This window comes from Dipodomys merriami, unplaced genomic scaffold, assembly GCF_024711535.1.
Source record: "Dipodomys merriami isolate MVZ:Mamm:240054 unplaced genomic scaffold, mDipMer1.0.p SCAF_423, whole genome shotgun sequence".
NCBI classification, from domain to species: Eukaryota; Metazoa; Chordata; class Mammalia; order Rodentia; family Heteromyidae; genus Dipodomys; species Dipodomys merriami.
The window spans coordinates 833,704-905,792 of NW_027205860.1; the positions used below are offsets into that span (position 1 = coordinate 833,704).

The window sequence follows — 72,089 nt, forward strand, 5'->3', positions numbered from 1 at the left end:
GTTTGTTAGAGCTGAGAGACTTGTGAACTTTTATGTTTGGGATTGGCTTCACACCTCAGTCTCCTGAGTAGCTAGAATTATAGCTGTGAGCTTCCCATGCCTGGCTTACATTCCACACTATTGAACACATAAAATTCAATTAGGAGGCTAAGATCTGGAGAATGGTGATTCAAAGCCAGGCCAGGCAGAAAAGTCTGCAACTCCATCTTCAACAAGCAAAGAGCTGGACTTGAGCAGTGGTTCAAGTAAGGTGAGTATGAGACCCTGATTTCAAATACCATTATGTGTAAAAACAAAACAAAATAAAGCAATGCCCCAAATTAAAATAATAAAATTGCTCAATACCAAAAGAATGGTCATTAAATAATGGTTTGAAAAGTAGAAAACAAATACACCCCTCCATAAATCCACATATAAAAATCTTCCAGCCAGATACCAGTGGCTCAAGCCTGCAATCCTAGCTACTCAAGAGGTTGAGATCTGAGGATCATGGTTCAAAGCCAGCCCAGGCAGGAAAGTCCCTGAGACTCTTATCTCAATAAACTACTCAGAAAACCAGAAGTGGCACTATGGCTCAAGTGGTAGAGTGCTAACCTTGAGCTGAAGAACGAGGGACGGTGCTTAGGCCCAGAATTAAAGTCCCATGACTGACAAAACAAAAAACAAAATCCAAAAAACAAAAAACAATAAACAAAAAAGAAACTTCCACAAAATATTTGAAATGGGTGAATTTTCAATAAGGAAACAACATTTTTCTTTCCTTTTTTTCTTGCAACAGCAAAAGAGATGGTTTATTGTACATGTGTCACACTTGGCCACAACTATGAACAGAACTAGTCCAGAATGTCACAGGTCCGGGGCACAGGACCATCAGGGGATGCTTGGTTATGAGCAAGGTGTGTCTTTCAGAGATGATCTTGGCAATGGAAGTTCTGGATCCACTGGGAAATCACAGCGGCATGCAGTCCAACATCTCAGCATCCCAGCCTATGGCATTCCTTATTCGTCCTGCTCCTCTGGCCTCGATGGGTGCACAGACTGGTTTACTTAGACCTCTGCCTCATCTTTCTTCTTTTGCCCTTCAGCCTGCGCATTCGCTTCCTCTACTTGGCTCTCATGGTGCTGTTTTTTCTAGGAAGATGGTGCTAAGGCAAAGAGCAGGAAACAACATTTTTCTACCTAAAGATATCTGTGGGGAGAACAGTGGAAGAAATAGATTTATTCCCAGATATTTATACCAACATGCCAATTCTGACATATCTATGATGATAGAGACTAGCTTTAGAATGATAAAAATAAACCAAAGGACTACATCCCAAAGTATTGGACAAGGCTAACAAAGCAGAGTAGGGCATCAGGGAATAGGGTAAGAGCTATGTAGAAAAACTAGTTGTTCCTACAATGAAAAGTATTACCAGGCCTAGCAATTCAAGTTCGCCATACCAAGTAGATTTTGAAAAATAGTCTGTTACTTATTATATTAAAGAAAAATTTAAACTTGTAGGCTCTTCAACTTTATATCAGACAACCTAAACTTTGCTCAGGGGACATGGTACTTAATATTTGGATCATCAAGTGCCAATTACAAATTTAATTATACAAATAATAACTCTACTAATAGAGAATGTTAATGGTTTCTTATAGATGGAGCTGAAGGTAAAACTGCTAGGACTTTTCCCACGGAAGAGACTATTCTTATTACACCTCTTCCCATGGTCTTCCAACTGCCTCAGTTCATTCATTTTTTTTAACAAAACTCGAATATTTCCACTTTATTCACCCAGATATCCTTTTAACACTTCAAAGGCTGTTTTTGAGAAATAATAAAATTTTCAAAAGCACAAAAAATGCCGCCCAAGTTAAGAAGTTTTGAGATCAAGCAGATGAAAGGGAAAATTTGAGTAAGGAGCAAGTTTAGTGTCCTAGCCATGACAAAATCCTAAGAGTTAGTGAGTGAACACATGACTCTGCACATATCCACAGAATTGAGGTCACATGATGATTCTAGCTCCTGGTCCTCCTCTTTGCCTTCCTGGTCTGACACACCATTCTCTGGGATGCTGAGCTCTTCTTTAGGCTTTCTTCATTCCCCTCAAGTAACTCCTGCCTTATAGGCTTGCACAAGATAGGCTTTTTCTTCATTTTGACATTTTGTTTAGGTTGAGAAAGCCATTTTTTTCTCCAATTCAATGCTGTTTGCCTATAAAAAATCACAATAAGAAAAACCCAACTAAGACAAGCATCCTTGGTTAAAGGCATTCTAGGTTGTAATCTCTGAACTCTTAGGACCTACTTTACTCTTGGCTTTGACTGTCTTTTGTCTTCCTTCTCAATCAAACTCCCCCCATCCCCACTCCTAGGGCTTGAAATCAGGGCTTAGAATCTGTTCTTGTTTGCTCTTTTTCCCCCTCAAGGTTAGTGATTTTCCACTTGAGCTGCAGCTCCACTTCCATCTTTTTGGTGATTAATTGGAGATAACTGAACCATGATGCTCAGATCTCAGCCTTCTGAGTAGCTAGGATTGCTCAATGAATTTTCAGGAAGAGGCATCATGATGTTAAGGGATTTCATGAAGTCATAAATATGATGATACCCAAAACCTTGAACAAGGACATTCTCAACTTCACCCCAGCATAACCATTGAAGTGAGGGATTTTAAACACTTATACATTAGTACTGCTCATACTCCCCTCAGACTTCAGGATCACACATCACTTTTGACTATCAAGCCTCACTGGTTACCTGGAACTCCCAACAACAGTTTCTGCTTTCCTTTTACTTGGAGACCTGAAACTTGAAGATTAGGATTTACTTTGTTCAATTTTGAGTCTCCTCGGTATTTTTCTTTAATTTTTGTTAATCAGTTTTTAACTTGAAGTGATATTCTGCTAAGATCAAGGCAACCTAAGATATACCATATCATTTTTAATTATCTCTTTGCTTAGTTTACTTTAATCAAGGGATTAAGAAAGCTATTATAAGGTTTTTGGTGGGGGTAGCATTGAGGGGAAGGGCAAATGGACAAATGTGGTCGAAGTACTTTATGTGCTCCTACAAAAGTAAACAATGAAGGTGGGGGAAAGTGGCTCACAACTTTAATCCTATCTATTCAGAAGGTTGTAAGCAGGAAAAGTCAGTGAGTCTTATCTCCAAAAAACTACCAAAAGAAAGGAAATGGATTGTAGCTCATGTGGTAGCATGCTAAGATTAAGCAAAAGGAGCATAGATATGGTACTCAGGCCCCGAGTTCAAGACCTAGAATAAGCACAAAACAAACTAACAAAACCTGCTGAAATTGCTTTAAGAAGGGTCTATGAGAGAAAAATGGTTAGGGTAGATTTGATATGGGAACATTTGGTATCTGTCACAGTATATGCGAATAGATCCACTACAGGTTGCTCTGGAAATATTATTCCTTGTTCCATTATGAGCTATTTGGATTCACTATTTCAGTGTGAAGTGATATTTCTTGAGAGAAAATTGTCAGTTGGGAGCCCAGCACTGCTGGATCATGCCTATAGCCTTAGCTGCTCAGGAGGTGGAGATCTGAGGACCAATGTTTGAAGCCAGCCCATGAAAGAAAGTCCATGAGACTCATCTCCAAAAAACTACTAAAACACTCCTGGAAGTGGTGCTGTGACTCAAGTGGCACAGCACTAGTCTTGAGCAAAATTAGCTCAAAGACAGCACCCAAGCCCTCAGTTGTAACCCCAGGATCAGCATATACACAGAAAAATTTTAGTGTGACTTCTGAACGAGGTTTTGTACCATTTTTCCATGAGTTCATTTTCAGACAGCACTATGTCCTGTGGGAGGCTTATGTGTTCTGGCTTACATGGCATTTCTATTAGATGATATGTAATAGGCATCTACACAAAATTCCCTCACTCAAATTATATTCTTCAGTTAACAATCTAACAAAAAGAATTGAATTTCCCCATTTGTTTAAGTACTCAATGAATTTAACAGTATAAATTTGTAGATTCTATTTAAGTTAGATTCAATTTCTATTAATTTACTCTTTTAAAGTTCTTATTCTTAGTTTATGTAAGTATGTATGTATGTATGTATGTATGTATGTATGTATGTATGTATGTATGTATTTTGTTGGCCATGGGGTCTGAACAAATGGCCTGGGAGCTGTCCCTCAGCTTTTCAGCTCAAGGCTAGTGCTCTACCACTTGAGCCACAGTACCACTTTCTGCTTTTCTGCTTATGTGGTTCTGAGGAATTGAACCCAGGGCCTCATGCATGTGAGGCAAGCACTCTACCATTCAGACACCTTCCCAGCCCCTCTTTGTTTAGTTTTAAAGTGCCTTTAATGACCTTTCTTATTATAAGATGATATAATTCTATAACTATATCTAGTTTTTTTAATAGGTTGATGATTTCCCATAGATTCACAGCCATCAAAAGATACAAAGTATTTCCTTCACCCTTAAAAGAACAGCCAACTTCTGTTTCCTCAGAAGTTGCACAGAGGTTCTTCCTGCAGAGTATCCCATACTTATATCTAACACCATGTGACAGAACAGACAATAACAATGCCTTCTTATTCTGTTATCCTCAGAAAATAAAATGCTATTCAAAAAGACTTTGGACCTTTGTTTCTGTAAGGTCCGCTCCTGGATGGCCAGCGGACTCCACCCTCCTCGCAGCAAAGTCTCCACCCAGTACCTGCGTTACCTAGGCAACTAGGATACCTGGAAGGGGTCACATCTGCATCCACTGAGGTCACATCTGAATTTGATGTGGCCACACCTTTCCCCGCCCATACCCTACATAAGGCCTAACCCAGGCCCAGACGCTCTCTTGCTCCTGCTCCTGCTCCTGCTCCTGCTCCTGCTCCTGCTCCTGCTCCTGCTCCTGCTCCTGCTCCTGCTCCTGCTCCTGCTCCTGCTCTTGCTCTTGCTCTTGCTCTTTTCTTGCTCTCTCTCTTTCCCAGCCACGTGGAGTGCCAACCTTGCCTGGTCCCAGCAGGTCTACCCCTTAACCTGAATACCACGTGAGTGCTCCTGTTCTTACCCCTCTCTCTGCTCTTTTCTGGCTCTTTTCTCTCTCTCTTTCCTCTCTTCCCAGCTCTCTCTCATTCCCAGGCCTTTCCCAGCCACGTGGAGTGCCAACCTTGCCTGGTCCCAGCAGGGCTACTACTATATACCACGTGCGTGCTGGTGCTGTTCTTACTCGGCTTACCTCTTTTTAGAAACCTAACATAAATGGTACCGTGACTCAGATAAAGGCTTATAGTCAGGATAGCTGGGATTTCTCTGTTTTTTGCCTCTTTTTTCATTTTTTTTGTTCTTCCCTTTTTGCTCTGATGGCCTTTTGCAAACCCGTCTGTCTGCGGCGGAATCAATGCATTGATACCATTGCTGCCTTCACATCCACGTCCACACCACTTCTCTACTCTGGTGAGTGGAGCTACTCTCTACGGTTCTCTGTTGCTCTCTCTAGAGGGCTCTGGGGGATGTCGGGACGCCGCTTCTGCCTGGTCAGCTCTCCCTCACTCACCAGACTGACTCTCCTACTCATTAATCGGGTGCTGTGAATCACGCCCAAGCCGTGAAGCCCCTTTGAAATGTCTCCTGCACTCCCTGGAAAGCCAGAGAGCCTCATTTTTATGCCGTTCTCAGAAGTACACAGTTTTTGCTACTGCAATTGTAAATGATCAGAAGTCTGTTTACTTTCGGGCTCTCTTTGCTCTCTCTCTGCCATTCATGGGCAACTTTCTACCCTTTTTTTTTTTTTTATAACTTTTTGGCCTGTGTCTTGAAGAGTGCGACGCAGGCTGGGTCCCAGGGACCCCCCCCCCCCCTCTAGGTTCCCTCTCAAACGCTAGCCAATGTAGGCTTAATCTATTCAGGCTTTCTTTGCATTCTTTCAGAGATTCGCCATCTTGAATTCGCCATCTTGGCCATGTGGTGGCTTAAGGGTTTGGCCCCATCTGACCCTTCACCTTCCACTAAGTTTACTACTCCATCTATTCTAAGGTGCCTTGCTAACAAGTTGCTCTTTTCACAGGCCCTGGTAATGGAGGCCCAACCAGCTGATATGCTTTGTTAGCAAAGATGTCTAAATGTTGTCGAAATTTTAGGTTTTAAGTTTTGCCTTTTTTGTTTTGTGTTGTGTATTCTACTACTGACTACGTGGTTCTAAAATACTGGGTATAAAATGTCATGTCAAAACCAACTTTACAATGTCGGTGTGGGGGGGAGGGGGGTATAATTGGGTGGGGGGAGGGGGGAGGCTGGGAAGGGAGGTGAAGGGTAAACAAAGGAGGAGGCTGCAATGCTTGGTAAGAAATGTATGCATTATCCTGCCCATGTAATTGTCGCCCCTCTGTACAGTATGTTCTCAAATAAAATAAAATTAAAATAAAATAAAATAAAATACTGGGTATATCTGTGCTAAAATTCTCATCACATCTAATGAGTTTTGTCATTTCAGAATATTTGTTGGCAATTCTTGATAAGAACCAGGTAAGCTCTACTTATTCTACTTGAAATCCTTGTTGCTTTAATTGGAAATAATAAAGGGCTTTTGTGGCAAAGATTTCAGTTCAAAGCCAGCTTGGGCTAAAAAATTCCTAAGACTCCGTCTCCCAGCTAAACTCTGCAAGTGGTACTATAACTCAAAGTGGTTCCCTGCTAGCCTTGAGCAGAAGTGCTCAGGGACAGTGCCCAGGCCTTGAGTTCAAACCTCCTTGAATACTAGTGGTACTATAACTCAAAGTGGTTCAGTGCTAGCCTTGAGCAGAAGTGCTCAGGGACAGTGCCCAGGCCTTGAGTTCAAATCTTGAATACCAACTGGGACAAGCCATCCCAGCAACGAGCACCTAGACTCAGCCAGTCTGGGGAACAAGGGAACGTGGAAAGGAGTAAGAGGAGATGATGTCACATCACCTACTTTGTGCCTGCCCTTTCAAAATTAACCTGAGCCTGGAGGTCAGTAGAAGTAAGAAGCCTACCCAGCCAGTGTCTATACCTGTCTACCTATTAACTGAACAGGAATTTATATTCTTGCCTTTGTCACTTGACTTCTCTACCTAGTCGCCAGATGTCAGAAGTAACTAGGGACATTTCTAACAACATTTTCAGCCCAAGTCCTTCCCCTTGCCATTTATTTGCTCTCTAGTATTTTTTTCCAGCCCCTCAATGCTCATGAGACTTCTCCAGATTTCATCTAAGGACTCACGCCACCAAGGGACAGCTGCTGCTCACTGCCTTCTCTGGGATGAGACCAAATTCCAGCCTTTTACCCCTATTGTCGACGCCCCTTGTCAGCAGGAAGTAGCCAGAGAGAATCCTCGCCCTATTTCATGATTATTAAAAGGCTGGAATGTAAGGTCCGCTCCTGGATGGCCAGCAGACTCCACCCTCCTCGCAGCAAAGTCTCCACCCAGTACCTGCGTTACCTAGGCAACTGGGATACCTGGAAGAGGTCACATCTGCATCCGCTGAGGTCACATCTGAATTTGATGTGGCCACACCTTTCCCCGCCCATACCCTACATAAGGCCTAACCCAGGCCCAGACGCTCTCTTGCTCTTGCTCTTGCTCTTGCTCTTCTTCTCTTCCTCTTGCTGCTCTTTTCTTGCTCTCTCTCTCTTTCCCAGCCACGTGGATTGCCAACCTTGCCTGGTCCCAGCAGGTCTACCCCTTAACCTGAATACCACGTGAGTGCTACTGTTCTTACCCCTCTCTCTGCTCTTTTCTGGCTCTTTTCTCTCTCTCTTTCGTCTTTTCCCAACTCTCTCTCATTCCCAGGCCTTTCCCAGCCACGTGGAGTGCCAACCTTGCCTGGTCCCAGCAGGTCTACTACCCCTTACCTGAATACCACGTGCGTGCTGGTGCAGTTCTTACTCGGCTACCTCTTTTTAAAAACCTAACAGTTTCCTCATGTTATTTATAATTTAAGGAAGCTCAATGCCAGACATTACTATTTTCTGTAGTTGTATGTTATAAGATCTACATTCATTCCCATGGAATGTTTTATTTTTGTTGGGTGTGGTGGTCCTTGTACTAGGGCTTCAACTCAGGACCTGGTAATGTCATTTCAGTTTTTTGCTCAAGGCTGGGACCCTTCCACTTGAGCTACCTCACTGCTTCTGGCTTTTTCGTGTTAACTGGAAATAAGACTGGGTAGGTTATGGAGGGGGTATGACTGTGATACATTGTATACATGTATGGGAACTTCACAACCTCCTTCTTGTACAACCAATACTTGCTAATAAAAAGAAAGATAATTAGAGGTCTAATTGTTCACAGTAAGTTTCTTGTAATTTCCCTTCTTAAATCTTTCTCATTTTTTTCATGCTAGCATGTGCTCAGTGCTGACCCTTAGCTCTTTTTCTTATGGCTAGTAAGTACTTCAGCCACAGCTCTAGTTCCAGTTTTTGCTAGTTAATTGGAAGAAAGTAACTATCTGATATTTGTGCCTAGGTTGTCTCTGAACCTCAGTACTCAGATCACAGCATCCTGAGTAGCTAGGATTACAGGTGAGAGCTACTCAGATCCTTGTTGTCTCCTAAATTATCCCATGTCCATTTCACAATGGCAGTCCATTTCCATGGTTCCCAGCTTTGCAGCAAGTGCTTAATTATAATCCAACACCAAGTCTAACCTCCACCACAGATGCTATTTTTTGTGTCATACTCTGACTATAGACACCCTTCTCCTGGCTGATGCATTGCATCAACCTAGATGGCTCTCATACTAGGCCACAAGGATAGAAAGCCAGGAAACACTAGCTTAGAAGCTGTTAAATCAGAGGAGCAAAAAGATATCATAGTGCATTCTGCTGTGATATTATTCTGACTTAAACAGCCTTGTCATCTATTACCGTAGCTTTGACATCACATTCTGAGTAGTGACTGGGTGTAAGTTGGTGTGTCAGAGCTGACTATAGTATTGTCCTGAGCCTGTGCAGACTGAAGAGACAAGCCAGTGCCAGTAGCACACACATTGGAATAACAAAGCAACCTATAGTTAGGCATTGCCATTCTTTGTTCTAGAGTAATGAATGAATGACTCTCTAATTTCTTGACAAGAAATTCCTGCAGACCCATATGCAGCTGCCTCATCAGAGCAAGTAAAGAGCCTGGTGCTGCCTGGAGGAAACACTGTGAGAAGCTGCCAGAAAGCATCTGTTTACTGGACTCATGGGGCTCCTCTGTCCTCTAGAATTAATGACAAATAAGGAGCAAACACCTCCCCCTCTAGGCAGACATACACAGGAAGAGCATTACCACGGCACAACAGGGGACTCCCAAGACATACACCTGATCTGTGCTGTCAGAACTGAGAGGGTTTTTTTTGGGGGGGGGAGGGTCCGGTTGTGGGGCCTGAACTCTGGGCCTGTGCCCTGTCCCTCAGCTCTTCAGCTCAAGGCTAGTGCTCTACCACTTGAGCCAGAGCGCCACTTCCGGCTTATTCTATTTTGCTTATGTGGTGCTGAAGAATCGAACCCAGGGCCTCAGGCATGCAAGGCAAGCGCTCTACCACTGAGCCAACTTCCCAGCCCCAGAGCTGAGAGTTTTTAATGACACTTCATCCCACAGTGCTCTCTAAAACCCTCATCCCAACCCTGCTCATTTCATGTCCCTGACAATGTTTATAGGCATCCCACATCCAGACTGAAGATGTTCCTTCATGTTTGGAGTAAGTCTGATCAGACTTTATATGGATCCACTGCTCAGTCAGGACTCTCGATCCCTCCCATCCCCTTTTTGATACTGTGTGTCTCTTGACCTATTCCTGTCTTCTCTTTTCAAGATTCAGTCAGGGCCGGGTACAGGTGGCTCACACCTGTAATCCTAGCTACTTAGAAGTCTGAGATCTGAGGATCGTGGTTCAAAGCCAGCCCAGGGTGGAAAGTCCGTGAGACTCCTATCTCCAATAAACCAGCAGAAAACCAGAAGTGGCTCTGTGGCTCAAGTCATAGAGTGCTAGCCTTGAGTTGAAAAGCTCAGGGACATCACCCAAGCCAAGCCCAGAGATCAAGGCCCATGACTCAAAATAAATAAATAAATAAATAAAAGAATGCAAAAACATATAAAGCTCAGAATGGCAAGCAGCTGAAAACAGGATGGGATAAACCAACATTATCTATGACAGTTTTCAGATTATGCAGAGAAATGCCTGCATTGTTGGAGCCCAAGCCCATCTGATAGCTGAGTTTTAGCTGGCTGGCATGCCCATGATGCCAGGTAATGGTTTTCACAAGTTTTGTGATATTATTGGATGACACCAATAGGCTTCAAGTTGGGAACCTGAAATTTTTCTATTGATCTAAGAGGAGAAATATATCAGGACAAGAAATGGGATTAACACAATGCCAAAAGCAAAAGGCCATCCAATCCAAGGAAGACAGAATAACTCTGTCTCTGAAAAGATGATTCTCTCAAAGGAATCCTGAGCTGAGCATGGTGGTCTATGTTTGCAATCTCTGAATTTAGGAGGCTGAGTCAGAAGTTAGGTCGAGACTAGCCTAAGTTCCATGCCAAGAGAAGAACACAAAACCAAACCTCATCTTACAAAATAAAAGAAGGACTGGGAATGTGGCTTAGTAATAAAGTGCTGGCCTAGCACCTACATGAAGTCCTGGGTTTGGTTCCTCAGTACCACATAAAGAGAAAAGGCTGGAAGTGGTACTGAGGCTTGAGTGGCAGAGTGCTAGTCTTGAGCAAAAGAAACTCAAAATGAATGGTGTTAGGAAAAATGTAAAATTAATGAAATAACATCTCTCTCCCTCCCCTATATCCCTTCCTGCTTTCCTCCCTCCCTCCTTTTCTCAGTACTAGGGTTTATACAAAGGATTTCATGCTTAGGCAGGTGTTTAACTCTTAATCCACACCACGGCCTTTTTGTACTTTAGTTTTTAAGTTAGGGCATCCTGTTTTCTTCCCATCCCAGGACCAGCCTCCCATCTAGCTGAGATTATTGGAATCAGCCCAGCTTGATGATTGTGATCAGATCTCACTTTTTGCCTGGGTTGGTCTTGGATTGCAGTCCTCTCAATCTATGCCTCCCAAGTCGATGGTACTACAGGAGTGATCTATCATGCTTAGCCTTTAAAATGATCACTTAGAGCTGGGCGCAAGTGGCTCCTGCCTGTAATCCTAGCCACTCAGGAAGCTGAGATCTGGTTCAAAGCCAACCAGTGCAGGAAAGACCATGAGACTCTTATCTCCAATAAACCACCAAAAAACCTAAGCTGAAGAGCTAAGGGACAGCAGCACCCAGGCCCAGAGTTCAAGTCCCAAGACAGACAAAAAAAATCACTTAGGAAGATAAAAAAAAAAACCTCCTGAATTCTCACATTTATTTAAATAGCGGCTGCCAGTCATATTTTATAAAGCACTTATGGGGCCCATGAAGTCTTTTATTTTTAAAATACAATAAAATAGTACTAGAGCAGTTGGGATATTGTTCTGCCAGTAACACTACTGTAAGAGCCTCGGAGGGAGCAAGCAAGCCGGCTACAGGCCAGCGCCGCCACCGCCGCTTCTTCTGAGCAACAGTGAGAAGCAGCAAGCAGCCATGGCTGGGGCACAGGCTCCTCAGGCCAGACCCTGCAGTCAGGGAAGCCCCTCCAAATCCCTCCAGTGGATGACCTCAGGCCTCAAAGGCTCCAGCGCCGAGCTTCCTGGGCTCATCCCTAGGCTGGAGGTGCAGTGTGAAACAGCAAAGGAGCCAGCGAGACTCCTCCAGTGTCAGGGCAACCAGGCAGGAGTGGAGCCAAATGGCCAAACTTGCAGCAGCGACTGCAGCAGTTGTTGCTGCCTCGTGCAGCATGGGCCAGGGCTCCTGCAGCTGCTCAGGCACAGCCAGAGGCGGAGAAAAACTCCAGGATTGACACAACCCCCTTCCACCCAATCGGCCTAAGATCTGGGAGCTGGATCTGGAGCAAAAGGAGAGGGGTTCAGATGGGTGTTGGAGGCATAGGCCTACAAAACCCCATCTGAGCACCTGTGTGCCCTGAGGGTGCATGCAGGCATGCATTCTTTCCTTCCAATTTATTTATTTTTGTTGGTCGTGGGGCTTGAACTCTGGGCCTGGGCGCTGTCCCTCAGCTTTTCAGCTGAAAGCAAGTGCCCTACCACCTGAGCCACAGGACCACTTCCAATTCTTCTCGGGGAGGAAGGGACACCCCTTCCTCCATGCTGGGCAAAGGTTCTGCCCCCGGTGCAAGACTCAGGTAATGGTTTGCTCAAAGTACCATTCCTGCTTCATCTACTTAACCACGTAGAACAATGCCTGGAGACTCCCCCTATGTGTAATCACCTGTGCTTTACCTACTTTTACAACCTTGATTAGTGGAACTGCTCCACATTTGTTGACAAGGATTAGCTTTTTCTGTTTAAACTCTCATTGCCTGTGCTCCCATAAAACTGTTTAACTCTCTGCCCCTGACTGAAGATTTACTTCTCCTGCTTGTGTGCTGTATATAAGCATGTGATGTTTCAATAAATTTTGTCTATACCCACATGGTGTAGTCCCTTCTTGCCTATACCACACATCGTGTCCCCAGATCCCACTGTGGAAACAGCAACAAATGGGGTTATGCCAGTCGATGCCTCTGACATCTCCCCCCTTTTTTGTTTTTTAAGTACAACTGTAAGCAAGAGATCCTTTGCAGGAGGGATTTGCAGAAACTATTTTGGAATGTAGACAGCAATATCTTGACAAGACATAATGCAATCGATCTGTAGAAACACTATGTTTAAAACTGTGCCACCAGGTACAAGGGTCCAATTGGTTTAGCACAGATGCAATTCCCTCAGCCAGACCTTCATATCCCACCCCAGGGAGTTGTGCCAAGAAAGTCTCAATGACTTCCTGCTGTAACTAGTGGATGTCCCAAGTCAAATTTCCTTGCAAGACTGGCAGGTGGTAGTGAAGTCCCTGCCAAGTAATGTTAGAAGTGTTGAATCAAGTAGGAGTGATGCACAGTTTATTGAGCTCTAATCACACTTGAAGGTTAGCTGTTTCTGCAGATCAATTATCTAGTCTCCCATCCACTGCACCCTGTGTTGCAGTGTGTTCAGACGGGAATCAATGTCCTGTTTAATATTGTGCTGATGAGTCCATAGCTGGTGACAGTCCAGCCACTTCTCTACAAAGTCCTTGGTTTGGATGGAGGAATGCAGGGCCACTCCAGCAGTCGCAGCAGTCATGGTGATAGCAATCATTTCAAGGATCACAGCTACACTCAGACCCAGGAATCTCCTAGTTCTCTTCAGCAGTTGCTGGAAGACTCCTTTCAACAAACCAACAGTGGGGCTCTCCTGCCAAGGTCGGGTGAGGTTAACAGGCACCCAGACCCCTAAGCGAGATCTTAATATCAGGAGAGACTGAGAAGGCATATTAAAAGAAATAGTATGATTTAAGCATGTAAAGAGTCCTGGCTGCGTGGGTTCTCATTGATTGACACTGTCCCTGTGGGCTAGTACATAGGAAAGTTTAATACAACCCTGTACAGTAGAAGAATGGTTCCTGTAAAATGTATAATTTGCCTCATGGGCCCTAGTAAAGTGACCAATCCAATTCTGAGTTGTATAAAATTGGGTGGCAAGTTTTATAAATGCCACTGCTCAGGCCCTAAGTGTCCCCTGAAATTTATATGTGGCCTACGAGGCACAAGGCCTCCATCATGTCAGGTGAGCAAGCCAATGGGTTCTACATGATTTATAACTCCATTGTATAGACGTCACCGTCAGAAGAATTATTAGTATACCAATCACCAACATGCTTTTCAGAATAATTGGCAATGAAACATCCATGAGGACCTCAATCTATAAATGAGATGTTATCATTATGCTGTATAATCTTTCCTCTAGGGTTTTGACACTGAGACCACTGAATAGAAACATAAACCCAATTCAATAATTAATGTCCTGGCATACTAGGTTAGGTGGTTGCCCAGTCTTATTTGTATAAGAATGATCCTGACCAATAAAATTTAAGGAACTTGTTCTGAATAGCCCCATATGATTGTTGATCTTATCATCAGGCAAGATGTATGCCCATACCTGTCTTCTGGTTGGTAAGCAAGGTGATGTCCCTAAACACAGTGGTAAAGACTCAAATCCTAAGGAAATAATATAAGGTATTCCTTCCTCACCTGGATGAGTAGGGTCTGCATGATCCCATGGTGGCGGAAAATACGTGCTGTCATTTGTATACGCCACCGGACCTTGGTCTAGCTAATCCACTAATTTTAACAATGGTGGGTGAGGGACATAGGCCCAATATGCATGTTCACTGCAGATGTATTCACAAGCAGTGCAATCACGGCCAAAACAGATATTCAGGTATTCTAGGGGTTTTTGTACTGACCAGGGTGGCTTCGGTCTTGTGTCAACACCTTATTCTGACCCCATGTTGGTGGGGTCAAGCTGGTTTTCTTAAGATAAGGATGATGGCTTCCTCGGGACTTAAAGCTTAGGTCTGCGAAGCTGCGTACTAGATCTTCTTCCTCAGGGTTGTGTTGTGTTGTTTTTGCTTCTCTGGAGGTCGGATGAGTCAAAAAGGGACCCAGATGTTGCCAGTGGATCCATCTGGAATGATAGAAACACTGTTTTCCCTTATGGGGCATTACTCTTAGTCTTCATTGATTAAATTTTTTAAACCATATGGGAATAGATAGTGAGGTGGTGCTAGAGGGATAAAATGCTTTTCAGCTTTAGTGAAAGGATCACTTTGAGTGAAATTTTAAAAATTTAAATAAGGTGAAGGCAAAAGTTTCCCTTGGGGATTCCCCTTTTTCGTTTTTTTTTTTTTTTTATAATTGAAGCTTAAATGTTTTATGGGTGTGTAAACAGTTGGCATTAGTCTACACAGGTTGATTAAAGAAGTTTTCCTAGGGACTAACTTTAGTAAACTCCCCTAATATTTTTCTGGTTGTACACTGGCTTTTATAATATGGTGTGGGGTAGTTTGTCAAGGTGACAACTTTTTACTAATTACATTTTATTCCAAACTAGAGTTTAGACATAATTTTTTAACTTTTAATAGCTGTATGGACCCTGTTGGGGGGGGTGGCTATAGCAGCATAGCCTGTTTAGTACTTTGGTTTGTAAAAGATTTAAATAGTCTAGGATGTTTAAAGGTAAGATCCATAAGAAGTTCCACTTGTAGGTGTTCAGTGGCAGTTTTGTAATTGACAAACAAGTTATAAAAGCAGAACTAACAGTTAGTGATTACAAATTGCATTAAGGCAAATAGGGTGGTTGAGTCCAAACAACTGCCTGTAGACATCCTGGTATCTAGGCTGGAGATGGGGGCATTGTACCCAGCTTCAAGGCCTGGAGGTGGGACAAGTCTTACCTTGAAATCCTAGGAAAACATTACCTCCCCAAATGGGCGAAAGCATTGTTTAGCTCCTCAAATAGCCTAGGTGGGACAGCCCATCCTTTGGCATACAGATGTTTAGTGTAGCTCCTGGTGCTTAACTCTCTACTTAAGCCCTTATCTTTGAAAATTTAACATTTGGTCTAAATCCTGATATAAATGATCTTTTTAGTAATTATCAGACCACAATTTTGTTTTATTTTGGTGTTTATACCAATGTTTCTCTGCTTACCTGGGACTTATTTGTCTCAGTTAAATTTGAATTTTCTCCTTCCTTGTTCTAATTAATACCCTATCTGTTTACTTTCGATCTGGTCCTAACAATTTCATATTTTATTCTTAAACAAATTTATTTGGTTAGTGTCAGCCCAGAATTTACTGCCAATTAGGGTCTTAAGCACATACAGAGCAGTTTGGATTTAAGCTATTCCCCACATTTCACAACCTCAGCCTTTTACAGCCAACTATTACAAATGGTTGACAAGTTTTTGCCCAGTTATGCATGCTTATAAACTAGCTTGCCATGACCTCCAGCTCTGATCAATTTTAGAAGAGCCAAACATTATTGCCAAAGTCCCAGCAGTGCCTCTTTCTATGTTAGGGTAAATGCAACCTTGACATTTCCCTTGGTCACTGGACTTGAACTTAGTGCCTGAGTGCTGTTTTTCAGCTCTCCAGTGCAAGGATTGTGCTTTGCCACTTCGGACTCCAAAGCAACTCTGCCCACTTTTTTGGCACTCTGCTGGCTAGTTAGAGATGATAATCTTTCTCTGCCTGGACTGGCTTTGAACTGCAGTTTGTAGATTGCTCACCTTTGGTCCTCAGCTCCACCCACATCTGGGCCCCCTCCCATTTCTGGAGTTCCCTCCATACAACTGGCCTCTCCCTCTCTCCACCCAGACCCACCAGAACTCCTATCTACCTCACTTCCTTTTCTCTCAGATACTTCTGCTACCAGGATGGTGATGGAGGTCATGTGCTCCCTCTTGGGGGAAATATGGCTCCTCTAATAAACCTTGTAATCTTTCTCCTTTGCCTGCCTGCCTCTGCATGGTCCCATAGGATGGATGTGTCTGATCCTCTTTCATTGGTGGCTCCATACTGGGATAGGTTCCCCAGTGCATTTGCTCCCCCTGCACCTCAGAAGGGAGTTCAACCAGCTTCCCTGGGACCTATTCTGAGATCCTTCACTCCAGTCACCAGAGGACCATCAAGGTAACTTCCTCCTGACTGAGCGCTCTACCAGCCCATCCAGCCCCACTAATTAATTCCCACTCCAGGGTAAGTGACAAGTTTGTCCGAAATCGGGGTTTCTGATTCCAATATCAGTGGTAAGGCCACCTGAGCCTTTCTGGGCTAACTGAGCCCCACCCTCACCATCTGACCAAAAACTTGGCCAAGTGCTAGAATTAGCCACTAGGGGCCTACCATGGCCCAAGGACCCACCTTGGACCAACATAAGGACAGTCTCCACTGGTGGGGCCACCACCTATTCAGGAGCCAACCTGCACTGTAGAGGACACTCTACTGTAGGCAAATGGCTTCAGGTCACTTACCATGGGAAGGACACTAAATTTCTTTACATTAAGGCCACCTGGCCTTGGAGGGCTGTTGGTTCCCCATCAGTTAAATTTGGCCCAGATTTAAAACTCCACTTCTGAGAGTGCTTGAGCAAGTAGCTCTCTCTCTCTCTCTCCCCCTCCCCTTAAACTCTCCCTCTTGCCAAAATTACCTGCTTGTAACCTCTTTCACAAGTATTTCATATGCTAAACGCGTTGGTTAAGCCCTGGAAGAATGTAACCAGTAATTGCTTGTTTCTACTCATTAGATAGAAAATGGGTGAGTTTAAGTCTAAACTCACCGAAATAAAGGCCAACAAGTTTGGATATTACCAAAAGTGTATTAATCTTCTCTCTAGCACTGAGCAAGTGGTGGATGTGCCAAATTGGCATCTTGGTACTTCAGCTTGGTACTACCCCTTCCCCCTCCCCTGTCCTGTGGTGCCATTATGCTAGGCCAAGTGTATGTTCCTATTGCCTCCTGTTCATTTGGTTTCTTGTTGGCAAAGTTTTGTATTTTAAACTGACCACATGGTTCCTTCATAATTAGAAAAGTAGTTCCACTAAAATTTCAAAACTTTAAAAGTCTATTTTAAAATCTAAGCATGCTCTATAATCTGTGCACAAACATGTCTGTCTGTGTCTTATTTGACTATATGTAAGTGATTATGGTTTCAAGGTTACTCTGCCTACTAAAAATCTTTGTCAATGGAAGCTGTGAATTAATCTAAATTGCTTTAAAACGTTGTGACCTGACTAAGCCAAAGAAAAAACAGGCAGTTTTAAAAGACCTTGGAAAAGGACTTAAAAAAGACAATGTCCTTTACAAAGTAAATGAAATTGGTAACTAAGTTGGCTGTGAATTATGTCATTCCTATGTCCATCTATGCTAAGAGTTAACTATTGTACACTGACCATGGCTAGTAAACTAAAGCTAAGGGTTTCATTCTCTGTTTTCTCCCCTGTGTGCCGATCATCTTCAATTAAGATCAAGGGAGCAGAGTGACTATGCCCAGGCACAGCTGCCTAAACCAGTGGCACCAGCCTGCAAAAGCCAATGTAAACCAGGTCTCTAACCAGTATATGTAGAAATATTGCAGGTTACCAACAGGAGGTGCAACAGTCCATACATGCTGGGAGATGCCACAGTCTCTCTCAGACTCTGGCCTTGCTTCATCTCACATGACCAAAAGCCTGTTAATTAAGGGTAAAACACAAGCCACATTAGATATTTGGTTCTGTAAATGTTAATCGCCAGAAGTTAGACCATACAGGGTGTATGAGCAAAGGATAGAAATTGATTTCTATACTATTTTACAATTGGAGGTAAATTCCTAAAGGTAACTCAGACTGCAGAAAAAAAATATGGCCACTCTTTCTATTCACTGCCCACAGGACAGCCTACAGGCAAAGAATATACAGCCCAGTGTTTCAATGATGCATTTAAATGCAAATTAACATAACTTCACAAAAAGGATTTAAAATGACATCCCCCTTGTAAAAATTTGAGAAGTTGTGGGGAGTGGCTGACCTCCCAGACAAGTTTAAAAGATAAAATTTTCCTAAAGGTTTATTTCAAAGTAAAAAAAAAAAAAATAGGATTATTCAGGTTTGCCCCTAAAGTTTTTTGTAACAGTTGCCGGAAGGCCCACAGTAAAAGATAGGACAAGTTTGTCAAATGTAATTTAATAAGTAAAACCATGCTTATAAAACTACTTCCAATGACCATCTTTGTTGCTTTTAGTTGGAGTAAAAGTGACTGTTTGTAAAAAAAAAACAAAACAACTCATTGATCTGTCATTCGAAGCCAGTCCAGGCACAGGCAAACTAAAGTCCCTGTGAGATTGTCATCTCTAATCTGCCAACAGAGTGCTCAAAGCTGAGTTGTTTTGGAGTTTAAAGTGGCCAAGTGCTAGTCCTGAGCTGGAGAGCTGAGGGACAGCACTCAAACCCTGAGTTCAAGTCCAGCGACTGACCAAGGAAAGTGCCAAAGATGTATTTATCCCAACATAAGAAAGGCACTCCAGGGACCCTGACAATGTTAAAACATTCAGAGGCAATTACAAACAAATGTTTGGATGACAAAAGTGGTATCAGGTCCTGAGTTACTTGAGCTTTGTCTTCCAAAAAATTGATCAAGCCAGAAAGTCATGGAAAGATAAGTTTTTAAACATTCCTATCACCCATGTTGGTGTAACTGGGCAAAACTTTCCAGAGATCTGTGATAGTGGGTAGTAAAAGCTAAGATTGTAGAATGTAAATCCCAAAACCCCTGTATCTGCTCAAAGTCCTAATTGGCAGTAACTTTTGAGCTGGTTAAATTCATCTGTTGAAAAGCTTGTAAAGCTGAGATTATGTTCCTATTGAGATCTGTCTAAAGGCCTACATAGGTAGGCATTCCTCTGCCAGACAGAAAATGCTTTTATAAACCAGGGTGTTAAACAGGCTATGCTGCTGTAGCCCAAGAAAAGGCCTGTACATTTGTTATAGGTTAAATGTTGTCTATAAGCCACTTTAAACAGGCTACCCAGAGGCAGTGGGCTGTACTTAGAGTGCCAATCAGTCTCAGGTTAAAAGCATCTACTGGGCTTTCTTTTAAAAATCTCTGACAAGTAATTGTTAGTCAATTGCTAACAAGTTATAGGTAACCTCCATCTCATTGATCTCCTTGTTGCTTTAGCTGGAAATAAAAAGAGCTTTTGTAAGAAAGTTCAAAGCCATCTTGGGCACAAAAAAAATCCTTCTAAAACTCCATCTCCCTACTAATCAGCACAGAACCAGGACTATCCAGCCAAAGGCTGAAAGTGGCATTGTGACTCTAAGTAGTAGAGCATTAGCCTGGAACAGAAGGACTCAGTGACAGTGCCCAGGCCTTGAGTCCAAACCGTAAATGCCAACCGGGACAAGCTATCCCAGCAATGGATGTTGAGACAATGGCCAGGACAAAGTCAGTCCTGACCATGGAAAACCATGGAAAAGAATAAGAGATGATACCCTAAATGGAGTCACTTTATGCTTTATGCATTGTTTCTGGCAAAACTGGAGCTTCAGCTTCCACCCCCACTACAAAGGCAGAGGAGGGGTCCCGCAGAGCAGTGGGGACCTCACAGATGAAGTCCTTCAGGGGTGGGGGCCTCACAGAAGAGGCTGCAAAAAGGAGTATACCTCACTGGGAGGCCGCAGAAGTGAGGGTGCCTCGTGGGGAAGGGCAAAGAAGTGAGGGTGCCTTGTGGGGGAGGCCGCAAAAGAGGGGAGGGCCTCACAGGGGAGACTGCAGAGGAGGGGAAACTGCAAAAGCAGTACACAGAGGAGGAGTTTAAACTTAAACTCATCCATACTTTTACCTTCAGTTGCAAGGGAGAGGGAAAGAGGGAGAGGGAGAGAGGAAGAGAGGGAGAGAGGGAGAGAGAGAGAGCCAGAGCTATCTGCCCAAGCACTCGCAGAAGTGGAGTTTTAAATTTGGGGCAAAATTTGATTGAAGGGGCTCAGAAGCCCTCCAAGGCCCAGGTGGCCTTAATGTAAAGAAATTTAGTGTCCTTCCCATGGTAACGGACCTGATGCCATGGGCCTATATTAGAGTGTTCTCCACAGTACAGGTTGGCTCCTAAAGGGGGTGGTGGCCCTGCCAGTGGAGAATGTCTTCATGTTTGTCCATTTGCATTCCTTAGGCCATGGAGGAGGGGTCCTTGGGCCAAGGTTTGGCTCTGATGAGGGGAAGGGGGGCTCGGTAAGTCACAGAGGCCCAGGTACCCTTACCACTGAGATATCAGAATCAGAAACGCAGACCTCAGATAAACTTTTCACTTACCCTGGAGTGGGACTTAATTAGCAGTGTTGGATGGGCTGGTAGAGCGCTCAGTCAGGAGAAAGTTACCTTGGTGGTCCTCTGGTGGCTGGCGTATAGGATCTCAGCATAGGTCCCAGGGAAGCTGGTTGAACCTCTTTCCGAAGTGGAGGGAGGATCAAACCCACTGGGGAGCCTATCCCCACAGGGGCGACCAATGTAAGAGGATTAGACAAAAATCCATGCAAGGGGACCATGCAGAAGCAGGAAGGCAAAGGAGAAAGATTATTACAAGGTTTATTAGAGAAGCGATATTTCCCCCAAGAGGGAGCACATGACCTCCATCACTATCCTGGTAGCAGGAGGATCTGAGGGAAAAGGAAGTGAGGTAGATGGGAGTCCAGGTGGGTCTGGGCAGAGAGAGGGAGGGGCCAGTTGTATGGAGGGAACTCCAGAAATGGGAGGGGACCCAGGTGTAGGTGCTCATACTTCGAGCTCATGACTCTACCTGATTCTGGGGCCTGGATGAGTTGCCTTGATCTCTTCTAAGTCACTTTACCACATGAGGCTTTTCTGAACTCATACATCACTGCAAATTGCTAACATTCCTCCCTAGCACATCACTCAATATATTTTTTCCATCATATATTTAAACATATTTATGTGTATACATTCCCTACCCTCTCCCAACCCCACACACAAAGGCATAGACCTTCAAAACAAAGCTTTTCTTTTTTTCCTTGCTACAGTGTCTAGAACCTAATAAACTCAATAGATACAAAAGAGTGAGTTGGGTACTAGTGTCACACCTGTTATGCTAGCTATTCAGGAAACTGAGATCTAGAATCACTTTTTCCATTTATTTCCCGTTTTCATTAAAATTTAAGCATTAAAGGAACTTTTAAAGAGAATCAAGACTTCCTTCTTTCTGGAGGTTTCCTTCACTCCCTTTCACCTAGTCCAGCTCAACCTATGTCCCCCTGGGAGTTTTGGCATCCCAGAAAATCCACAGTCCCTCAGACCCCAGTTAAATTCAGACAGAATCCAGCATTGCCTTTACTCATGTGGTGGGCAGAGCAGAAAGCATACACCACGTGTGCTATCCAACACCTCAAATCCACACCTGTGCCACTTCCATACTCCCAGCCACATGAGCAGAATTGTGTCACCAACGCTTGCACTGGCATAGGCTTCCATGGTCATCAGGACAGATGTCCTGAGAGTTATTTCATCTGCATAAGGTGACATTTCCTGGGTCCAGGTATATTGCTGATCTGTGAAATCACTGGCATTGGAGCAAGCCAGGGCTGCTGCAACCGCACTGTAGGATGCATCTCTCTGCAGCAAAACCTGAGGCCCTTCCTTCCTAGACACAATGGAGATCCTAGAAAATTCCCTGCTTGTCCCTAGGTGAGTCCATGAATTTATCCACAGCCCTCATCTGTCAGAAATGAACAAAGAGTACAGAATTGTTCAAGTCATTTTCCTTCTTCACAGAAGGGTGCACTATCATCCTGGCCCCCCAGAGCGAGGCAGCACACCAAATGGGGGGATCCACTTGGTTTTCATCCCAACCTAGGAATGATATTGTCCCTTCTCATGTTGCTAAGGTGTCAGGATCACATCTTTGTAAACAATCGGTTACCAGGGTAATAGGGTCATAGAAGGAAGACAAGTCATTCTAACCATCAGTGGACCATCCCTAGTCAGGAGGCAGTGTACTTTGGGAGGCTATTGCTCAAAAACAAACATCCTTTTTACCTGTTAATGAAACTGCAACTCCACTGCACCTCACCTTTGTCATTACAACAACAACAACAAAAAGAAAAAGAAAAGGGTGTTTTGGACTTTCTTGTCAGGACTGGCTTGAAAACACAATCCTCAGATTTCAACCTTCTGAGTAGTGCCAAGGTTTTTTATGAGACAATTCTCTCAAATTAACCACCAAGAAAGAAGCAAAAAGAAATAAAGAAAAGTCCAGGACTTGAGCTGAGGCTCAACTGGAAGATCATGGACAGCACCCATGCCCTGATTTCAAACCTATGACCAGCACATCATCATCATCATCATCATCATCATCATCATCATCATCATCATCATCATCATGTGAATAAAAAGACTGTAAGAGCCTATTAAGAATATTAAAATTGAGGGCTGGGAAGTTGGCTCAGTGGTAGAGCTCTTGCTTTGCATGCATGAGGCCCTGGGTTTGATTCCTCAGCACCATATAGCAAAAAAGAAAAAAGCTGGAAGTGGCTCTGTGGCTCAAGTGGTCGAGCGCTAGCTTTGAACTGAAGAGCTGAGGGACAGAGCCCAGACCCAGAGTTCAAGCCCCATGACCAACCACAAAAAAAAAAGAATATTAAAATTGAGTGAGCCAGGCACTTTTTGGTGGCTGACATGTAATCCCAGTTAGGAGCATGAAATCTCAGGATGGTGGTTAAAAGCCCACCTGGGCAGGAAATTCCATGAGGCTCTAATCTCCAACTAACCACTAAAAATGCCAGAAGTAGAGCTGTGGTTCAAGTGGTAAAGCAACAGCCTTGAATGAAAAAGCAAAATAACAGTGACCAGGCCCAGATACATAGGGTAGGACTACTAATAATTAATCAATTAAATACAAAACACAAATAAAAATCAGAGTGGAAGATGAGCACAAAAGCCAAGAGAATTGGTGGTTTACACCTGGAGCTCAAGCTACACAAAAGACAGAATTTGAAGATCTGGGTTCCAAGGCATCCCAGGCAGAAAAGTCCCTTAGGAGTTTGTGAGTATGTATCAGGTAGGGGTCTTGAACCCAGGGCTTGAAATAGAAATTCTTTTTTCTTAAAGGTAGCATTCTACCACTTCCTTTCTTTGGGGGATGAAATGGAGATAAGTTTTACGGACTTACCTGCCCGGGCTTTCAACCCCAATCCTCAGATTTCAGTTGCTGATACAGTACTCTTATATTCTATGAGATTTTTATCTTCCATGAACTGCCAAAAAGTAAAAGAAGCCAGAAGTTGATCTGTGTGGCTCAAGCCACAGAGACTGCTTGCTTTGAGGGAAAACGAACAACAAAAACCCTCATACACAGTGGACCTGCCCTGGTTTCAAACCCAGGAAGTGACCAGGCCCTATGTTCAAGCCCTAGGACCACCACCACCAGCAACAAAAGAATGACTCAGGGACAGGGACTAGGCCCTGAATACAAAGCCTAGAAACAGCATTAAAAATAAAAGTAAAACAAATTCAGAGACTGTGGCTAGGCTCCAGAGTTCAAGGTCTAGAACAAGCACCAGGACACACACACACACACACACACACACACACACACACACACACACACACACACACACACACACACACACACACACACACACACACACACACACACGAAATGAACAATATAATAAGAAGGCAAAAGAAGAAGAGAGAAGTCAATGAAATATTTTTAAGTAGTGGCTCATGCCTATAATCCTAGCTACTTTGGAAGCTGAAATTTTAGGATTGTGGTTCATAGTCAACCTGGGCAGGAAGCTCCATGACACTAGGTTTTATGTGTGCTAGTCCTGGGGACTGAACTTGTGCTGTTTTGCACAAGACTAGAACTATTCTACTTCCATGCTCTTGGTGATTAATTGGAGATGAGAGTCTCAAAAACTTTCCTGCCCTGGCTGGCTTCGAATCACCATACTCTGATTTTAGAACCTGGCTAATGTCCCTGTCTTCCCATGAGAATCTTTCTTTTTTTTTGGTTGGTCATGGGGCTTGAACTCGGCGTGCACACTGTCCCTAAGCTCTTCAGCTCAAGGCTAGTGCTCTACCACTTGAGCCACAGGGCCACTTCTGGTTTTCTGGTGATTTAGTGGAGATAATTGTCTCATGGACTTTCCTTCCCAGTCTGGCTTTGAACTGCAATCCTCAGATCTCACCCTCCTGAGTAGCTAGGATTACAGGTGTAAGCCACTGGCACTCAGCTTTTTTTTTCTTTTCTTTTTTCGTTTTTGTGGGTTGTGGGGCATGAACTCCAGCTCTGGATGGTGTCCCTTAGCTCTTCAGCTCAAGGCAAGTACTTTACCACTGAGCCACTTCCCAGCTCCTCCATAAGAAACTTACCCCTTATGAATCACCAAATTTGTTTTACAAAGCCAGATGTTGAAATGTGGCTTAAGTTTTGGAGCCTGCCAGCCTTGCTCAGGACACGGGAGAGAGACTCCAGCACAGTGACCTTGCCTTGATTTCAGGTTTAGGAAGAGTCACCACTCCCTGTGTTCCAGCCCTAGGACCAGAACCAAATAAATAAATAACTCCCACATTTTCACTGTATTTGATGTTGGGGTAATTTGTGAAGGTGAAGGGAAAAAACAAATTGTTTAAATAGGGTTACAGCTAGACCTATTGCAACAATGAGATGTACAAGAAATTATTTCAAAAATGAACTTTACAACTTTTGCCTGGTGGGGGTGGTAGAGAACATTATATAAACAAAGCCATTCATGCAGCTGTTGCTCAAGCTGTTAAAGTATGCTAACCTTGAGAATAAACAATACAAAAAATGCTTCATTCACAATGGCCCTGCCCTGACTTCAAGCCTCAGGAGAGTGGCCATGTCATGAGTTGAAGCCCTAGCAACAAAAATGAAAATAAATAAATAAATAAATAAAGCCAGAACTTTATCTGTGGCTCAAGCCATAGACACTGCTAGTCTTGAGAAAGAAAAGGGAAAAACCTCAGACACAGTGGCTCTGCCCTGATTTTATGACTAGCAAAAGCTAAGGCCCTATGTTCAAGCCCTAGGACCAGCAATGAAGAAAAAAAAAATACAGCAACAACAAAAACTCAAAAAAAATGCCCAAGTCCTGAGTACAAACCATAAGAGCATCACCTAAAATAAATGCAGAAAGAAAGAAAAATACATAAAGAGCCACAATTTGAACTGTCTTGAGGTGGGAAGCCTACTAGTCTTGAGAAAAAATTAGGAATAATGACCAGGCCTGGAGTTCAAGTACTATAACAAGCTCAAAAAAAAAAAATCTGTTGAGATCCAAAAGGAGTCTCTCAACATGAAGATAGGCTTGACTATCTCACTGGAACATCTTGTGGCTGAGTTTACAGAACCACTCTCAGAAATCCGACCCTTTCATCCTGCCTTATGCAAACATCCTGCAGCTGCTAATGACCACCCTTTCACCCTGCCCTACGCAAACATCCTGCAGCTGCTATGGCCAATGAAAAAGCTTCCTTAATGGCCAATTTAAAAGCTTCCTTATTCCAAGCATATAAATACCCCTGTGTGAAAAATAAAAATTTGCAGCTTGATCAGAATCCCTGTCTTGCTGTCATTCTTCATGTCTCTTGTCCCTTCATTCCTTCTCGTTTAGGTTCATCGCCCTCATTGACGTCCTGCAGGTTGGGACAAAAATCCACAAAAAAAAACTTCAAAACAAAAACCTCAGAAACAGTGGCCAGCCCTAATAATAAGCTGGATGACCCAAACTTATGAAAAAGTGAAAAAGAATAATAAATTAATGAAAAGAAGGACAAAAATATTAGAGCCAATTCAAGATTTTAAAAATATGGTTCACACCTATAATCCTACCTGCTCAAATAGCTGAAATCTGAGCATTTGTGGTTTGAATCCAGCCTGGGCAGGAAAGTAAATGAGAATTCTTTTCATTTATGCTACTCCTGGGCTAAAACTTGAGTTTTACTCAAGGGTAGAGCTCTACTGCTTCCTACCTGTTGCTGGTTAATTGGTGAAAAACGTCTCATTGATTTTCATGCCTAGAATGGCTTTGAACCTTGGCTCTCAACTTTCTTTTTTTTCCTTATTTATTTATTTTATTTTATTTTTATTTTTTTGTGAACACACTGTACAGAGGGGTTACAATTACATGGGCAGGTTAATGTGTACATTTCTTATCAAGCATTGCAGCCTCCTCCTTTGTTTACACTTAACATCCCTTCCCAGCCTCCCCCCCATCTGCCCACCCAATCCTCCCCGCTAGCCCCCCCACCAACATTGTAAAGCTCATTTTCGACATGACAATTTGTACTTCTCATTGTTGCAACAGGTCTACCTGTATCCTTAAACGACTTGTTTTTTCCCATCTCCTACACAAGTTATACTGACATCAAATATAGTAAAAGCAGGGTTATACTGTGGGGGAGGGACATACAAAGCTACAAAGAGATAATCTTATAAATGCGTTAGAAACAAATGCATGAAAGGAAAAAAAACATTTGAATACATATCTAAGGATTCATTTTCCTAACATCACATTATCTGACCTTTTCCGCTTGACTCATACATATACTAGATATTGCAAATAAGGGAAACCATGGGACCTATGTTTCTTTGGGCCTGGCTTACTTCACTTAATATAATGTTTTCCACGTTTTTCCATTTCCTAACAAATGGGGCAATGTCATTCTTTCTGATGGAGGCATAGAATTCCATTGTGTATATATACGACATTTTCTTGATCCATTCATCTACTGAGGGGCATCTGGGTTGGTTGCATATCTTAGCTATGGTAAATAATGCTGCAATAAACATAGTTGTGCTAGTAGCTTTAGTGTGGTCTTGTTTGTAAACATTTGGGTAAATGCCCAAAAATGGGATTGCTGGGTCATAGGGGATCTCTATGTGAAGTCTTTTGAGGAACCTCCATACTGCTTTCCAAAGTGGTTGAACAAGTTTACATTCCCACCAACAATGAAGTAAGGTTTCCTTCTGTCCACATCCCCTCCAGCATCTGTTGTTGTTAGAGTTCTTGATTTTAGCCATTCTAACTAGAGTGAGGTTGTATCTCAATGTTGTTTTGATTTGCATTTCTTTTATGGCTAGGGAGGTTGAGCATTTCTTCATGTGTCTATTGGCCATCCTTCTTTCTTCTTCAGAGAAGTTTCTCTTTAAGTCTTTAGCCCACTTATTTATTGGGCAGTTGTTTCTTTGAGGATTTGTTGTTGGGGGATTTAATTTTTTGAGTTCCAAGTATATTTTAGATATGAGACCCTTGTCTGTTGTATGGCTAGTGAAGATCTTCTCCCAATCCGTGGGCTTTCTATTGATCTTGCTAGCTATGTCCTTTGCCATGCAGAAGCTCTGCAACTTCATGCAATCCCATTTGTCCCACCTTTCTTTGATTTGTTGTGTTTCCGGGTCTCTATTCAGAAAATTTTGGCCTGAGCCGAGGAGACCTAGGGTTTCTCCTATTCCATCCTGTAATGTTTTCAAAGTGTGTACTTTGACTTCGAGGTCTTTGATCCATTTGGAGTTGATTCTGGTGCAAGGTGATATATAAGGATCTAGCTTTAGTTTTCTACAAGTAGTTAACCAATTTTAGCAGCACCATTTACTGAAGAGGCTGTCTTTCTTCCATTCTATTGTTTTAGCTCCCTTATCGAAGATTAGATGTCTATAGGTCTGTAGGTTCATTTCTGGGTTTTCAATTCTATTCCATTGGTCCTGATGTCTGTTCTTATGCCAATACCAAGCTGTCTGGATAGTCATCTTGGCTTCCTGTAGTACTTTTTTTCTTTCTGTATTTTTTGACTGTTGTGGGGCTTGAACTCAGGACTTTTGTGCTGTCCCTGAGCCTCTTTGTACTCAAGCCTTGTGCTCTACCATTTGTGCCATAGCGCCACTTCTGGGTTTTGAGTGCTTAATTGGACATAAGAGTCTCACAAGGACTTTTCTGTCTGGGCTGGCTTCCAACTGAGGTCCTCAGATCTCAGCCTCCTGAGTAGTTAGAGCCATAGGACACTTATCTCACTTGTTAGGTTTTAAAAAAAGAGATAGCCGAGTAAGAACAGCACCATGCATGTGCTATTCAGGTAAGGGACTAGTTTTATTCAGTAGACCTGCTGGGACCAGGCAAGGTTGGCACTCCACCTGGCTGGGAAAAGCCTTCGAATGAGAGAGAGTTGGGAAAGAGAGGAATGAGAGAGGAAAGAGCTAGAAAAGAGCAGAGAGAGCAGAGAGAGCAGAGAGAGAGCAGAGAGAGAGTGTCTGGGCCTGGGCTAGGCCTTACCTAGGGTACGTGCAGAGAAAGGTGTGGCCACATCAAATTCAGATATGACCTCAGTGGATGCAAATGTGACTTCTTCCAGGTGTCCCAGTTCCCAAGGTAATGCAGTTACTGGATGGAGACTTTGCTGTGAGGAGGGTGGAGTCTGCTTGCCATCCAGGAGCGGACCTTACAATATTAACCACCAAAAAAAAAAAAAAAAAAAAGATGAGCTATGGCTCAACTTGTAAAACTTCCATCCTAGAGGGGGGAAAAAGCCCAACACCTCAAGAAGACTGGCAGGTCAAGCCCTAGGATCACCATAAAAAATGAAAACCAGGGCTGGGAAGGTGGCTCAGTGGTAGAGGGCTTGCTTGCTTTGGATGCATGAGGCCCTGGTTCGATTTCTCAACATCACATAAGCAGAAAAAAAAGCTGCAAGTGGTGTTGTGGCTCAAATGGTAGAGGACCTGGAGCTGAAATGCTGAGGGATAGCACCCAGGCCCAGAGTTCAAGCCCAATGACCAGCCAAAATAAATAAATAAATAAAAGCCAAATACAAAGAAATAAAAACAACAACCAAAAATAAAAAGGAAGAGTTGTGCACTGGCTAAAGATGTAGTGCTTGCTAACTTGGGGGGGGGGGGCGGAGGGGGAGAAAGCATGGAGACTGGAGACTGGCCAGGCCACTTTGAAGCCCTGGGATTAACACAAAGAATAAAAACAACAACAAAAAGGCAGAAAGTGAGCTTTGGCTCAAATAGACTATCAGCTTTAAATAAAAAACAAAAACTAAACAACACTGACCAGGCCCTGTGTTCAAGCCCTAGGTCCAGAACCAAAACATAAGAAAAACCTAGCCAGGTGCCAAAGGGTCACACCAGTAATCCTAGCTACTCATACTCAGGAGGCTGAGTTCTATGGATCACAGTTTGATGCAAGGAAGGAAAGTCCGAGAAACATAATAGACTACTTAGAAAAAGCTGGAAGTGCTGCTGTGGCTGAAGTGGTAGAGTGTTAGCCTTGAGCAAAAGAAGCTCAGGGACAGGGCCCAGGCAGAAGAGTTCAAGCCCCAAGGTCGGCAAAAAGGAACAAAGAAAAAAGAAAGTGAGTAATTAAGCTGTGGCTCAAGGTATGAAGCCTGCTAGCCTGGAGAAAAAAGGTAAAAAATGTAAACAAAAGTATTAAAAAATTATTCCCAGAACCACATGCTCCAGTGCACATTTCCCTACATCCTTAGTGTGCAGACAACCAGGCCAATGCCCCTGCTATATCCTGTATCTCTATTTCAATTTGAAATTATTTGAAATTTCAATTATTTGAAAACTGCCTTCTGAGAATTGCCACATAGGGACCACATTGAGAATTATTGACCTCAAAAATATTTATTAACATGATTTCTTTTATTCTTGTGATTTTTCTATGTCCTCATCATTACTTCCCTAGCACTTAGGAAATTACCTAGTATAAAAATATAGAGACATATCTGCTTATTGAACATCTACATGTATATTTGGGATAATAAGCTAGTTTATATAGGGTCATCAACACTGAGCAATTTTTACAATGGGCCTCATTGTAAAAAACAAAAACAAAAACAAATAACACAATTTAACCCTCAAGAACTCTACATTTGGTAGTCAGCAGTCACTCATACCTCTAATCCTAGCTACTAAATGGAAGCAGGTGCTTGTGTTGTTAAAAATAGTAATGTTATAAAGGAAAAGCAGAGAATTATTATAGACTATAGGAGATCAAGTATACACAACTATATATAATTCATGATCATGTACTGGTATTAGTACTGGAGAAAAAAATGAGAGGGCAGAATTGAGCCAATTGTCAAGACTGAAATATAGACAAAGATTAAGCAAAAGTATGGCATTGTGATTAATTTACTGAAGCCGGTAACTACTGTGGCTATGTAATAACGGGACATTTTTATCCTGAGGAGAGCAAGATTAAAATATGTGGGAATAGAGGACTATGATATATACAAGTTAATCTCAAATGTATGTCCACAAAGAGAACATACACACAAATAAGTGATTAAGCGAAAGAAGGAAAATGTTAACTATAGTGAATTTTCATAAAAAGCACACAAATACTGTTTATATTCTTTTTATGACTTTTCTTAAATTTGACCATTTTTAAACAATACTAGATTGAATAGTGAAGAGATGCACTTGAACTGCAGAAGATGAGTTCCCGAGGAGTGTTCTGAGAGGGTTTCATGGAGAAAGCAAACATTAGGGGATAAGAATAAAAGATCAAGTGTTACCATATGAAAAATTATGGAAATCCAAACATTCAGACTACAACAATAAAGTACCAAGAGTAAGAAAGTTCACAGACACAGAAAATAACTCAGGGCTACTGTGGGTTGAGGTAAGGCAAGAGGCATGAATGGTTTAATGGCCCAAAATTTCTGTCGAGGGTGATGGATATGTTTGGGATAAGATAAAGGTGATGGTTCTACAATACTGGAAATGAATGTCACTGAATGTCACTGAATTGTGGTTATAATAATAAATGTTATTACTATTTCCCTATAAAGAAAAAAATCATCCCATTTTAGAGGCTACTGTTTCCAGGAAACTCTCTGACATTATATACTCACAGGAAACTGTACTCTTTTTTTCTTACATTCAGTAGATTTTAAACATGTATTTCTTTATGTTTTTTTTTTCTTTTTGAGTTATAACCCTGCTAGAACAGGCTGGCCTGGAACTTTCTGCTACTTTGTTGCTTGAGGAATGTCTTTCTTTTACCCAAGACATTCCATAACAAAATTTATTTTCTAATAACAACAACAACCAAAAAGATCAAGTATTAGGGTCCTTACCCTAGGACTTAGGAGCAAACAGGACATCCTGATTATATCAGTTCCCTCTGTCCAGAAAGCATTGTGTGCCTGGGGCGTACTGGTTTACAGAATGTCTCCTGAGCCTGGGAAAGATAGGGATAAAAGGAAAAAGCATCCCATGTCCTGTGCATGAGCAGGCAATGGAATATATGTTGTATTAAATATTTCTCTGGATATAGCACCTCCCTGCCCACTCTGACCTTGGATATGCACATAGCTCACAAGTCACCAACAAAGAGCAAGGCTTTCGCTCTTACTTCCATATCGTAAATGGTTACTATCTCAGTTTTTATTCACTGAAGTGTCACAAATGAATCTCAATCACCAAGAAGTAATAACTTACCCTGGCCAGTTTGTCTGATTTGCAGGAGATGTGTTGGTAAAAACATCTGTTATCTCTTCAGAAAAATCTTCATCCCATGAAAAAAAATAAAGTTTTACATGAAAAACATTCCAGAAAAACTGCTGAGGATCACAAGAAAGGTGAGAAGGAAGAGGAGTGAATGCAGCAGAAGTATGCATAACAATTTAATGAGCATGGAATATGAGTGCTTATAGAATTTTTTCCTTTCCTTCTCAAGTTTTTATGATGCATTGTTATCATTATCCAGTCTTTTACTATTAAACTTAAATGCCCAATTAAGACAAACATTTCTGAGACTTTTCTTCCACCACTGGTTAAGCTGAAGCTACAGGCGTTAGGGATAATAATAATCACTCGGCCTTCTGAGATTTCTGGGCAGACTTTGTGGCCTTGCCAGCTCCAGCAGACTTCTTGTCCACAGCTTTGATGCCACACAGCAACTGTCTCCTATCACAAACAGCAAGATGACCCAAAGGAGGATAGTCAGAGAAGCTCTCCACATACACAAGGCTTGCTGGAACCATATGAACCATGACAGCATCACTAGACTTCAGGAATTTAGGACTAGCTTCCAACTTCTTACAAGATCTCTGTTCAAGTTTCTCTTTCCACTCAGGAAACTTGCAAGCAATTTAAGCTGAATGACAATCCAGGACAGAGGCATAGTTAGCACTGATTTGGCCTGGATGGTTCAGGAAGGTCACCTGAGCAGTGAAGCTAAATGCTTCCTTGGGATCATTCTTGTTGTCATCACCCACGTTGCCACACCAAACATCTTTGGCTGACATGCTTATAGAATTTTTTTGTGTATAGTATGTCGATAGATGTTCTTAATGGGCTTATAAGAGAGGTGGGCATTATCACACGTTGGCAATAAAGATAATGAAGGCTGGAAGAGGTCAAGAATTTCCACAAGATTTCTTAGCAAAGGTTAGGAGTTAAACCTTGGCCTCCACTCTCAATGCTCTTTGCGTCACATTACAGAATAATGAATGGAGAGTATGAAGCAGATATTGTATAAAGTAAATGGAATTCAGGGCTGGGAATGTGGCTTAGTAGTAGAGTGTTTGCCTAGCATGCATGAAGCCCTGGGTTTGATACCTCAGTACCACACAAACAGAAAGAGACAGAAGTGACCCTGTGGCACAAATGGTAGAGCACTAGCCTTCAGCACAAAGAGGCTCAGGAACAGAACCCAGGCCCTGAGTTCAAGCCCCAGGACCAGAAAAAAAGAAAAGAAAAAGAATTTAAAAAATGGAATTCAAGTTATGGGAAGAGTTTCAGGCAGAGAAAATGAGTGCCAAGATTAGAGGGTGAAAGCATAGCAGGAAGTTTAGTATGATCACAGCATTTAATGTAAACAAAGGAAAAAAGCAACAAAGTAGGATCCAGCAAAGACTGGGCCTTTACACCCTAGTAAGATTTCAAAGATTCTAACGAAGAGATGAGGAACCACTGAATGATTTTTAGAACAGAGACAAGTAAGATCAAATTTAAATCAAAGGAAGATAATTTTAGTGGCTGAGTAGAGAACTGATCAGCACTAATCTAGGAACAAAAAAGGAAGTAAAATTGAGGGAATAATCCATGATCCAAGTGAGCAAGGTGATGTTTAAATCAGCGGGAGAAAGGATTAATGTTGGAAGGGTGCTAAGGAAAATGTTATCTTGATGATGGGAAAACAGAACACCTCACTGAAGAAACATGCAAACATATGGGTAAGTCAAGAGCAAACTATAATCAAGACAGCCAAACATACTGTCAGGAAATATTCCTTCTCTCTTTACACAAATAAATCCTATCCATTCACTCACTTTGAGACCAGCCTAAGGTTTTAGCCTTTAGAATCTATATATTTTTTAATCAGCAGTCTATAGCTTAAAGGGCAAATTGTTACTGCTTTATCTGACCATTGTCCCCAAAATTTCCCGGGATTGGCGGGAAGAATGTATCATAGCTCATTTGTGCCTCTCCCTTGGCATTTAAGAGAAAGAATTAAAATGACTTAGCAATCCCAAGTATAAGATGGATTGTGAAGCTGATCTCATTAATACCATCCTTACCAATGTAACTCATTTAAACAACATTTAACTATATCCTAATATGAATAAAAATCTAAAACCTGACTCGTAGGTTGTCATCCAACTAAATCCTACTGGGTGCAAGAAATTAATCTGAAAATATAATGACATACCTATATCACAAAATATTGACAAAATGATCCAATAGCATGCAGAATTTTTTTTCACTTATATTTATCTCATTCTGTTCTAAAAAATTATTTAGTGTGTACTTAGAATGTAAATAATATTCCAATATATACATTTAATTTACAATGTTCAGATATACAATGTATTATGTTTGAGTGTTAATAAACTTATTTTTTGGTAAGTGTTGTGAACAAAATGAGGCAGGTCACTGCTGTGGCTCATGCCTGTAAACCTAGCTATTTGAGAGGTTGAGAATGGAGGATTATAATCTGAGGTCAGCCTTGGCAGCACAGTTTGTGAGATCCCTTCTCAGCCATAGCCTGTTATATTAGTATGTGCTCATCCTCCAACACTAATGTGAGAGTCCAAAATTAAGAGGATCTCAGTTCCAGCCCAGCATGGGCAGAAAATGTTAGGAGATTCCATCTCAACAGAGAGGCTGGACACAGTGGCAAGTGTCTGTGATCCTAACAATGACAGGAAGATGAAATCGGTAATTGTAGTTCAGGCATGCGTCTTCCGATTTTGGGAGAGTCCTTCCTTTTTCCAAAGTCCCTCCAAAGCCCACACTTTATTCCTTTATTTATTTATTTTGTTATTGTTGTTTTTGGTGCCAGGACCACAGCTTGAACTCAGCTGATGTCTTACTAATCTGAACCACAACACCAGTCTGTCTTTTTCTTGCTAAGTGGAGATAGATCTAAACAGAATTTTCTGCCTGGCTGGCTTTAAACGTCCATCCTCCAGGTCTCAGCCTCCTGAGTAGCTGATTATAGTCGTGAGCCACCAGCACCATCCTACATAATTTCGATGCAACTTCTCCTCATCTCAATGCCAGTCACCAAATGCAAAGCCTCAGGCAAGTACTGTACCATGGAGTTACACCCCTAGCCTAATACTGGGCCACAATCCTGCCCAATATATACTTAGTTCTGTGGAAAGTATTTGGTAGTGATCTTCCACCATTGTTTTACTTTGTTATGATGGTACTGGGGTTTGAGCTCAGCTCACTCAAACTTAGTAAGCAGACACTCTACCACTGAGCCATGCCTTGGGCCCTGCTTTCCCTTGACTATTTTCAGGGAGAGTATGGTTTCCTGCCTGGATGCATGCCTGAACTACAATTACCGATTTCATCTTCCTGTCATTGTTAGGATCACAGACACTTGCCACTGTGTCCAAAAATGCTGATAGAAAAAGATGACCAACACTACCGCAACAGCAGGTTCCTACATTTATCCCCCGTCAGCTACATCCGTTTTTATAGTACTTCATTGAGATATCATTAAATGCCAACATCACTGCTGAATTCTCAACAAATATCACTGAGGAGGGCTGGCACAGAGTGAGAGGAGTTGGGCAGGAGTCTCTTTTCAGAGTCATTTCTGGTGAATATATTAGACAAAAATCCAACTGTTTAGAAAATCCTTCAGAGTCCTCTGAATGGTATTTAAAGTTCAGGATTCCCATTCCTACACCAAACAGATGCTGATTACATGAACAAATGCAGTTAATTGCACAAAAAAGTTTATAAATAACACAACTGTCATATTGAGGACTAATTAGAAAGAATGCAACTATCTAAACACATCACAATGGCTTTATGTGTTTCCTAAGTTAAGACTTCTAAAAAGCAGATTTTTTAATCTATTATATCTTTGGAATCATTAAAATAATTACCATCCCTTGCTTATGACTATTATGCCACTTATTGAATACATTATTTCATTTTTGTTTTGTTTTGTTTTGTTTTTGCCAGTCTCGGGGTCTGAACTCTGGGCCTGGGCACTGTCCCTCAGCTCTTCAGCTCTTCAGCTCAAGGCTAGTGCTCTACCACTTGAGCCACAGTGCCACTTCTGGCTTTTTCTGCTTATGTGGTACTGAGGAATCGAACCCAAGGCCTCATGCATGCAAGGCAAGCACTCTACCACTGAGACACCTTCCCAGCCTCTGAATAAAGTATTTCATTTAGTACTTATTTTAACAACCTGTAAGGAATTAGATTGGGTTACCTTACAGATGAGAAAAGAGCTCAGTATCACAGGTCACATGGCTTTAGTAAAAGACAGATCTTTATTTTGACTCAGTGGATAACTCCAAAGCCCATCATAGTTAACTGCCATCTCAATACTTCAGAAGAACATTAAGAACTTATGTTCAAAAAATCTTTTTTTCTTTTTTTGTGCAAGTCCTAGGGCATGAACTCAGGGTGTGGGTGCTGTCCCTGAGCTTCTTCAGCTCAAATCTAACACTCTATCACTTGAGCTACAGCTCCATTTTGGGCTTTTGGTAGTTACCTGGGGATGAGTCTCACAGACTTTGCTGGTGAGCTGGCTTTAAACCCATCCGGGGTCTCAGTTTCCTGAGTATCTAGGTTTACAGGTGTGAGCCACCAGTACCTGGTCAGAAAACATTTTCTAATCAGGAATCAAGCTTTTACATAGACTAAGGAATCATTTATTAGTAAGATGTTATACAATTGTCTAGTCTGACTTCTTAAACACGATGCTGAAGACAACAAACAAAAAAGAAAATGTCCCAGTCTGCATAAAATCCATACTAAAGGAGTAAGAAAAGTTTCTCACTGAGAAATATTTGCTTTGTAGAAAACTTGAAGACTAGTTATTTTACAGTTGATGAGAAATAGAAAAAAATCAAATGAGGTTTAGAGATATCAGTGGCAAGCACACTGACAGTTCAAAGAAGTAAAACAGAGAGCCATCTTTAAAAGCACTGACATTTGGAAAATTTTAATCTGGCAGCTCTCAAACATGCTCGTCTCAGGACCTCTTAATACTCTTAAATTTTGAGAGCTCCCAAAGAGCTAATTAAAAAGGTAAGGTGGCTCAGTGGTAGAGTGCTTGCCTTGCATGCATGAGGTCCTGGGTTCGATTCCTCGGCACCACATAAGTAGAAAAAGCCAGAGGTGGCACTGTGGCTCAAGTGAGAGAGCGCTAGCCTTGAGCTGAAGAGCTGAGGGACAGTGCCCAGACTCAGAGTTTAGGCCCCGCAACCGACAAAAAAAAATGTAAGTAGAGCCAGGAACTGGTGCCTCTCACCAGTAATCCTGGCTACACACTCAGGAGACTGAGATCTATAGATTGCTATTAAAAGGTAGCTGGAGCAGGAAAGTCAATGAGATTCTTATCTCCAATAAACCACTCAGAAAACAAAACAAAACAAACCCAGAAGTACAACTATAACTCAAGTGGTAGACTGCAGCTCCGGATCAATGCCTAAGTGCTGAATTCAAGCCCCAGGACTGGCACAAAAATAAATAAATTAAATAAAAAATAGGGGATACACATGCATTAGCATGTGCACGCACACACACAAGAGAAACAGACAGATATGTTAAAAAGTAGAACTCAGGTAATGAGCAAAGCATCAGGTATTGAGTCCTAGTTTCACAACCCAAACAAAAGAAAATTTAGAACTCAAGTGCTTATGGTAGTTTTGTAAATTTAAGAACAAAAACACTGGGGATGGGAAGGTGGCTCAGTGGTAGAGTGTTTGTCTTGTATGCATGAGGCCTTGAGTTCAATTACTGAGCACCACATAAGCAGAAAAAGTTGTAAGTGGCGCTGTGGCTCAAGTGGTAGAATACTAGCACTGAGCTAAAGAGCTGAGGGTCAGCACCCAAGCCCAGAGTTTACTCCCCACAACTCACCAAAAAGAAAGAAAAGAAACACTACTTATTAATATACGCTTATTGAAAAACACTGTATTTTCCAAAAAAGGTAAAATTTCAGCAGAATAGTCCCATTGTTTTACATCTTTAATAAATCTCTTCATCCTTTAGCCTAATGAAAGACACCTGTATTCTCTCATCTGCTTTTATACTGTCTGTTGGGTTATGTTGTTTCAAGTATATGCAGAAAAACTACCTTACAAAGTCACTTAGTTAGAAAAGGAAGAAGTATTTTAGTTGCCTTCTCAGATTATCAATAAAGCTAATGCTGGCATACTCCTTAATATTACACTAAAACTCAACTAGTGGTCATCTCTTAAAATTTAGTTGTAATGAGATACATAGCAATGAGCCTGAAGCTATACCATAAGATTTTCTGCTTGGATGTATTAAATTAAAATCAGTTAGTCTTTTCTTTTCTTTTGCCTGTACATGATTTGCTAACATCACACATTAAATAATGGGAAAATACTCACACTGAGTCACACAAATCTTCCAAATGCTGACCAACTGTCCTGAAATCAATGAATATAGCTGTTATTATCAACACAGATTTCATCAGCATAGTCTGTAAACAGCACTGGGAAGCTACAAAGCTCAACAGAGCAATAAATACATTCTACAAAATTGAAACTTAGTTTGAATGTGTATCATGACTCATACATCGTTGCTTTTCTCATTGTAAAGGCTCATTTCATTCACTTTTAAGAAATGTTCACCAAATAAAATTCTAGTCTCTATGACCACTTGTATACTTCAGAGTGAAAATGTCATTCCATGGCAAAGTAAATAGTTCATTTAAACACTACAAATGGGCTAGGCACTGGTGGCTCATGCTTGTAATCCTAGCTACTGAGGAAATTAAGATCTAAGGATCATGGGTCAAAGCCAGTCCAGACAGAAAAGTCTGTGAGACTCTTATCTCCAATAAACTACTCAGAAGAAGCCAGAAGTGGTGCAGTGGTTCAAGTGGTAGAGCACTACCCATGAGCAAAAAAGCTTAGGGCAACATCCAAGCCCTGAGTTCAAATCCTAGGACCAGCTTTAAAAAAAAGACAAAACTTAGTTCATTGGATTCCACTTTCTTAAAATAGCCAATTAGCAGAGAATATGTCTTAGAAATATATCTAATTAAATGTTAAAATTAAACAACCCTTAAGATTCATTTGTCCAGAAATTACATTTTATACTAACTGCCACATTACCTAATTACTATAAAAAATGAGCAGCTTCAACATTCATATTTTCTAAGAGATACAGGCTTTAAATTGTGGAGGCAGGGAGGGGGAAGAGTGCCACTCACGTTTTAGGTACTACCAACTTTTCTGCCTCAATTCAAGATGGAATTAAGGATCCCACAAGTCATGAGGCACAGATGAAGTATCCAGAGATATAAAGAAACATCAGCCAAACTGAGGACAAACTCTGAAAAAGCAATCTTTAACTGTAATCACTGGCAGGGGTGTATGAACAATATCAGTATGAAGGATGATAAGAGAAGTCTGACAGGGGAAAAAAAAAGAAGACATAAGCAAGAGGCTGACGTGTTTGAACACCTAGATGGGGGAAAGTTGCAAAAAAAATTCTACATGAAAATTCTTACTGCAAAAAAGAGAGAGATGCAGGGTACCAGTGGCTATCCCTGTCAGACTGCTACTAAGGCAGCTGAGATCTGGGGATCATAGTTGGAAGCCAGCGTAGGAAGAAAACTCCGTGAGACTCCTATCTCTAATCACACACAAAAAAAAGCTGGAAGTAGAGGTGTGGCTCAAGTCCTTAAAGGTCTAACTTTAAGCAAAGAAGGTCAGGGACAGCAAGCAGACCTTGAGTTCAAGCCCCAGGACCAGCACAGGTGTTGTGCGTGCACACACACAAACACACAAATCACTCTAGTAATAATAAATAATCTAGTAATAATAATAATAATAATAATAATAATAATAATAATAATAAATACCCTAGTAATAATAAATACTCTAGTAATAATAAATACATTGCATCTTCCCACTCCGATTCTGAATTTTCATATTACCTTTTTTCTCTTCTTCCTCTTCCTCAAAAAATTCTGCTAGGGAAAATGCTTCTGAGTTGTTCTAATTCAAATATTAGAGCCTCTAATTCTTCTCCACTCAGAGAGTTAAGGAAAGATTTCACCTGAATGAAAATAATAAAATATTGTGTAAATATTAATGAAAAAATCTCACAAGGAGAAAAGACTGAAGAGCTCATGCCAGCACAGCTCTGTGTGTGTGTGTGTGAGTGTGTGTGTGTGTATGTGTGTGTGTGTTTGTGTTGGTCCTAGGGCTTGAACTCAAGGCCTGGGTGCTTACCTTTTGTGCTCAAGTCTAGCACTCCATTATTTGAACCACAGCACAACTTCCAGGTTTTTGGTGTTTAATTGGAGATAAAAGTCTCACAGACACTCTTATCTGAGCTGGCTTCCCACCATAATCATCAGATTTCAGTCTCCTAAGTAGCTAGGATTGCAGTACCCAGTTCTAATTTTTTTTTATTTTTTACAGATCCTGGAGCTTGACCCGGGAGCTATCCCTGAGGCTCTTTGTTCTCAAGGATAGCGATATACACTTGGAGCTACAAGACTACTTCCAGCTTTCTGAGTTGTTTATCAAAAATAACCTGTCTGGTCTGGCTTTCAATTAACCTCAGATCTCAGCCTCCTGAGCTAGGATTAGAGCCAGAACTAATTTTTTTAATAACCGTAACACTAGGATAGTGTTTATTACTAGGATACGGTTTAGTAACAGTAGCACAGAAGACGCTAACAGAGCTAAAAACAAGAAACCAACATCCCTGGCTCTTTCTCCCTCCTTTCTTCTCCAACCCTTCACTTCTGAGCTAAACCAGCAGCTGCCCACAGAGGCTGATTCTCTAGAGAGATGTATGCATTCTACGGCTGTATCTAAAAAATGCCCCCGGTTGTTTCATTTCTCCTATCTCTGCATGGTGAGTGGGGAGCCCAAGGCCAGACAGTTCTTTGCTTCCCAAAGTAACATGCTCTGCTACACTGGATTTGCCCACCAGGGGTGCTGTTCGCTGAGAGCCCTGCCCACAGAAATTCCACAGGCCACTCAAGTCCCCTCCCTGGGCCTTTGGCTTCCCTACCCCAAAAACTCAGGTTGAAGGAATGATTGTCAGTCCACATTCCCTACAACCACATGCTTTCACCATTATTCACCATATTCCACCCATCTCATCTATTAGGATCCCTTCCATCTTTCTACCGTTTCTCTCACATTTCTTTTTTTCTTTTTTGGCCTCGGTCGTGGGGCTTGTACTCTGGGCCTGGGCGCTGTCCCTCAGCTCTTCAGGTCAAGGCTAGCGCTCTAACACTTGAGCCACAGTGCCACTTTCGGCTTTTTCTTTTTGCTTATGTGGTGCTGAGGGCCTCAGGCATGCAAGACAAGCACTCTACCACTGAGTCACCTTCTCAGCCCCACACATTTCTATGACCTTTTTAATTACAAAGAAATCAATAGAAGAAAAATAGAGCCAAAAGAAAGCATTACGAAACTCTGAATACTTTCCATCTCTTTTCCACTTGGAGGAGAAACTGTTGGTGTTCAGGAGAAAGGAATTGAGGTTCTCAGGAAACTACAAGAAGGCAAGAGGGCTGACAAGAGAAAGAAAACCATCCTTAAACATGAATGCAAGGGTAGGAATGTCGCTTAGTGGTAGAGTGCTTGCCTAGCATGCATGAAGCCGTGGGTTGGATTCCTCTGGACCATATACACAGAAAAAACTGGATATGGGGCTGTGGCTCAAGTGGTAGAGTGCTAGCCTTGAGCAAAAGGATCTCAGGGACAGTGCCCAGGTCCTGAGTTCAACCCCCAAGTCTGACAAAAAAAAAAAAAAGAATGCAGCCAGGTGTCAGTGATACACACCTGTAATCCTAGCTACTTGGGAGGCTGAACGGATCTGAAAATCACTGTGCAAAGTTTGATCCCTTTTGCCCAGAGACACCGGCACCCATTTATCTCAAGGAAAAGCAACAAAGGCCCTTCAGGGATGCTATAGGTCTCTAAGATTGAAGCCTCCCCGCCCCCACTTCTGAAGGACATGAAGGAGACACAAAGCTATTGTGCAGATGGCATTATCTCTGAAGAACACCTGGCTATTGTGGGAAGGAGATGCACAGGGGGTCAAGGATGGAGATGATCTACAAAGTGCGTTCTGTTGGAGATCAAAGAAGGATCGCTTCAGAGGAACTTCACACGTGGAGAATCCAAAAAGGAACTTATGTCAAGATGGAGGAAACCCACACTTTCCTTCTGTGGCCATCAAAGAGATGCCAAGGTCTCTGCTGTGTGCTTTCCCATTTTCTCACATACTGCCTGAGTCCTATAATAGCCCACACTATGTAATCCTCACCACTAAATGCCCATGAGAATTCACCTCAAGTGAAGGTAAAGTCTACTTTGTACTGTGTGGGCTATGGCCCTAAGCAGGATATAAATCCATCCAAGACATGTTTACAATCTGGATCAGAAGCAAAAACAAAACAAAACAAAACAAAACAAAAAACCCATGGCCTGAATCTGGATGCTAGTGGCTCATGCCTATAATCCTAGCTCTTCAGAAAGGCAGAGACCTTGGTTTGAAGCCAGCCTAGGCAGAAAAGTCTGTGAGAGCCTGATCTCCAATGAATCAGCAAAGAATTGGGAACAGGAGCTGGGAAGGTGGCTTAGTGGTAGAGTGCTTGCCTACCATGGCTGAATCCCTGGGTTCAATTCCTCAGGGCCACATACACAGAAAAGCCAGAAATAGCGCTGTGGTTCAAGTGGTAGAATACTAGCCTTGACCAAAAGAAGCTTAGGAACAGTGCCCAGGACCTGAATTCAAGCTCCACGACTGGCAAAAAAGGGTTGGAAATGGAGCTGTGGTTGATATGGTAAAGTACCAGTCTTAAGCAATAAAAGCCAAATGAGAGCTCCAGGCCCTGAGTCCAAGCCCTAGTACTAGCACAATTATAAATGCACACGCACACACACACACACACACACACACACACACACACACACACACACACACACACACACACACAGAGTTTAGAAGGGGGAAGAAATGAATTAGAAAGGGTTGAGAGAAGGTTGAGACGATATGAATTCCTGCTGATCTTGTCACCACAGTGAGTCAGGCAAAAGTTCTGTTTCCTTTCCAGCTATGCTGACTCACTCCTCTAGAGGTAGATATAGGAGAACCATAGTGGAAGGCTAGCCAAGACAAAATTTAGTGAGAATCTACCGAAAAAGGAGGAAGAGGAGGACGAGGAGGACGAGGAGGAGGAGAAGGAGGAGGAGGAGGAGGAACAGGAGGAGGAAGAGGGGGAGGGGAGGAGGAGCAGGAGGAGGAGGAGGAAGAGGAGGAGGAGAGAAGGAGGAGGAAGAAGAGGAGGAGGAGGAGGAAAAGACACTGGTGGCTCACATATGTACTACTAGCTATTAGGAGGCTGAGATCTGAAGGTCAAATTCTCAGCCAGCCCAAACAGAAAACCCTCTGAGTCTTATATCCAACCATCCAGCAAAAGACAGGAAGTAGAGGTGTGGCTCAAGGGGTAGAATGCCAGCCTTGAGCCTCAAAGCCCTGAATTCAAACTATAATACAAATACTTAAAAACAAATCCAGACATGATAATGCATGACTATAATCCCAGCTACTCTGGAGGCAAAGGTAGAATGACTGTGGTCCAAGGTCAGTAGGAGTAAAAACATGATACCCCTATCTGAGGGAAACAAAGAAAGAAAGAAACCCCAAAAGTAAACAGGACTGAGGGTATAGGTAATATAGTAGAGTACTTGCCTGGTAAATGTGAGACCTTAAATTCAATCCCAAGCACCACAAAATAATCCAGTTTTGTTTGTAGTTTCTTAGGTATCTCTGGGAAGGTATGTGGAAAAGAGATTTCCCAAATAGAAAAGGGACCCTCTGGACACTGGTGGCTCATGCCTTTAATCCTAGCTACTCAGGAGGCTGAGATCTGAGGATCACAGTTCAAAGCCAGCCAATGCAGGAACATCTGTGGGACTCATCTCCAATTAACCACCAGAAAACCAGAAGTGTGCTGTGACTCAAGTGGTAGGGAACTGAAGAGCTCAAGATCAGTCCCCAGACCCAGAGCTCAAGTCGCATGACTGACAAAAAAAAGAAAGAAAAAGAAAGAAAAGGGAACCCTACTAGATTTTCCATGCCCCACTGTGACCCTTGAGGAAATTAGATTAACAATACAAGCTTGAAGTCATTCACAAAACCTCACACAAGTTAGCTGATAGTACCTTGCCAGTTGCCAGGAGTGGGAGAATTTGACGGCTTCTGCCAAACAGAGAATTAGGGGCTTCGTAAGTGACCTTCATGTCTCTATGTGGGTTGGAGCTCCTCATTCACAAACTGGTCACTTGGATGAAGGGTAGCCTAGCAACTTCTCTATTATCCTTTTATTGTTTTTCTTCTTTTTTTTTTTTGCTACTGTTATGCAAGAGTGGCACAGTGGATCTGGATTGGCAAAGGAGTTTTGTGACATGGAAGTCTGCTCTTCGTGATCCTATTTAAGATATTCATTCTGGTCATAGATTTACCAGAAAGAGTCACTTTTTATTCCCATACCTATTTACTTCTCTGAGGCAGAAATGTTTACTCTACATGTGGAAAAAAGAAAAAGAAAAAGAAAGTGTTAGAAAGAAGGCAGTTCTGTGGGTTTTTGAAACAGTTGACTCAACTTCTTGTGGTTCAGCCCATTATTTGTTGTTATTGATGTGGGGCTTGAACTCTGGTCCTGGGTGCTGTCCCTCAGCTCTTCAGCTCAAGGCGAGCACTCTATCAGTTGAGCCATAGTGCCACTTCCAGTTTTCTGGTGGTTTACTGGAGATAAGAGTCTCACAGACTTTACTGCCCACGCTGGCTTTGAACCAGGATCCTCAGCTCTCATGTCTTCTGAGTAGCTAGGATTAAAGGTGTGAGTCACCAGCACCCAGCCAGACTGTTTATTTTTTAGGCGGGTTATACCCTCACTCCTAATTCCAGCTTAATTTTTTGAATATATTTTCTAACTTCCCTATTACCTTACCCTGCCTATATTATCCCAACTATGGTTTCTTTTGAATTGTTAATAGATTGCAGAAAATTTAGTAGAAATCATATCTTGAATTTGGAGGGTAAGCTCATGCACACATGTTTGCCAGTCCTGGGGATTGAACTCAGGACCTGAGCACTGTCCCTTGATCAAGGCTAACACTCTACCACTTGAGTCATAGCTTCACATAGCTTTTTGGTGGTTCATTGGAGATAAAAGTTTCATGGGCTTTCCTGCCTGGGTTGGCTTTGAACCACAATCCTCATATCTCAGCCTCCTGAGTAGCTAGGATGACAGATGTGAGCCACCAGTACTTGGCTCATATATTGAATTTTCAATGTGAATCTTTTCTCAGGCTGATGAATGGGATTTTCTCCTGCAAAGCTGAGAAGAGACAGTACCTACAACTTCAGATCAGCCCAGCAATTCTGAGTTAATAACTAACCACTCTAGCACACTGTTGCTAGGCAAAGATATCCAGTAGTCAGGGTGAATTAAACACATTTTCCAACACACAACATTTTTGCTTATAATCATCTTTTCACATACAACTCCATCACACATTAGGGAGCACCTGAGAAAACTCAAACAAGGCTGGGGAAAAGAAAAAAAGACAATTACAATTCGGGCACTGATGGCTCACAACAGTAATCCTAGCTACTCAGGAGACTAATATTTGAGGATCATGGTTCAAAGCCAGCCCAGGCTGGAATGTCCTTAAGACTTTTATCTCCAATGTACCACCAAAAAGCCAGAAGTGGAACTGTGGCACAAGGGGTAGTATACTAGCCTTGAGTAGAAAAATTCAGAAACAGAGCCCAGGTCCTGAGTTCAAGCCTCAGGACCAGAACATGCACCCGTGCGTGATTGCGTGCATGCATGCATGCACATGTGCACGCACGCACGCACACACACACACACACACACACACACACACACACACACACACAAAATGGCTCACCATTTCCTTCCCAAGATACCTGGCTCCAGAAAGCACCACAGCATCACTATTTGCAGTGCCCATGAGACAATCGACATCCTATAAAAGACAAGTGTTGTGTTTAGATCAAATGTTTGCTCTTGTATGTAAAGCATGGTTACCTTGACAATGAAGGCCACCCGTATGAAGCACTAAGCACTGTCCCGTATGAAGTTTGCCATGTATGTCAATTCACTTCATCCTGGCAGTAATTAGCTTGAAAGGAAAGCTATGATGCTCTCATTTAACAGAGCAGAAAGTTGAGAATGAAGGAATACAGGATCTTACTCATAAACAGTCCTTAAGATGGTGACAGTCCTGTAGCCTGGGTAACCTAGTTCTGAAATCAAGTTCCAAAAAGAATGTCCTCATTATAATGACCTCACAATTCTAGTTGACCAAGAACTCAGGGAGGGTCAACGATGTGTGCCAGGGGAAGGCAGCAAATGTGATAATCTTGGTGATGGGCTGGACCTATCAGTTGTGAAATAACCAAAAAACAACTTGGAACACATAGGAGTGAATTCAGCAGGAGCATCTGCTCCAGGTCTCAGCAGGAAACAAATGCCCCATGGAAAGCCCAGTACTAGTAGATCATGCCTATTATCCTAGCTATTCAGGCAGCTGAGGTTTGAAGATCAAGATTTGAAGCCAGCCTTGGCAGAAAAGTCTGTAAGACTCTGATCTCCAATTGATCAAAAAGGAAGAAGTGGAGCTCTCTTGAGTAAATCAAAACAAGCAAGAGAGACTCAGAGTCTAAGTACTTGTACACCCCCCCCACACACACACACAAATTCAGTTCACTTTTGTGAACCAACTGGAAGAAAGAAGTGATGGGTAGGAGATTAAAGAATAAACAAGGGCCACTGAGCCACATGGAGATTGGCAGCAAAAGAGAGCTGTGGATTCCCCGAGGTCAAAGGAGATGAAAGCTCAGAAGAAGTGCTATCAGAGTCCACAGAGAGTCAGATTTGTGCACCAGGGGCCCTCCATCAGGGGCCACAAAGATGGAACCCATGATGATTACCAGTGTCACACTGAATCAAGAAAGCACTAGAGAAGCGCCTAGGCCTCCTTCCTGCCTCCCACCGACCCAACCCAGCCAAACACATTCAAGTGTAGTAGTTCACTGGCCCCTTTCCATGTGAGACCAACCAGCAAAACTCATCCAGGTGAAGTGTTCTAGAAGGACCAATCTCCCAGGAGAGGAAATGGGTCAGAAGAGCTTCAAAATAGATTTGGAGAGAGCTGAAAACTCAATTATATAAGACAGCTTTGGCCGAGGAATGGTAACCCAGTGGAAACTTTCACTGTAACCTTCACCGTACAATGTGAATGGTTGACACCCGCAGAGAAAGGAGAGGTTCCCCAATGCCCCACTGAGCAGCATCAAGCAGAGAAAATTAAAAGATTCTCTTCATTTGAATGAAGGTCAAGCACATCTCTACCAAATCTGTAGAAGAGTGTGCTGTAGCATACTGCTTTATTTTGTTGTTGTCTTCTCTGGAGGCTGGCACTGGGACGTGAACTCAGGGTCTGGGCTTGTCCCTGAATCTTTTTTGCTTGTTTGTATGTTTTGCTCAGGGCTACCACTTTTCCACTCGGGCTACATCTCCATTTCTGGCTTTCTGGGTTGATTAATTGGAGATAAAAATCTCATGATGGAGCTGGGAAAGTGGCTCAGTGGTAGAGCGTTTGCCTTGCATGCCTGAAGCCCTGGGTTCAATTCCTCAGCACCACATAAGCAAAAAGAAAAAAGCCGGAAGTGGCACTGTGGCTCAAGTGGTAGAGTGCTATACTTGAGGGACAGCGCACAGCCCAGAGTTCAGGCCCCACCACTGGACCCCCCCAAAAAAAAAATTAAACAAAAGAAACCACCAGAAGTGGAGCTGTGACTCAAGTGGTAGAGTGCCAGCCTTGAGCAAAAAATAATTCAGGGACAGTGTCCAGGACTGGTACAAAAAGAAAAAGCAAGAAAACAAACAAAAAAACAGCCAATAATAAGCAGAAAGCCCACAAGGGTGAAAACAAAGATGGGATGAATAAATCTTTTCAATGCTAACAAAGCAATTGTTCCCAGAGAAGGATAAATGAGTAGATAAACCTACTGGGAGCTTCTATTCTGGATGCTTGGGTCTCTGCAGAGAACAGAAATTTTAGAAGAAGAAAAAGCAAAGAAAGATGGAAAAGGAAGTAGGAGGCAGGCTTCACTCTGAAGCTTCACCTCTTCCTCTTCCTCCCTGTCACTCTAATGCCTCCAAGTCCATTCATCCCCAGGACCTAGGTTTGCTCAGGTAAGGGATTTGCAGAGAAAGAACTCTCCCATCTCTCCCCTGTTTCTTGTCTGTGCTTTTTGGTGGATTAACTTTGTTGGTCCTGAGTAATAGCCTAAAGTTCATCTGTCATGCAGCCATCAAAGATAAATAAAACCAGGTGCCAATGCCTCACACCTGTAATCCTAGCTACTCAGGAAGCTGAGATCTGAGGGTCACAGTTCAGAGCCAGCCTAGGCAGGAAAGTCCATGAGATTCTTATCTTCCATAAACCACCAGAAAACCAGATGTGGCGCTGTGGCTCAAGTGGTAGAGCACTTGCCTCGAGCTGAAATGCTGAGAGACAGTGTTCAGGTCCAGAGTTCAAGCCCCACAATCGGCCAAAAAAAGAGATAAATACAAGAGTCCTGTGTGCTGAAAGTAAAAATGTTAAGCAAAAATGGAGGAGGTCTGCACACACCATGAGTGGCCTAATTACTGTTGTGTTAAAATACTGGGGGGAAAAGAATTTATTAGATTCATCCAAATAAAATGTTGAAGTAAGCACTCAGGAATCTTAAGAACGATCATCTCTGAGGTAAATGAGACGCCATGACATAGAGATGCAGAGAACGCCTTGTCTTTTGTGCCAGTACTAGGATTTGAACTCAGGACCTTGCACTTGCTCTTGGCTTTTTTGTTTCTTTTGCTCAAAGTTGGCAGTCTACCACTTGAGCCACAGGGCCACTTCATATTATGTAAACAATGCCTACTCTGTCTGTGGTGGAGGCTGTGTGACTCTGATACTGTCACAAACCTTATCTGGGCCTCATGTACTTACTTCTAAGGTAAAATGATTGCCTCCATCAGGTGTTATAAATGATTGGGCCATCAAGTATTAAAATGGCTAGACAGGTCAAGAGGACTGGAAATAGAGAGTTCTTGGCAAGTGCAAAGCAAGGTGTATACACATTCATGTGCACACACACCTATGCATACACATGCACACACACACACACACACACACACACACACACACACACACACACACACACACACACACCTGACACTGGCGGACAGAAATTTCTCTGTATCCAATCACAGGCCTCCTGGGAATTAGCCTCAGAGACCATTACCACCTAGTGGGTGCTGAAGTATGTTCTCATTAGACTCAACATGTTATTTAGTTAATTAAATGCTCTCCTTTTGATGACATTAATTAGACCTATTGCTAATTCCTCAGAAACCAAAATCAAAACAAAAAGGGAAAACTTTGCTTCTATCCCAAGAAGGCTCAGTAGAGCAAAAGAAAAGTCATTCTCTCTCTCTTTAGCTTTGTCTCTGTCTCTATCTTTCTCTCTGTCTCTGTCTTTCTGTCTGTATGTCTGTCTCCCTCTGACACTCTCTCTCTCTCTCTCTCTCTCTCTCTCTCTCTCTCTCTCTCTCTCTCTCTTTCTCTCTCTTTCAGACAGAATTAGTTCAAATGGGGCCAGAGTGAGGTGCTAGTGGCTCACACCTGTAATCCTTGCTACTCAGGAGGTGTAGATCTGAAGATCACAGTTCAAAGAACAGCCCAGGCAGGAGAGTCTGTAAGACTCTTATCTCTCAATGAATCACACACAAAAAAAACCCTGCAGAAGGGAAGCATATGGCTCAAGTGGTAGAGTACTGAACTTTGAATGAAAAAGCTAAGGGACAGTGCCTAGGCCCTGAGTTCAAGCCCCAGGATTTATACACAAAACACACACAGTTCAAATAATACTTGAAGCAAATTAAACTTCACGCAGTCATTTTTCCTGTGAAGATGTGATAAGGTGTTTTGACTGAGATGAATATGGCATTCTGTGTAGTATTTTAGAAGTTGCAATGGAATGAAATACGATTTCTCTCTGAGGGAACTACAGATCTAAGATCTAAGAGTCAAAATGATGGCCAAGCATTGAAAACAAAAGGACAAACCTGAGGCAAACCCAAGGCTAGACAGACTTGACCCAAGATTCCCATGAAGAACCAATTTGCAGACACAAGTGGCCAAGTCTACAAGACAAATTTTCTTGTGTGTATGTGCTAGTACTGGGACTTGAACTCAAGCCCTCCAACTCCATTTGGCTGTTTTGCTCCAGGCTGTCACTCTACTGCTTGAGCCATACTTCCACTTCTGGCTTTTGAGTGGTTCGTTGGAGATGAGTCTCATGGACCTTTCTACCAAAGCTGGTTTGGAAACCGTAATCCTCAGGTCTCAGATTCCTGAGTAGCTAGGATGACAGGTGTGAGCCCCAAGAAGATAAGGAAGGCTGGAAGATAATTCATTGAAAGAGGGAAGGAAGACCTGTCTCTCTTGCCTGGTAATCTTGAGTAAAAGATCCCTTAAAAGGACCAAGTGAGCCCTCAAAGAGATTCAGTCCTGATGCTAACAAAACCAACATGGAAGCAACATTTGAGATTCTAGTCCACCAGGTCTTTCTGCACAGAAGAACCGAGATCTGAGTGTTCAAAGCCACCATGGATGGTGTGGGGACAATGTTATCATTTAATGGAAGACGTGTTGGAGACTGCAAACAGGAACAAGTCACACAGGATCCAGCAACCTCTGGCTCACAGAGGAGAAGGGTCAGCATCACGGACAGGGCCCTGTGCTCTGCAGCTTGACATCCACCTGCTGCCATCTGCCAACACTGCCCTCCACAGCTGACTCCTATTTGCTTAGAGTTTCCAGAAGAGTCCTAATTCTCAGCAAAGGAACCAAATGGGACAGCTAGTCTGTATCCTAGCAACTCAGGAGGCTGAGATGTAAGGATCTCAGTTCAAAGCCAATCCAGAGCAGGAAAGCCCATGAGATCCTGATCTCCAATAAACTACTCCAAAAAATTCTCAGAAGTAGAGCTGTGGCTCAAGTGGTAGAGGACTAGCCTTGAGCACACACAGGTTCAAAGACAGCTCCTGGCCCTGAGTTCAAGCCCCAGGACTGGCAAAAAAAAAAAAAGACTAGTTTCATTTTCCAGAGGCTATTATTATCAACCCTATCTCCACCCCAGTTGCAGCAAAAATATAGAAGAAAAAACCCGATTCCATTAGTATCAAGAAATCTACATTACAACACCAGATATGTCATAGAATTTCTGTATATTTGGGTGGGAGAGGCAATCACTACTTCTTTAAGTCTCGATTTAATCCTCTAGGAAGTCATCGGAGTTTGGAGTGGGGGTGTGTAGTACACTGACATTTTTCTACCTTAGTATCATAGTCTTTTATGGTTCTGTACAGTGAGATTCCTCTAAAATTCTAATGAGACCTGGAGGCGGTCTCATCAAAGTTATCAATTGGGAAGACAATGATCATCTAGGCAGGTTGTCACAGAAGAATTTCATCAGCCTAATAATTCATGGGTCAATTCCAGTATTTGTATTTACCTTGGGTGATCAAAAGTACAATAAGACTTTTAATGCTGAGCCGGGTGCTGGTGGCTCACGCCTGTAATCCTAGCTACTCAGGAGGCTAAGATCTGAGGATCGCGGTTCAAAGCCAGCCTGGGCAGGAGAGACCGTGAGACTCCTATCTCCAATAAACCACCAGAAAACCGGAAGTGGCACTGTAGCTCAAGTGGTAGAGCGCTCGCCTTGAGCTGAAGAGCTGAAGGACAGAGCCCAGGCCCAGAGTTCAAGCCCCACGGCCGACCAAAAAAAATAAAATAAAAGACTTTTAATGCTGAGAAATCCTGATATTGAGTACCTGGATCAAGCCATACCTGAAGCCAAAATAGTCTAGATTTTATCATTACATGTGTCAGTCAACTTCCCTCCCCCTGCTTTTAACTTCTGTGGGTTTAAAAGTTCCCCATTCTTGATTAATACTGCTGCTTTCCAGTTGTTTGTAACTGTGCCATCCATCCAGAAAAGAAAATTGCTTCCTCAGCCTAGATCTGGATTTAGATGTTTTTCGCAGGTTTTCGTTTATATAGGTCAAGAGACACAACGTGGTCTATGTCAAGAACCTACAAGTCTGGATTGCAGAACTGAGATGACCTTTGGGAGAGTCACACTGAGCAGTTCTAATGAGCAAGTGTTCTTTCCTCACAGGTTTAATGGCAGAAAGCTGTTTCTGCATCCCATAATATAGCATTGTGGAAGTTGGCAGAGAGGCCTCTCTGCCAGCTGATCAACAGACAGACAGACAGACAGACAGACAGACATCTCAGAGAGGTGCCGATGGAAGGTTGTGGACAACAGATAGTTGGAGAGGAGGGACAGCCATCAACTGAAGGCCTACTGTGTGCTGCCCATCCACACAATGATCCTGACTATGCAGCGGGCTCATTCACAAACTGTAAAGGTGACGTTCAAAGTCAGAGATATCAAGTAATTTCCCAAAGTCAATGGTTAAGTCTGCATCCGATGAGCATTCTGCCATTCAAGCCACTTTCCTCTATGAATGAAAATAACTCTTCTTATAATTCCCTTCCTTCTTTCTTTCTTTCTTTCTTTCTTTCTTTCTTTCTTTCTTTCTTTCTTTCTTTCTTTCTTTCTTTCTTTCTTTCCTTCCTTCCTTCCTTCCTTCCTTCCTTCCTTCCTTTTTTCCTTTCTTTTTCCCTTCCCCCCTTTTCTCTTTTCTTTTGTCAGTTTCAGGGCTTGAACTAAGGGCCTAAGTTCTGTCCCTGAGCTCTTTTGCTCAAGGTTAGCACTCTATCACTTTGAGCCACAGATACACTTCCTTTTGCTGGTGGTTCATTGGAGATAAGAGTCTTATTGGCTATCTTGCCTGGGCTGTCTTTGAACCTCGATACTCAGATCTCAGCCATCTGAGTAGCTAGGATGAGAAGCATGAGACACCAGCATCCAGCCAAACTGTTATTATTACACCTCTCAAACATAACTGTGTCAAAAGAGTGCCTTCCAAATTGTACCTCACCTTTGCAGCTCAGATGGTTTGGCTACGCTTTAGATAAATACCCATGGCCCTATGGATTTGGACCAGCCAGAGTTGGAACTTCCATGTCTTTCCACACTGCACTAATTATCCCCAGCAATATTTACTGTTTATCTATCTTCAAATTTTAATGACAGAGAATGCCTGCCCCCATTGTGATTTAAGGCACAAACTCTCCCCTTGACAAACATTCTTATCAACTTAATACTGCCCAGAGTAATGCTTAGATGCTTTTTTGGCAGAACTGAGATTTGAACTCAGGGTCTTGCATTTGACAGGCAGGTACTCTATCACTTGAGTCACACCTCCAACTCTGGTACACAGATTCCTAAAAGGTTCACCTCTTCATTCCTTTCAGGTTTTCGGTAGAAAGCAATCACTACTTCTTAATTTATTCTTTTTTTTTTTGTCTGTGTGTGCCACTATTGGGGCTTGAACTTGGAACTTGAGCATTGACCCTGAGGGTATTTTTTGCTCAACGTTGGCATGCTACCATTTGAGCCAAAGCTCTGCATCCAGTTTTCTTCTGGTTCATTAGAGAAAAGAGTCTTACAGACTTTCCTGCCTGGGATGTCTTTAAACTATGATCATAAAATCTCAGCCTCCTGAACAGCTAGGTTACAGGTGTGAGCTACTGGTGCCTAACTATGTTCTTATAATAAGAAATTCTAGGCTGGACGCTGGCGGCTCATGCCTGTAATCCTAGCTTCTCAGGAGGCTGAGATCTGAGAATCGTGGTTTAGAGCCAGCCCAGGAAGGAAAGTCCTTGAGACTCTTATCTTCAATGAACCAGCAGAAAACCAGAGTGTTGCTGTGGCTCTAAGTGGTAGAGTGCTAGCTAGCCTTGAACAAAAGAGCTTAGAGACAGAGCCTGGGCCTTGAGTTCAAGCCCCTTCACTGACCGCCCCCCCCAATAAAAAAAAGAAGAGAAAAAGAAAAAGGAAGGAAGGAAGGAAGGAAGGAAGGAAGGAAGGAAGGAAGGAAGGAAGGAAGGAAGGGAGAGAGAAAGAAAGATGGAAGGAAGGGAAGGGTAGGGAAGGGAAGGGAGTTAGGGAGGGAGGAAGGAAGCAAGCAAGCTAGGAAGTTTTCACATAGGTTCTGAAGCCTCTCCTGTTCTTGTCTCTGCTCTGGGATTGCACTCTATTTCTCTGAACCAGAGGAATGCCTGTTCTCTCCTCTCCTATTCTCCTCTCTGCTTCTGCTCTCCTTGGATTTAGGAGTATTTCTGGAGTGTTCTCTGCCCCTGGCTGAGCAGGTCAACACAGCCCTCTGCTTTCTCAAGGTGATCTCAACCCCGCAGTGCCTCAGATTAAGAAAGGAGAAGATGAGAGAACAGAGGCACCTCTCAGGAGCTCAGATTCCCCATCAGAAGGGGATGGGGTTTAGACTACACAAGGCCAAAGGCCCTCACTTGCTCTCCCAGGCTCTCCCATGACTATCACCACACCTAGCTATTCACTCATAAAAACTGTTGGCAGTCAAGAATGATGCATGGTGGGAGAAGTAGATGTTTACCTGGGCTTTGGGCTGGTCTTGTCCTCCCAGGAAGGCCACATGGACGGCCACATCTCTCACCTCACAGAAGAACATGATGGCGTCCTTCCTGGAGCAGCATTTCGAGCTCCTCTACTCTCATCTCTAGTGTGAGCAAGCCAGAAGAAGGGTTTTCTTTAGAGGCTGGCTAGCAGAGGCCATGCTTCCATCATATCCTAGATCTTGGCAAAGCCATTACTCCAAAGACAATGTTCTATGTCCCATCTTACAGTCCATAAGTCTATTTATAGGTAAGAATAGAAATGAATATTATCTTCTGCGAACCGTGGCTTATGTCTGTCATCCTAGATACTCAGGAAGATGAGGTCTGAGGATCCTGGTTCAAAACCAGACCAGGCAGGAAAGTCTGTGAGACTCTTATGTCCATTGAACCACCAAAAGAGCCAGAAGTGGAACTGTGGTTCAAGTGGTAGAATGCAAGCCTTGAGTGAGGAAGCTCAGGGTCAGTATATAGGGCGTGAGTTCAAGTCCTCATACTAGAAGCAATATAGATAGATAGATAGATAGATAGATAGATAGATAGATAGATAGATAGATAGATAGATAGATAGATAGACAGACAGACAGACAGACAGACAGACAGACAGACAGATAGACAGACAGACAGATAGATAGATAGATTGATAGATAGATAGATAGATAGATAGATAGATAGATAGATAGATAGATAGACAGACAGACAGACAGACAGACAGACAGACAGACAGACAGACAGACAGACAGACAGACAGATAGACAGACAGATAGACAGACAGATAGACAGACAGACAGATAGATAGACAGACAGATAGATAGATAGACAGATAGATAGATAGATAGATAGATAGATAGATAGATAGATAGATAGATAGATAGATAGATAGATAGATAGATAGATAGATAGATAGATAGATAGATAGATAGATAGATATAGATAGATGAAAAATTGAAAATTAGAGAGAGACATTGGAACCTGGCATGTACTTACTTTGCAGTTCACTCTTCATTCTGGCAATAGGGAGTGATTGAATACTTAGGAGGAAGGAAGGGAGGATGCTGTAGAAACTGGAGTCTGGCAACCATGCTCAGCTTATGACTGGAAGGTGCATGGAGACCAGAGGCAAAGAAGCAGGCAGGAGGTTGCCTCATCTTCTCTCCCAGGACTCTGTAACAAGGCATTGATTTAAGGCAGCACATAGCTGCCACTGTTGGGAGAAAACAGAGGGGGAAAAACAGATGTGAGAGAATTCCAAATTCTTTCTTCAGATTTTTTTAAGTGGGCTAAAATTTAATGTGAGCGTTAGGCACTGGTGGCTCACACCTGTAATCCTAACTACTCAAGAGACTGAGACCTGAGGACCATGGTTCCAAGCTAGTACTGGCAGGAAAGTTTGTGAGACTCACTTATCTCAGATTCACAACCCAAAAGGTGAGAAGTGGAGCTGTGGCAAGCACTAGCCTTGAGTTAAAAAAATGAAGGGACAAGGCGCAGGCTTTGAGTTCAAGCCCTGAGACTGGCACACAGAAAGAAAGATGACGAGGAGGAACAAGAGAAGGAGAAGAAAATGAGGAGGAAGAGGAGGAGGAGAAGACAAAAGAGGGGAAGAAGGAGCAGGGAGTAAGAGAGAAGAGGAAGGAGAGAAAGGTGGGATGAGGAGGGAGGAGGAGAAAGAAGGAGGAGGAGGAGAAGGAAGGAGGAGGAAGGAGAAAGAAGGAAAGAAGAGAAAGGAAACAGGAAGAGGAAGGAGGAGGAGGAAGAGAAAATGAGGAAGAGGAAAAACAAAGAAGGAAGGAAAGAATGAAGGAGGGATGGGAGAAGGGAGGGAAGGGAAGGAAGAAAAGCTAGGAAGGGAAGGAGGGAGGAAAGGAAGAAAGGAAGAGAGGAAGGGAGGGAGCTATGAAGGGGGAAGGGAGGAAGGGAAGAAAGGAAGAAAGGGAGGAGAATGCTTTGTCTCATTTTCTTTACTAGACCCACTATAAATCAACAATCAGTGTTGTGGGGCTGATCTGTGACCCTACAGTCTGGCAGGAGCGCCCCCTCTCTGTCATGAGAAGACCCTGTAGGATGTCAAATCTTCTGCTGATAAAGGTAGAAATCGAGCTTGCAGGTTTCCACCCTAGGGGAGCTGTGCATGGTGCAGTCCCTCTGTCTCACAGCTTCAGACTCAGGCTGAGTGTTATTACTGCCCATATATTTACCTTCCCATAGGGTCAATGTGCTGATGGAGGTGGTTTTGCAGGGCTGTGGAAACCCCATTTCTACTTCACATGATGATAGAGATGAGGAGACCTCCTAAGAGCATGCACGCTACTATCATTACCTGAAGAACTCAATAAATGCTTTGCACCACTTGGAGGGAAGGCAAGGACTATAAAACTCACCCCACAGCTCAGCCATCAAGGTTTCAAAAATGAGTGTGGGGTCACAAAAGAAATTTGAGAAAGGCCTGACTTTTGTACTCCTCACTTCCACTCAATATCCCCTAATAGCTCAATCCCTTCATAAAGAGAATTCCAACAAGTAAGAGCTAATTCAGAGATTAGAACCATGATTGCATCTATTATTGTTTTTATTTTGTGCTTGTCCTGGGGCTTGAACTCAGGGCCTGGCTAATATCCTTGGTCATGTTTTTTTGTTTTGTTTTCTTTCCTTTTTGGTCAATCATGGGTCTTGAACTCAGGGCCTGGATGCTGTCTCTAAGCTCTTTTTGCTCAAGGCTAGCGCTCTACCACTTTGTGACACAGCACCACTTCCAGTTTTGTGGTGGTTCATGAATCCCATCGACTTTCTTACCAGGGCTGGCTTTGAACTGCAATCCTCAGATCTCAGCCTCCTCAGTAGCTAGAATTACAAGCATAAGCCCCCAGGGCATGGCTGACCAACATAATTTTGAAGACCTGAGTTCTGTCCATTTCATTTCCATATAACTAACCTTAGTCTGGTGTCTAATTCCATGTGATTCCTAAGTAAAATACAAATTAGAATTCATAACAGCTTATGCTGTTAGCTCCAGGCTATATATTTGGAAAGCTGGCTTCATGAATCTTTTTATCCTAGTACTCAGAAATCACAATGATGGCCTGGAAATAATAACAAGATACAGAGGACAAGCTGACACTTTTGTTCACAGTGTGTTTAATTCTTTTCAGGAGAATGAGATAAAAATCCTAGAAAAAGCCACGCACCGGTGGCTCATGCCTATAACCCTAACTACTGAGGAGGCAGAGATCTGAGGATCACGATTCAAAACCAGCCCAGGCAAGAAAGTCTGTGAGACTCTTATCTCCAATAAAGCACTAGAAAAACAGGAAGTGGTGCTGTGGTTCAAGTGGTAGAGTGCTAGCCTTAAGCTGAAGAGTACAAGGACAGCGCCCAAGCCCAGAGTTCAGGACCCATGACTGGCAAAAAAAAAAAAAAATCCTAGCCATCATCCCTTCTCCCTCTATCTAAAGTTCCTGGCCTGTTTCCTGGTCCTCATGTGATTTCACATGGTAGTTCTTAATCTACCTGCTTAGTACTCAGAATGTTTTATATCAGAGATGCAGAAAGTGAGATCGCTGTGGTATGAGTGCACACACACACACACACACACACACACACACACACACACACACGAGTTCACACGCTGAACACGTAATCCCCATCCTCTCAGTGTTAGAAGGTGGTGACTTGGGGAGGTGTTTATGCCAGGAAGGCCATGACCTTGTGGAGAGATTAATGCTATCAGAAAGGAATCTAAGGGGAGTCTGACCCCTGGTGTCCATGTTCAGCAAGTGTCCATCCCCTTCCAGAAGATGCTGTGTTCCAAGCACCATGTTGGAAGCCAACTGTAGCATCATCTGACAATTGAGCCTCTGACAACTGGGCCATGAACTAATCTCAATTTTCAAGGCAACAAAACACAAGTTTCTCTTGTTAACATAGTGTCTAGCTTCTGGTATTTTGTTATAGTCATACCAATGGACTAAGACGACAAAGATGGGTCCCAGAGCCATGGGGTACACTGTGGAGGCTCTCCTAAATATCTAACAATGTGCAAGTGGATTTGGAATGGATACAGGGCCCAAGCTATTAGGCACTGGGTTCTGCGAGAATAAAGTGGTAGGGAGGGAAAACAAATGTGTTCTCAGCAGATGTAGTCAGGACTTAAAATCAGCTGAAATGGACCCTCAGTTAGACATCCTGAGCAAAGTGTGAGAAAGAAACAAGAGGAAAGGCCAGCCTTGCTGTGAACTTGCAACGATGCTGGGTGAATTCTGTCCCTCTCCTCGGATGCTGTAGAAGGCAGAATGTGTGGGGTAATGCTCTGGAATCAGGCAGGAGAAATCTCTCCAGGCAGCAAAGGTTCAGGAACCTATGTGGCTTCTCTGAACAGCTTCTTGTAAAATGCAAGAAGAGAGGAATGATCAAATGATCTGAAGCCTAGAATTTACACTCAGGAGGGAATGAGCATGGAAAGATCTGGAAAGTTCAGAGACAGTCCATGTAAAGAGTCATAAAAGCATGTTCAAGCTGAGCACTAGTGGCTCATACTTGTAATCCTAGCTACTCAGGGAAGCTGAGATCTGAGGATCACAGTTCAAAGCAAGTCTGGGTATACAAATCTATGAGACTCTTAGCTTCATCTAATCAGCCAAAAAGCAAAGCCAGAAGTGGAGATGTGGAAGTGGCGCTGTAGCTCAAGTCGTAGAGTGCTAGCCTCGAGCTGAAGAGCTGAGGGACAGCACCCAGGCCCGAGTTCAAGCCCCACGACTGACAAAAAAAATTGCTTCAGAAGTGGAGATGTGGCCCAAGTGTTAGAGCACCAGTCCTGATCATAAAAGCTAAACAAGAGCTCAAAGTCCTCAGTTCAATTCTTAGTACCCATGCAAAGAGCCAGAAAGGGGGGTGTGGCTCCAGTGGCAGAGCACCAGCCTTGAGCGAAACAGCTAAATGAGAGCACCAAGTCTTGAGTTCAAGCCCCAAGACCAGCATGCACACATGCGTGGATACAAGTGTGCGTGCACACACACACACACACACACACACATACACACACACACACACACACACATACACATACATACACAAATGTGCTGAGAAAAGCAAAGTTGTAACCAAGTAACCATATGGAGATCAGCAAAAGACAGAAACAAGCTTCTAGAAGGCATGCCAGAGATTTCTAGGGTTACCTATCCCCTCACAGGCTCAGAGTACCTGTGGGACCTACTGGGCTCATTACCCAGAGTTTTTCTAGTTTCTGATCCCCACTTTCTGCCACAGAACTCCTCTGCCATACTCCCAGCTCTGGCTCCAAGGGCCAAGATTTGCCTCAGGCCACCACAACGCAAGCCTTGTTTATAAAATGTCCACATACAGTGAATTCCAAGGCAATCTGAAGGTAGGAGCTATGGAGGCATGGCTTCCTCTGGCCAGATTTCAAAGGATGCTTGCAAAAGCCTTGAGGACCAGGCAGGGTCCTACTTCAGGGACAGAGCTGCTATAGAGAGCAGGCTGTGACACTGGAGTCTTATCAAGATCTCTGCTAGGACAATATTGAGAGGACTGATGGAAAACCGGCTACACACACACACACACACACACACACACACACACACACACACAAACAAGCATAGAGCTTCAATGTACAACCTCAACCTAAAGAAGTCATAGGCATGAAATTTCAGCATGAGCAGAAACTTGAGCATGACCAAGGAAAGTCTTCCTGAGGCCTTGAGTGTCCATGAAATGGAATTTCATTAAGATGACTCATCTCCAGCTTTGAGATTTAATGTTGCTTACTCTGTTGGATTTGGGAGACTTAATGGCTATTCCTTTCTTCTGTTCTATGTAGCCCTCTAGAAATGGGGATGTCTATTCTATGCCAATCCGCCGTTGTGTTTTAGAAATATACATTGGGTTCCGCTGGCATACAACCTCAGAAGGAGCATGATTTAAAGCTGGTCTGTATGTGACTTAGGTCATACTAGGGATTTTAGACTTTAAAGTTGATGCTGGAATAAGTGGCGAAATTTACTTTTTTGTGGGTGGAGGGATAGGGAATACTAGGATGAAGTTAATGTATCTATTTTGTTTTCTTGGGGTTTTTTTTTTGGTCATGGGGCATGAACTCTAGGTCCAGACACTGTCCCTCAGCTCTTCAGCTCAAGGCAAGCACTTTATCACTTGAGCCACAGCACCACTTTTGGTTTTCTGGTGGTTAATTGGAGATAAGAATCTCATGGACTTTCCTGCCTGCGCTGCCTTTGAACCATGATCCTCAGATCTCAGCTTTCTGAGTAGCCAGGATTGCAAGTGTGAGCCACTGGAGCCAGGTGAGTTAATGTGTTTTGCAAGTAGAAAAGACATGGTTTAGGGGCACAAATGAGTGCCATTGTATGAATGTCTGCCTTACAAAATATGTGTCTCCCTCTACCCTCCCCAGTGCACGGGTGGGGGGGAGAGGAGGCCGTCACCTGTTAGGAACCATTTGACCATAAAGGCTGCCATTATTAAGGGACATGACAGAGTAGAAAGTTATATGCTAGACAAAGAGACAGTCTAAGATTGAGGATTCATTTTAGCACTTTATTGTCCAACATTGAAATTAATATTTTATGTTTGTTTAACTTCATTTAGAGATATAATTGATTGCTGGCCACTAATATCTCATTTCTGTAATCCTAGCTACTCAAGAGGCTGAGACCTCTTGCTGTTCAAAGCCAGTCTGGACAGAAAAGACTGTGCAATTCTTATCTCCAATTAACCAGTAAAAAAAGGGCCAGAAGTGAGGCTGTGGCTCAAGTGGTAGAGCACCAGCTTTGAGAGTAAAAGACAAAGGACAGTGCCCAGGTCCTGAGTTCAAGTCTCATAACTGGCACCAGGAATAAACAAATTTTTTAAATGTCTTAAATATATAGTGATAGAAAAGCAAGAGGACAAGAGTGGGAAAAGAAAGAGGACAAGGCCAATGGGACTGGAGAAGAACATAGAGATTGCTAAGCATGAACTCCATTGTTTGAATGGGCAAACAAACAGCCAGGAGACAGAAACAAGGTCACAGAGCTGATGGAGATTCTAGTCTAGCCCATGCTGTCTCCCGTCTCAGTGCAACTGCATTATGGTCAGTTACAGTGCAACCCTGCTGTGCTCAGGACAAGCAGCAAGCCCTACCTCTTCTGTGTACATGCAGACTTCCAGGTTGTGTAGGTTAAGGACCTGGATGGTAAAGTGGATTTTCAGTTCCTGGGTGTCTGGAAAGGAACGCACCAAGGCTAAGTTTATTTCTGCAGAAGAATGCACCATCAGTCAAAAAGCTGGCAAGCAACCGCACAGAGCAGGCAGGCTGGCTGCTCCCTTTTTATCCCAGATCCAGGAGGCCCCACCCCTCTGCTCCCATTGGCTGAGATCAGGCTCATAATGTGGAAAGAGATGTAGATGTAATCAAAATTCAAGGAGCTTCTCAGGTGCTGAGGAAAAGGAAGTTTGTAAGTAAAGTGTACATAACAAGGGCCAAGCCACCTGGCCAAAGCAGGGACACTTCAGAAAAAAACACCTGTAAACCTAGCTACTCAGGAGGCTGAGATCTGAGGATCACAGTTCAAAGCAAGCCTGGACAGGAAAGTCAATGAGAATCTTTATCTCCAATAAACCACCAGAAAACCAGAAGTGGCGTTATGGCTCAAGTGGTAGAGCTCTCACCTTGAGCTGAAGAGCTCAGAGACAGCACCCAGGCTCAGAGTTAAAGACCCATAGTGGACAAAATGGAAAAAGAAAAGAAAAATCGCTCAATATTAACAGAAATGAAGAAAACTCCTTTGATAGAAAAGACTTTTTCTCACATTAGTGCTAATAGCACATGTCTCTAATTCTAGCCACTCAAGAGGCTGAGATCTGAGGATCAAGGTTGAAAACCAGCCAGGGCAGACAAATCCATGGAAAATTTCTCTCTAATTAACCAGAAAAAGGTCAAAATTGAAGGGGTCAGTCGAATGGTGGGTAAAGCACTAGTCTAGAGCAAAACAAGCTAAGCAAGAGCATGAGGTTCAGAGTTCAAGCCTTATTGCCAGCATAAGCATATTTCTTTGTCTGCACATTTAATAGATCTTTGGAGGAGAGAAGGGTGAAGGGCAAAGTCTGAGTTGCAAGTAGCCTGCTTCATGCTTTAACAAAGCCTGATCCTTGGTCCTATGTGTGTGGATGTCCTTGAGCTGCAGGATGAAGTGGGCCACAATGGTCACCTGTGTGTACAGACGTGTGGTGCACGCCATAGGAAATGCATTGCTTCTGCCCTTCTACGTGATGTCTCTGCATTTCCAAAAGATCAGAAACAAAGGGAAGATGACAGGAGCAGAGAGAGAGAGAGAGAGAGAGAGAGAGGGGGGGAAGAGCGAGCACTGCAGAAACAATGCCTGAGATGCAGAACATTAAAAGGCAAGTCATATAAACCAGCAAACCTGCACCACCACAGCCATAAAACACCCACGCCTGCCATCATACACAGCCATGCACCCCACCTGGCCGCACTGCTCCACATTCTGAACCAGGCTGTTCTAGAGCCCATGTTATAGTTCCATGGAGAGTGTGAACCCATACTTAGCCAGAACCTGATTGCTTTCCTCCTCCTCCTCCTCCCCTCCCTCCTCCTGCCACCCAGGGTAGGCCCCACATGCTGAGATGGGAAGGAAAGAGGAAAGCAGCCTTGGTCTGTCACCTTTATGATTTTCCTAGACAACAGGACAACAGCACTTGGAATTTCCTACCATCCATCTATCCTCTCTACCAACCACCTTCTCCCACCTGGGCCACATCCATTCTCACATGGCCAGGGCCTCCTCTGCCCACGAGCTGCTCCTCCCAGGTGCACTGCTATTTCTTCGGTCCTGACCCTTCTGCAGCTTCTTTCCCCAGCAGCTACCACAACCAAGCAGCACCCAGAAGACCTGGTTTTACTTAGCACTTAGGGACTGTCGTGAGCACCTTGCTGAGGGCTACACCTGCACTGCCTTCAGTAATGTATGACAGGTACTATGGTTCCAGTGCTGTAGCATTGACAATCAGTAAACCAAGACAGCTAGAAGGAGATCGAGGCGTGTAAGTGAATGGTCAGACTCTGTTCCCTTTTGTGCAGGTTTGCATTTTAACCAGAATCACAATTATCTTCTTTGGGGAAAAATAAATAAATAAGTAAATAAATCTTATGGTGGAATTTTTAATTTATACTAGTGAACTGACAAGGATCTATTGACCAAAGTGATCTCTCTGGGCTCCTTGAAAGCAGTGCTAGAACCATCTGAGCCCCAGGAAATATCTACTTCTTGCTGAATGGAGCCCCTGAACATCATCCTACAAAATTAAATTGGCCAAGATCCATTTGATCTTACAGAAACTGTTCTGGCTCCATTCATGGGGGTTGCAAGGTCAGCCATCCATTGTGGATCTAGAAGGGTCTAGAAGGTCTTTATCACAGGAATGTTATGAAGTGAGGAGTGGACATGAGGTGGTGGAATGGAGGGGTGTGGAACAGGTGACATGAAGGGCAGGCAGGCTCAGCCACTGGCTGGTTGTGTGTGTCACACTAAGCGAATAGCCTCACTCAATGAAACCTCTTTGCTTTCTCTGAAAAATTGTGAATCATAATGGTCTCCTCCCTCTGGAGGAGTCATGAGCATTGAACGAACTAGTGACTGAGAGTATGAGAACACCCTTTTGAAATTGTAAGGTTATATGTATATGTGTGTGTTTCTGAAGTGTATAGAGTTATTAAATTTTTTGTCAGTCATGGGGCTTGAACTCTGTGCCTGGGTGCTGTCCCTCAGCTCTTCAGTTAAAGGCTAGCACTTACCACTTGAGCCACAGCCACTCTGGATTTTCTGGTGGTTAATTGGAGACAAGAGTCACGGACATTCCTGCTTTGACTGTCTTCAAACTGTGATCTTCAGATCTCAGCCTCCTGAGTAGCTAGGATTATAGTGGTGCCTGGCAGAAAATAAGTTTGTTTGTTTAAGAAAAGCATTTGCTCCTTTAGCCTAGAAATTCTAGCACTAAGAAATCACCCTGTAGAAAGAATCGCATGTGCTTTCATTACTGAGCTACCACTGTGCTATTTCAGATCCTTTTTAAAAGGCAAAAAAAAAAAAAAACAACAAAAACTAACCTGGAAACATCATAAACTGTCTAACTAGATAAATATATCATGGAGCTAGCTGGGTGCCTGTGGCTCATGCCTGTTTTCTGAGCTACTCAAGAGTGTAAGAAGTAAGACTCGTAGTTCCAAGCTAGCCAGAGCAGAAAAGTTCTTGAGGCTTTTATCTCCAATTAATCACCAAAAAGCCAGATGTATAGCTCTGGCTTGAGTTGTGCTATGCCAGCATTGAGCAGAACAGTCAAGCAAAAGCTCATTCTCTGAGTTAAAGCCCTACTACCAGCACACACACACACATGCACCCACATACACGAAAGAAAGACCCATGACCAGCAAAAAAAAAAAAAGAAGAAGAAGAAGAAGAATCTCAGATTTGTCTGTCAGGGCTGGTTTTGAACCTTGATCCTCAGACCTCAGCTTCCTAAGTAGCTGGGATTACAGGTGTGAGCCAGCGGCACCTGGCCTAAACGTCCATCTTTCTTTTTCTATCATTTTTGTCAGTTGTGAGGTTTGAACTTAGAGCCTGAGTGCTGTACCTGAGCTTTTAGTCTCAAGTCTAGCACTCTACCACTTGAGACACAGCTCCACTTCCAGTTTTCTAGTGGTTAATTGGAGATAAGAGTCTCGTTGATTTTCCTGCCTGGTTTCCAACCACAATCCTCAGTAACTAGGATTATAGGTGGGAGCCACCATTGCCTAGCCTAAATGTGTTTTTGTTGTTGTTGGTGGTGGTGGTCATGGGGCTTGAACTCTGGGCCTGGACTCTGTACCTGAGCTCTTCAGCTCACAGCAAATGCTCTACCACTTGGGCCACAGTGCCACTTATGGATTTTTGCTGATTAATTGTAGATAAGAGTCTCTTGGACTTTCCTTCCTGGGGTGGCTTTGAATCATGATCCTCAGATCTCAGCCTACTGAGTAGCTAAGATTACAGGCATGTGCCCGGCCTAACCATTTCTTAATATGGGTCTTGGTAAAAACTATTCAAAGCCAAGTATGGTGGTATGTGCTGGTAATCAGGAGAATCAGAAGTTCCAGGCCAGTCTGGGCTATATAGTGAGACACTGTTTCAAAATCAAAACAAACATTAAGGAACAGTATATAGGTGAAACTATTCTTGTAGCCATCTTTGGAAAATACACCCAGCCACTTAGCAATGTGGGTTTCAGAGAAAGCACTAGTGATGGCAGCTTCATTTTGCTGTCTGAAGTGTCTGCCTGTTGAGGGGCTTGGATGGTGGTTGTCATGGTGGTGGTGGTGTGAGTTTGTGTGTGTGGTGTGTGTGTGTGTGTGTGTGTGTGTGTGTGTGTGTGTGTGTATGCGTGCGTGCGTGCGTGCGTGCGTGCATGCACACACTCATGCCAGTCCTGGGGGTTGAACAGAGTCTAGGTGCTGTCCCTGTTTTTTCACTCAAAGCTGTTACTCTACCATTTGAGCTCCATTTTGCCTTTTTTGGGTTAATTGGAAATGTCACAGACTTTTCTACCTTGGCTGGCTTTAACCTGTGATCCTCATATCTCAGTCTCCTGAGTAGCAAGGTTAATAGATGGGAGCCACCAGCACCTGGCTTCCTCTCCTGTTCTTTGAAACAGGGTCTTGCTATGGAGTTCCAGGTGGCCTGGAACTTATAATTCTCCTGCTTCTGCCTTATGAATGCTGGGATTACAGACACACACCACCTTGCCTGGCTCTCTGTTCAGGAAGACATGTGATAAGCCTACCTGCCTGCCTGCCTGCCTGCCTGCCTGCCTGCCTGCCTGCCTTCTTCCTTCCTTCCTTCCTTCCTTCCTTCCTTCCTTCCTTCCTTCCTTCCTTCCTTCCTTCCTATCTTCCTTTCTTCCTTTTTTCCTTCCTTCCTTCTCCTTTTACTTGGGGTCTTGTGCTCTTTCTGAGCCTTTTTGCTCAAGGCTGGTGCTCTACCACTTGATCCACAGCTCTGCTTCCTCTAGTTTACTGAGTAATTGTGGATAAGTGTCTTTCAGGATTTTTCTGCCCAAGCTGGCTTTGAACTGCGATCCTCAGAGCCCAACCTCCTGAATAGTTAGGATTACAGGTATGAGCCACCAGCATCTCCAGGTTTTCTCAATAATTCATGGACTTGGTTGGAGGGCATTTCTTGGTAAATGTCTTATCTCCGTCCCGTGACCACCATAGCATAATTTTAAAAATTATTCTTTTTGTTTCTTTTCCTTTTTTTTTTTGTCTGCCCTCAGGCTTGGAGCCAAGGCCTGGGTGCTGTCTCCAGATGTCTTTTGTTCAAGGTGAGCATTCTACCACTTGAGCCACAGTACCACTTCTGGCTTTTTTTTTTGGTCAGTTGTGGGGCCTGAAATCTGGGTCTGGGCACTTTCCCTTGAGCTCTTCAGCTCAAGGCTGGCACTCTACCACTTGAGCCATAGCACCATTTCCAGCTTTCTCTGCTTATGTGTTGCTGAAGAATTGAACCCAGGTGAGCCACAGCACCACTTCTGGTTTTCTGGAAAATATGAGATAAGAGTCTTATGCACTTTCCTGCCTGGGCTGGCTTTGAACCGTGATCCTCAGATCTCAGCCTCCTGAGTAGCTAGGATTACAGGTGTGAGCCACGAGCACCCAGCTTTAATTTGGCTTTTTCAGGTAAGTTCTCATAGTTTTATCCAACTGATCTATGGACCGTGACCCTCCCATTACCTCCTCCCAAATAGCTGGGCTCCACCAGCAATACACCAGAACCTTTCCTAGAGCCCTTATCATTTTAGGTTTCCAATATAAGTTTTTGAAAATAACTGAAGCCCATTTATTTTAGATGTCTTCTTTAGTTCAAATTTCATACTGTTTACACGAGACTACCCTCAAATTTGCTATGCCGGCCAAGATATTTGTGGTGCCACATAGACAGCTTTCAGGCTATAATCTAAAACATATGTTGCACAACGGAATCTATTTCTTCATTGATGTCCTGAGCACAAGCAGACAGGCAAAGCAAATGCCTGACGATGTGCTTTCCCCTCATCTTGTTCCTGCCTGGGTCAGCATCTGACCTTCAGCATATATAGGCTCCCCACAGTCTGCACAGCAGCATTGCTTCCTGGTCCTGCCTGTGGCCCCTTTGCCATAGCAGAACTAACTTGTAGCTTAAAGTCCAAAACCTGCCCAGGAACTCATCTCATAGAGGAGTTACCAGTAGGAGTCAGGGTAGGGTAGACCATGTTTCCTGAGTATATAATGGCTGCTGCTAATATTCTTTCTCGAAGAGGATGCTATAATATTGCTGTGAGAGTAGAGCCTCTACATTTGCGGAAGTAGGATGTAGTTAGAAAAAAAAGGGGAGGAAAAGAACTCAGGATTTAATAGATAAAAAGTGAATGTAAATGTGGGAAGGTAGCTCAGTGGTAGAGTGCTTGCCTTGCATGCATGAGGCCGTGGGTTTGATTCCTCAGTACTACATAAGCAGACAACGCCAGAAGTGGCTCAAGTGGTACAGCGTTAGTCTTGAGCTGAAGAGCTGAGGGACAGCGCCCAGGCCCAGAGTTCAGGCCCCACAACCAAAAAAAAAAGTGAATATAATTTCCTTTTACTGAACTTGTACACTAATGACCTGGGGCAAAACTTAACCGCTCTGCTTTGCTTTCTCTGTTTAGCAATTGGTGACTTTTGATTCACAATGAAACTGCAGAGCATCAGTGAAATAATGGATGAGAAAGCTGCGTGCACATTCAGAGTGCAGCAGGGTAGCGTGCACATTCAGAGTGCAGCAGGGTAGCATGCATTCATTCAGAATTCCGGAAGTATACAGAACATAAGAACTTTCACTTTTACTTGTGCATACTCAAGGAAATGATCCTCAGTTAAGATTTTTTTTAATCAAAAGACATTCTGAAAGAGTCAGGAAAATATTGAGGAAATATAGAGACAAGAGGCAGTGGGGGATGGGGATTTAGCTTAGTGGAAGTGCACTTGCCTAACAGTAAGGTCCTCAGCTCTGAAAGAAGGAAGTGGTTTGATTGTCTTTCCCTGGATGTCAGCTTCTTGCTCCCCCTCAGGGGTAAGTAGCTCCATGGTACCCCAGCCTTGCTTTGCAGAATTTCCACACATAGTGTATGCAGTGTGAACCTGTGTTGAGTCAACTTCATCTTAGAATTCTTCTATGCATCAGGACATAGGGTATTGTTAGCTATGTGCTTACATAAGTCAGCTTTCTTAATCCCAGAGAGGTCAGCAGATCAGAGACTGCTTTTGAAAAATGCTCTTGACATATGAGGATTCTAAGATACTCACATGTATTGATCCTACCAAAATGTTGTCCCTGCACAGAAATCAAAAGGGACATCATTCTGTGGGCACCTGCGAGGTTTCCCATTTGGTTTCTCCCTAGCTCTCAGTGGGCACTCCACAATCTGGTGACAAAAAGACTAGTGGTAATTCGTGACAGAATCCTGAGCAAGCAGCCCCATTAAAGAGTAATGCAGCCCATGTATTCCCTGGGTCTTTCAAGCACACACTTCCCTGGGAAGAGCTTCTGTCTTCAGTCAAAGGAATGCCCTTTCTGTTTCAAGTATCATCCAAAGCCGCATTAATGAAACTGTGGTGGTGTCTGAAGACTATTCACTGATTGAATATAGATTTGCATGGCTACGACGTACCAAGCAATGTTCTAAAAAGACTGTGGTGGGAACCGAGTGTGCACACCAAACACAGACATACACATGCATGCACATACATACACATGTGTGTGCAGTAAATCCACAGAAGTGAATATACAGTAATTGGTCATGAGAAGTGCTAAGGGAAAGGAAGTAAAGAAGAATCAAAACAACAGTTGAAAGGGGTGATATTGATGAAGATATATTGTATTCCTAAACTGCTGAGTTAGATAGCAACTCCTTTGTATAACTCCTTAAAGATAATAAATAAAAGAATACATTGCTTTTAAAAGTAAAAGCAAAGAGTTGCCTGGTACTGTTATCTCACCCCTGTACTCCTGACAACTCATGAGGCTGAGATCTAAGGATCCCGGTTCAAAGTCCTTGACAGATAAAGTCAATGAGACTCAAAGGACTAAGCATCATCCATAAACAAAAGAGCCAAACAAGAGCAAGAGGCCATAAGTTCAAGACTCAGCTCAAGTACAAAAAAGGGGAAGAAAAAGCAGGGAGGGAAGGGAAGAAAGGAAGGAGTGAGCACTTATAAAAGGCGAGTTTACAGAAAAAAAAATAAGATATTAAGTGTGTATTCATGTGGTTCCTCTATGGTGGATATAGTAATTACCATAATTGCTATAATCTTTACAGAAGATAGACCAACTAACTAATGTGACAAATAAGCAGAAGGCAGGCTAATGATAGTAAGTTATATATATTGATCATTAGATATTATACCAAACAATTCACCATTTATCCCCTGGACTATGGGGAAGAGCTAACACTCTACTGAGAACAAGGAAACTGTACAGCCTGGAGTTACCAGTCAGTGACAGAGCCCAATACCACTCAGGGTTTCTAAAAGTCGCCTTTGGCTACAAACTCAGGGTCACTATCAGACAGATCTATCCCTCTAAGAAAGGTAAGGAGGTTCTTATTTTCAACCAGACTTGTAAAGAGATTTTCAAAATTTAATCTATCTCTTTGCTTCAGACTATAGGGAATCATTTGGGGAGCAAGCACCCAGCATTCCACAGCTCTTAACTCTTCCTTGTACCTCTGTGTCTAAGACAAAAGAAGCAATTACAATTTATGAAGACAAGAAAGGCAAGACAAACCTGTGAAATGACTCAAGTATGAGTTCAGGGGAAAAGACGCTCAGGCTCCTTAGACCAAGGTTACTATCAAAGATTCGGGGAGAACCTAAACCAAGCCTGTCCTGTATGCTCTGCACAAGTCAGCCTGGATGGCAAACCCAGCAGCAAAAACTGCCGAGGTCCTAGGGAATGTCAAGTGAGTGGAAGTCAGGAGAGCAACAGGAAAGCTTGCCCCTCAGCAGCAGAGAAGAGCAAAGCAAAGCTCTCAAATTCCACCGTAGGCCCAGGCAATTTAATTATATTTTAATTATTTATAACTTGCTGTATTCCAGAACTGCTCTGATAAACTAGGTGTAGGAGAGAACGGGAAAGTAGAAAGGTATGGATAGCAGCATACAATGGAGACAGGAATGGAGTTAATACAGAAATGCACAATTAGTACCACAAAATGACCTCTGTATTCCAAGGGGAGGTGGGATAGGGTAGGAATTTCGCTTGACACTGGCTTCTAGCCAATCAAACCATGATACAGATCACAGAGTCCAGAAGAGAAAATAGCTTGCTGTCTTCATACACAAAGCATTGTTACACCATGCCTCCACTCCCCACAAAGCAATCCCTCCCAAATGTGACCACAGTGGAGAAGGATATCCGTCCTCTACTATGAAGGGAAGACAGGATGCAGTGGACAGAACACGAGTCCTTCTCTAGATGGATGATCATGTGTTGGAGACCTGAAACCTGCCTGAGAATGCTCTGGCCTTTTTCAAACACCTGATTAAGCCATGACAAATAGCCGTTCTTGGGAATTCCAAGGTGTACATTTAAATTACTTCCTAAAACAGGCTGGGCCAGTCAATTACCGAAACCGGTGGACCAAAAAGACCCTGCCCTGACTTCACCGTAAAGAAATTTCCGTCCGCCCCTCCCTTCCATACAGTACTTCCCCTTCTTTCCTTATAAAAACCTAAGTTTCTTTGCCAATATATGAGACCTTGACGCGACTCAGACTGACCCTGTATTTCTTTATGCGCTTGGTCTCGATCCTCTCTCGCCCCCCTTGGTTCTTTTAGGAGGTGCCCTCTCGGATCCCCCACCAAATTACCTGGCCTGCTGGACCGGTCAAGTGGCGCCCAACGTGGGGCCCGAGACACGGTGACCTACCGGACAGCGGACAAACAAGGAGCTCCTGACACGCGAGGTAGAGACGTCCGGACCGCATCTCTCGTCCACCCCGGAAAGGTCTTGAGGTAAAGATTGCTGTCAACTAACCATGGGAGAGAGTCTGTCTAAAGAAGGTCTTTTCTTTAAGGAAATGAAAAGTAGTCTTAGGGAGAGAGGAATTAGAGTTAAGTAAAAGGACTTGCATAATTTTTTTTTGTTTTGTGGAGGAAAAATGTCCATGGTTAGTATTACATGGGCCAGGAATTCACCCTCTTACATGGAATAAAGTGGGAAAGGACATTAACAAACTCCTCAGGGACGGAGAGAAGGTTCCTGAAGCCTTTTTTAGTTTTTATGGGGTCATTAGGGACATCTTGAAGGATGTGGAGGGAGATAGACAATTTTCTCATCTTTTAGCTCTTGCAGAGGATGCCCTTTCCTGTCCCTCGGCTGAGCATGAGTCTTGCTCTAAGGACATTTTGCCACCCGCC

At 43.1% G+C, this 72,089-nt stretch overlaps 1 long non-coding RNA gene across 5 annotated transcripts; it reads right to left on the reverse strand.

The window, feature by feature from the left end:
• Window positions 1–12,754: 12,754 nt before the first annotated feature.
• On the reverse strand, window positions 12,755–46,215 carry LOC138807629 (uncharacterized). Of its 5 annotated transcripts, XR_011366216.1 has the most exons (11): window positions 46,175–46,215; window positions 45,869–45,946; window positions 44,114–44,473; window positions 39,856–39,977; window positions 31,902–31,968; window positions 31,538–31,641; window positions 28,717–28,881; window positions 24,797–24,959; window positions 23,589–23,673; window positions 14,339–14,559; window positions 12,755–13,287 (listed from the first exon to the last, which is right to left on the reverse strand). It is a non-coding gene; the product is annotated as an uncharacterized lncRNA (long non-coding RNA). The 5 variants fall into 5 exon arrangements; XR_011366215.1 differs by having other exon boundaries at window positions 12,755–14,559; XR_011366218.1 differs by lacking the exon at window positions 31,538–31,641 and having other exon boundaries at window positions 12,755–14,559.
• Window positions 46,216–72,089: the final 25,874 nt, after the last annotated feature.